This window comes from Ranitomeya variabilis, chromosome 2, assembly GCF_051348905.1.
Source record: "Ranitomeya variabilis isolate aRanVar5 chromosome 2, aRanVar5.hap1, whole genome shotgun sequence".
NCBI classification, from domain to species: domain Eukaryota; kingdom Metazoa; phylum Chordata; class Amphibia; order Anura; family Dendrobatidae; genus Ranitomeya; species Ranitomeya variabilis.
Window position 1 is genome coordinate 463,656,620 of NC_135233.1, and position 69,852 is coordinate 463,726,471.

Below are 69,852 nucleotides of genomic sequence, written 5' to 3' on the forward strand. Positions count from 1 at the left end.
GGGGGCGCTCCTGAAGAGAGACGCCATCGCTGCACACCGACTGGAGCCTGGAGGAGAGTCACTGCTCTGTCTGTGCAGACAGAGAGACGACGGGGGAGCCGGCGCTGGAGGGAGCATCGGAGACCGAGACATACCGCGGGAAGTACTTGGTGAGTGAGGGAGTGAAGGTGGAGCGGGGGGGGGAGGCCGCACGTTGTTACTGCAGTGGCCATCTTGATTCCGGAGTGCTACGAAACAGGCGGCTTGTGGCTCCGGTCCCCTGAAGCACCCCACCGCTCCCCTCCTCCGCGTCTCCTCACACCTTACCCACTGGGCGCGGTTTTACCTGTCTGGAGCCAAGGGGCTGGGTCCGTTGTCAGCTGGTCTGCGGGGACTCTTGGCGTGCTCTCCTTCCCTGGGGTTCCTCTTTTGGCGCCAAACGCCGCCATCTTGCTGAGCGGCAGAATTGGAGACAGAAGCTCACTCCCGATACCGATACAGCAGCACAGGACCTGCTCGGCACTGGTGGGATTCTGGGCCATCTCCCCACACAGGGTGGAGGTCTTGCTAGGGGAGAGGAGTTTGCTGATGGATGATTAGGCTGCATGATGTAGCTTCCCCTGCCCCACGTGCCCCCCCGTGACCATATACAGGTCCTTCTCAAAAAATTAGCATATAGTGTTAAATTTCATTATTTACCATAATGTAATGATTACAATTAAACTTTCATATATTATAGATTAATTATCCACCAACTGAAATTTGTCAGGTCTTTTATTGTTTTAATACTGATGATTTTGGCATACAACTCCTGAAAACCCAAAAAACCTGTCTCAATAAATTAGCATATCAAGAAAAGGTTCTCTAAACGACCTATTACCCTAATCTTCTGAATCAACTAATTAACTCTAAACACATGCAAAAGATACCTGAGGCTTTTAAAAACTCCCTGCCTGGTTCATTACTCAAAACCCCCATCATGGGTAAGACTAGCGACCTGACAGATGTCAAGAAGGCCATCATTGACACCCTCAAGCAAGAGGGTAAGACCCAGAAAGAAATTTCTCAACAAATAGGCTGTTCCCAGAGTGCTGTATCAAGGCACCTCAATGGTAAGTCTGTTGGAAGGAAACAATGTGGCAGAAAACGCTGTACAACGAGAAGAGGTGACCGGACCCTGAGGAAGATTGTGGACTGAGTCTGGTGTGGAAACATCCAGAGCCACCGTGCACAGGCGTGTGCAGGAAATGGGCTACAGGTGCCGCATTCCCCAGGTAAAGCCACTTTTGAACCATAAACAGCGGCAGAAGCGCCTGACCTGGGCTACAGAGAAGCAGCACTGGACTGTTGCTAAGTGGTCCCAAGTACTTTTTTCTGATGAAAGCAAATTTTGCATGTCATTCGGAAATCAAGGTGCCAGAGTCTGGAGGAAGACTGGGGAGAAGGAAATGCCAAAATGCCTGAAGTCCAGTGTCAAGTACCCACAGTCAGTGATGGTGTGGGGTGCCATGTCAGCTGCTGGTGTTGGTCCACTGTTTCATCAAGGGCAGGGTCAATGCAGCTAGCTATCAGGAGATTTTGGAGCACTTCATGCTTCCATCGGCTGAAATGCTTTATGGAGATGAAGATTTCATTTTCCAGCACGACCTGGCACCTGCTCACAGTGCCAAAACCACTGGTAAATGGTTTACTGACCATGGTATTACTGTGCTCAATTGGCCTGCCAACTCTCCTGACCTGAACCCCATAGAGAATCTGTGGGATATTGTGAAGAGAAAGTTGAGAGACGCAAGACCGAACACTCTGGATGAGCTTAAGGCCGCTATTGAAGCATCCTGGGCCTCCATAACATCTCAGCAGTGTCACAGGCTGATTGCCTCCATGCCACGCCGCATTGAAGCAGTCATTTCTGCCAAAGGATTCCCGACCAAGTATTGAGTGCATAACTGAACATTATTATTTGATGGTTTTTTTGTTTGTTATTAAAAAACACTTTTATTTGATTGGACGGGTGAAATATGCTAATTTATTGAGACAGGTTTTTTGGGTTTTCAGGAGTTGTATGCCAAAATCATCAGTATTAAAACAATAAAAGACCTGACAAATTTCAGTTGGTGGATAATGAATCTATAATATATGAAAGTTTAATTGTAATCATTACATTATGGTAAATAATGAAATTTAACACTATATGCTAATTTTTTGAGAAGGACCTGTATAACTTTATTAAAATCCACCTATATTTATGGGCAAGCCTAAAAAGCGTGCTGGACTGCCCCTTGATCCTAAAGAGCACTCAGAAGACATGGATCGTTTTCTAACCACAAAAAAACAGCAAAGAAATACTAGATCCCAGTCCTCCTCCAAGACCCCTGGGGAATGTTCCTCCTCACAGGATTCTTTAGCTTCCCATAGCTCTCCAGATAGAGCAACATATGAGGGAGATGATAATTCTGAATTCCCAGATGACTTAACCATCCAAGACCTTAGTAAATTTATCAGAACCCTTCCCACTAAAAATGACTTGGAGTTATTTGCTTGCAGAATTGAAAATTCTTACAAAAAGGAGCTGCAGGTTTTAAAATCAGAATTCACCTCTAGAGTGGAAGATGTTGAGAAATCCCAAGAACTCATCCTACAGGAACTGCAAATCCACAGAGAGGTTATAACAAATCATACTATGAGATTGGAGGACATGGCTACAGGGCTGGAGGACTTGGAGAACCGAAACAGACGTAACAACATCAGAATACGTGGTCTTCCAGAATCCGTAAGCCCATCTGAGCTGGATATTACAGTGCAAAAACTATTTCTTGAGATCTTAAATGATAAAGAGGCAGGTTCCATAGAATTTGATCGCATACACAGATCCCTCGGACCCAAACCGCAATCAGACTCAAGACCTAGAGACGTCATCTGCAGAATACATTATTATAAAGTCAAAGAGACCATTATGCTGGCTGCTAGACAAAAAGGCACCATCAATTTCTGTGGAGCTCAGATCTTAATGCTCTCGGATCTGTCTAGACGGACTCTACAGTTAAGAAGCGCCTTGCAACCAATTCTATCTCTCCTTTAAAGAAAAAGACATTCTTTACAAATGGGGATTTCCATTCCAGCTGATAGCGTTCAAGGGTGGGAAATCGGCAATTTTCCGCAACTTGGGCGATCTGACCACTTTCCTGGGAACTTTTGAATTACCACTGACTGATCTCCCTGACTGGCCGAGATCCCCCCAGCTCCCAGATATTCCACCGAGATGGTTGAAAGCCCCACATGCTAAACATAATAAGAAAAATGGCTCTGCATCCTGTCAGACATGAAGGGGACTCTGTCAGGTCATTATGACATCTGGTCCGACATGCTACTGGTTCACAGTAGTGTGGTTAATCCCTACTTGGGTGGATACTTACATTTACTATATGATTAAGGAATAGAAGGTCTAATTTTTTCCTCTACAATTTGTTTTGTGTAGCTAAAGTCTAAACATAACTCAAATGAGGTCAGGTGTTAGTTAACTTTGTTAGACCTTATACAATGTTTATTTTTAGCTATTATTTTGTCTGGGCCATGGGGGTGGCGGGTGGAGGTTGGACTTCACCCTCGGCTTCTCCTCACCCTTACTGATGTGTTTGGTGGTCTCTCAACACCCGGGAGCATCACGATTACTTCCTTTAGGTGTACACTCACCTTACACTAAACCTCTCTTCCTTCCTCTCTATCTGTACGTTTCCCACTCTTTTTCTCCTTCCTCTTGGCTGTCTCATTCCCAACCCCTTAAACCATTCCCCACCCTGGAATTACACATGAATAATTGGAGGAGTTGGTTTCCGCCCTCATATTATCCTTTCTTCAAACAACACTTTGATTATGGCTGGAGTTAAATTTTGTTCCTTTAATGCTAAAGGGTTAAACATACCAGAAAAAAAGAAAACAGATCCTGTACTCCAATCATAAGCAACATGTCTCAATTTTGCTACTCCAGGAGACTCACTTTAAGACTGATGTGACCCCTAACTGCATGTCCTTTTACTACCCAAAATGGTACCATAGTACAAATCCCCATTCCAAGTCTAGGGGAGTATCTGTAGGTTTTCATAAGTCCTTTCTTCCAGAAGTCCTTGATTCGGTGATTGATGAGGAGGGGAGATTCATTTTCTTGAAGTTGGCTTGGAGATCTCGTGAACTTATTTTGGCGAATGTTTATTTCCCTAACCAGGACCAGCAGAAATTTGGTTATTCGTGTAAAAAGCTTTTGGAGAAATTCGCAGGCGATTCGCCGATTATCCTTGGAGGTGACTTTAATCTCCCGATGAATCCCCTAATTGACCTGTCAACGGGTAAGTCCTCTTATTCCCCATCCTCTATTAAAAAAGTGAAAAAACAGATGAGTGATCTGAGACTGGTTGATGTGTGGAGTAGGGTTGAGCGAAACGGATCGGTCATTTTCATAAATCGGCGACTTTTAGGCAAAGTCGGGTTTCATGAAACCCGAACCGATCCTAGTGTGGGATCGGCCATGCGGTACACGATCAGAGCGCCAAAGTCGCGTTTCATATGACGCTGTTACCGCCGTTTTTCAGCCAATGAATGAGGACGCAGAGTGTGGACAGCGTGATGACATAGGTCCTGGTCCCCACCATCTTAGACAAGGGCATGGCAGTGATTGGCTTGCTATCTGCGGCGTCACAGGGGCTATAAAGGGGCGTGCACGCCGACCGCCATCTTACGTCTGCCGATCTGAGCATAGGGAGAGGTTTCTGCAGCTTCGTCAGAAGCAGGGACAGAGCTAGGGAGGCAATATTAACCCCCAAACCGCTTGTGCTGGAGCAATTTTCACTGTCCCACACCACCTTTTTGTGCAGGGACAGTGGAGGTCGTATTTTAGTGCAGCAGCTGCATAGCTGTGTGCACGGTGCTGTGCAAACCAACTACTTTTTTAAAAGCAAAATTCCTGTTGCTCCTTTCTGCACAGTTACCTATCTTGTTTATTTGTCCACATTTTTGTGTTCAGCAGTCCTTTTTATTGCTGCCATACTTGACCTGAGCTCATTGTAGGGAGCTTCCTTTTTTTTTTTTTTTTTTTTTTTTTTTTTTTTTTTTATAAATAATAATTCCAGCCACTTTCTGGCACGTTCATAGTGTTGTGTTATACCACTGGGTCAGAGTTGTGGTTCTGTGTCTCCCCCCCAAAAAAAATGGGGATTAAAATTCTCACACAGTGTATATTCTGCTGTACTGCTAGTGCGTTATATATATCAGGCATACACTTTCTTCCACGTTCATAGTGTTGTGTCATCCCACAGGGCCAGAGTTAGGGTTCAGTGTCTCCCCCAAAAAATGGAGATTCAAATTCTCACACAGTGTATATTCAGCTGTACTGCTAGTGCGTCGTATATATCAGGCAGACACTTTCTTCCACGTTCATAGTGTTGTGTTATTCCACAGGGCCAGAGTTAGGGTTCAGTGTCTCCCCCCCAAAAATGGAGATTCAAATTCTCACACAGTGTATATTCAGCTGTACTGCTAGTGCGTCGTATATATCAGGCAGACACTTTCTTCCACGTTCATAGTGTTGTGTTATCCCACAGGGCCAGAGTTGGGGTTCTGTGTCTCCCCCCCAAAAGCAAGTCATCTTTCAGGCAAGTTACGTGTCAGCAGGGGAAGGTGGGGCAAAAGAATGTGAAATCCATGATTGGTTAATTTAAATGAAGGTTAGCTAATCAACATTTTTGGTAGGCAGACGTGTCCTTTTTCCGGTCAGTATTGAACCAGCAGCACTGAACACTCTTTCTGAAAGCACACTGACAGCAGGGTAATCGAGGTTCTGTAATCCATATTCTGGCAATTCAGGCCAGGTGTCTAGTTTAGATGCCCAGTAATCAAAGGGGAATGACCGGTGAGGGAGAACATCGATAAGGGCGGAAAAGTAGTTTGTAACCATACTGGACAAATGCTGTCTCCTGTCACTTTGAATCGATGCAGCTGTCCCTGTCGTGTCAGCGGTCATTGCAAAATCATTCCACAACCTTGTCGTAAAACCCCTCTGTCCAACGCCACTTCGGATTTCTGCACCTCTAGCACCTCTGCCATGTTGCCCCCTGCAGCTCGTGTGAGAACCATCACCGGCGCTGTGTGCTGGGAATGCCTGAACCAAACAGTCTACAAGAGTTGCTTGTTTGGTAGCCAATATTTGACCTAGGGTCTCATGTGGCATGATATTTTGCATTTTTCCTTTATATCTTGTATCCCGGAGGCAGGCCAACCGGTTGTCGTCATCGGTCATTTTAAAAATGCGGGGGTCCCTTTTTAGGATATGCAAGGCATACTCAGCGATGTGGGCCAATGTTCCAGGTGTGAATTAACTGTTTCTGCTGGGTTGAGGCCCACTTTCTTGCAAATCAACATCACAAGGGTCCCTCAATAAACCTGTACCAGACCTTGCAATGCCACCAGTTTCTTCCTCCCATACATATTCATCCCCATCATCCTCCTCCTCATCCTCTTCGTCCGCCAATTCGTCCTGGACAGTTCCCTGAGCAGACAATGGCTGACTGTCATCAAGGCTTCCCTCCTCCTCGGCTGCAGACGCCTGCTCCTTAATGTGCGTCAAACTTTGCATCAGCAGACGCATAAGTGGGATGTTAATGCTTATGATGGCGTCGACCACTGCACACCAGACAACTCCATGTCTGCCATCCAAGTGCCTGCCCGTGTATCCTCCCACAAATTTATAACAGCACGCCTCTGTTCGCACAGCCTCTGAATCATGTGCAGTGTGGAGTTCCACCTTGTTGCAACGTCGATTATTAGGCGGTGCTGGGGAAGATTCAGCGATCGCTGATGGTTCAGCATACGGCTGGAGTGTATGGGCATCCGGCGGATGTGTGAGCAAAGTCTTCGCACCTTCAGGAGCAGGGCTGGTAACTTTGGATAATTTTTGAGGAAGCCCTGCACCACCAGGTTAAAGGTGTGAGCCAGGCAAGGTATGTGTTTCAGTTCTGAAAGGGCTATGGCAGCCATAAAATTCCTTCCATTATCACTGAATACCTTGCCTGCCCCAAGATGTACACTGCCCAGCCATGACTGAGTTTGTTGCTGCAAGTACTCCACCAGTATTGCCGTGGTGTGTCTGTTGTCGCCCAAACACTTCATTTGAAACACAGCCTGCTGACGCTTACCACTAGCTGTTCGATAATGGGACACCCCGTGTGCAACACTGGCAGCTGTGAATGGAGTGGTAGGGCGACTGCGCTCTGTGCACGAGCTTTCGCTTCTGGAGGAGGAGGAGGAGTGGCGAACGCCGTATGCCAACTTTTTCCTGAGACTGTGGGATAGGCTGAACTGTCGCACTATGGCTGCCCCCTGTGGACCCTGCATCCTACACATTAAACCAGTGCGCCGTGATGGACAAGTAATGTCCCCGGCCATGCCTACTGGTCCATGCATCTGTTGTGAGGTGCACCTTTCCACTGACTGATTGCCTCAAGGCATGGGCAATGCGGTCATTGACATGCTGGTGGAGGGCTGGGATGGCTTTTCTCGCAAAGAAGTGTCGACTGGGTAGGTCATAGCGTGGTACTGCGTGGGCCATCAGGTCTTTGAAAGCTTCGCTTTCAACCAAACGGTAGGGCATCATCTGTAATGAGATTAGTATAGCAATCTGGGCGTTCAAATCCTATGTACGCGGATGAGAGGATGAGTACTTTCTTTTCCTAACGAGAGTCTCTTGTAGGGTGAGCTGGACTGGAGAGCTGCATATGGTGGAACTAGCGGTGGTGGTGGTGGTGGACATGGCGGATTGAGAGAGAGTTTGTTATGGTATTCTTGTTGTTGGCCAACAGAGTCTTTCCTACCAATAACCTTGTGATTCCCTGACTGCTTTGGCCTTACGACGATACCTCCACATTTGCTGCTGGTGGTGTCCTAACCGGTGGCCTTACAGTGAGGGAAGCAATGTAGCATTGCTGACTACCTTCACTTCGAGCAGGTGCACCAACGGTACGGGACGTTTCGTAGTTAGTCCAGGCTTGCAAGTGCATGGTGGTTAAATGTCTAAGCATGCACGTTGTATTTAAATTTTGAAGATTATTCTCTCTGCTAAAGGTCTTGGAGCATTTCTTACAGATAACTTTTGACGGATCATTCTGATCTTGGTTAAAAAATTGCTACACTACACTCTTCCTACTATCGAAAACCTTTTCAGGCATTGTGCGCTGTGCTACTTTCACCGAATGGCCACGCTCTCCTAAAACTGTTTTTGTTTTTCGCAAACATTTTTGGCCTGATACGGGCCTGCCAGATGACAGCTGTTGCAATGTAGATGGCTGATGCGGATCATCCTCCTCCGCTTCTGAGCTAGTGGCAGCGGCACCCTCTTCCCCCAATGGCTGCCAATCTGGGTCAACAACTGGGTCATCTATCACCTCCTCCTCAATGTCATGTGCACCTTTCTCAGTGTCACCGTATAAGGTGCTATAGCGTTCGGGACAGGGCACCATGGTCTCATCAGGGTCACATTCTGGCTCAGTAAACTGCGAGGGCAATGTAGTGATCAGAGTCAATGGAACAGCATCACAATCTAGCTGTGGCTGTGCATCAGTGCACTCCATGTCCTATTCTTCTTGTAATTGGCAGTGTACAATTTCCCTTTTCGAACCCAGGCACGGTATGTGTAAAGAGCTCAATGGAGTAATCTGTAGTGTCGCCTGCTGCATCCTTCACTTTTGGTTTGGGAGAAGGACACAAGGAAACGTCTTTTTCCTGACCGGGAGCATCCACTGATGACTGGCTGCTCTTACATTTAGAACTTTGGGAAGAGGAGGCGAAAGAGCTAGAGGGTGAGTCAGCAAGGAAAGACAACACTTTTTCCTGCTTCTCCGGATTTAAAAGCTGTTTTCCTACTCCCAGGTAAGGGAGCCTTCGAGGCCTTGTGTAGCCAGACGATGACGCAGGCTGAACACCTCCAGCCTTAGGTGCTACTGTGCTTTTGCCACTACAACGAGATGCAGCACCACCAGCACCATCAGTACCAGCTGACAACCCCTGCCCACGGCCTCTTCCACCACACTTCCTCATTTTTTGGGGGGAGACACTGAACCACAACTCATATTACACCGTCGTTATATGAGGGGCCCTGTGCCAGTACCGCCGCCCATGAGAGAGTATCCCCCCCCCAGATTGAACTGTGCTCTACCACTTGCAATACTACCTCTCCCAGCTCCACCACTGTGTAGTCTGTGCGGGTAAAAACTTAAATGGCACTGCCAATACAAATTATTTGAAATGATAGATGATAGTAAAAATATACAGGGGCCCTGGACTCCATTTAATACTTTGTGCCTACCACCACTGACTTTATTATTTGGGCGTAATAACTGTGTCTGCCGCTGCATCTTTTTTTTCCTTCACTTAACAAAGCTGAACTTCAACTGTTGTCCCGTTTCAAATATTAAACTGCATTTGGCCTACTTGTTGGGTTGGGGCCTACTAACGGTGTCTGACGCTCCTTGGTGTTATCCTGGTTTATTTTTCTTGCGCTTCAATCTTCAGGCTTTCGTTTAAATATTTTTTATATTAAACTGCATTTGGCCTACTTGTTGGGTTGAGCCTAGTAACATTGTCTGCTGCCGCCTCTTGTTTTCCTCTACTAAACAAAGCTGAGCTTGAAGCTTCAGGCTTTCGGCCTGTAACAACAATATGAAACTACATTTGGCCTAGTTCTTGGTTTGGGCCTAGTAACGTTGTCTGCTGCAGCCTCTTGTTTTCCTCTACTACACAAAGCTGGGCGTCAATCTTCAGGCTTTCGGCCTATATTTAGAATATGAAACTGCATTTGGCCTACTTGTTTAGTTGGGCCTACTAACGGTGTCTGCCGCTGATTGTTGTTCTCCTCCACTGAACAAACCAATGCCGCCTGTTTACTCCTGTTACCAATTTTTAACAGCTTTTAGCCTACTTTTTTTTATTTTGGGCCTATATCTGTGTTTCCTCCTCATTCCTGCCCATTGCCCAGCCACTGCTAGATGAGTCTGCTGGTACATTGACACAGACCACTACATTCCCCTTGCACTCTACACAGCCTGAATCTGACCCTGCTGAAACTCAGGTTCCCCTTCCCGCATACTATACCACCTTACATGGGGACAAAGAGGAAGGTGCAGATGAAAGTGCAGGTTCCTTCAACAGGTGGGGGGGGGGGCATACTCATTGGCGACGTCACTGGCACAGGGCCCCTCATAGTACGCAAAAGTGTCTCTGCCGGTGGGAGGCGCCCCCGCCGTCAATCACAACGCCGTACTTTGAGGGGCCCTGTGCCAGTGGCAATGCGAATGAGTGTGCCCCCCCTGCTTGCTCAGGATCACAGCACTTGCAAAGTTGAAATACTTACCTCTCCCTGCTCCACCGCCATGACGTATTCCATATTTCCTGGGCCCAAGAAAAAATTGAGCCAGCCCTCCCCCCCCACACAACTTTAACCAAATGACCCCCAATTTTCAATACCTAACTATTATTATAATGTTATTATTATAAGGTTAATTAAGATTGACAAGCTTAAGTAACAATAATTGATGCTTTTGACATTAAAATGGGCTCTGTAGGTGTTTTCCTGTCCTCCACTCACTGCCGACTTTTATTCCCCATTGACTTGCATTGGGTTTCGTGTTTCAGTCGGCCCCCGACTTTTCGCAATGATCGGCCGATTTCACCCGACCCGACTTTTGACAAAGTCGGGTTTCGCGAAACCCGACTCGATCCTGAAAAAGTAAAAGTCGCTCAACCCTAGTGTGGAGGGCTCTCCATCCAGAGGTGAGAGACTATAGCTTCTACTCAAAGGTACACTCCACTTATAGTAGAATTGATTACTTTTTTGTATCCCATTCTTTACTAGACCTGGGGGTGGGACCCCTCTGTGAAATCTAAATTTTCTTCTCTGAAGAGCGTCCTGAGAGGCGTTCTTATCTCACAGGGTATTCGTCTCAAGAAGATTCGCATAGCGGAAATTGCCGACCTTTCCTCCCAGATTTCTAAACTCGAGATACAGCATAAACAAGACGTCTCTCCACTTACCCTGTCGAATCTATCCACAGCTAGACAAAAACTACTCACTATACTAGATCAGAAATCTCGTTGTTTCAGAGAGAGAACCAAGAGCCGTTTCTATCAGTTAGGTAATAACAGTGGCAAATTTCTGGCACGAGCTCTGCACCCGCGGGGCCCACAAACATTCATCCCGCTCATAGAAATGCCAAGGGTAAGGTAGCGCATAGTACACAGGATATATTAGCCAGTTTCTATGACTATTATAATTCCCTGTACAATATTAAGGGTCACTTTAAAGATCTGCCTGTACATTCGTTTCATGATAAAATCAAATCTTATATACAATCAAACAGATTGCCCGTGGTTTCGGAGGAGGGCCTAGCGAACCTTGAGGAAGACTTTTCATTAGAGGAGGTCACTTCGGTAATTGGGGATCTGAAGTCGGGTAAAAGTCCTGGTCCTGATGGTTATTCAGCTGGATTTTATAAACAGTTTTCGGATTTGCTGGGCCTCCATTCCTAGCCGCGTGTAATTTTGTCGCTTCGGGGGGATCCTTTCCCTCACAGGCATTAATTGCCCATATAACGGTCATTCCGAAACCAGAGAAAGATCCCTCGCTGTGTAGCAGTTATCGTCCTATCTCACTTATCAATATAGATGTTAAAATTTATGCCAAAATGATCGCTAAAAGACTGAGTGGGCTATTGCCCCACCTGGTGAATCTAGATCAGGTAGGATTCGTTCCGGGAAGAGAAGCAAGGGACAACACTATAAGATCTATCTCTTTGATAGATAGAGCAAACAGAACCGGGGACCCCATGTGTATATTCTCAATCGATTCCGAGAAGGCATTTGATAGGGTGGGTTGGGATTTTATGTACCACACACTAGAGGGTATCGGATTAAAAAAGAAACTGCTGTGGAGCATCATGGCTCTGTATGAAGCCCCTTCTGCACAGATCAAAGTTAATAGCTCATTATCAGACCTCTTGCACATTCAAAATGGCACAAGGCAGGGGTGCCCTCTGTCTCCCTTGTTGTATATATTAACTATGGAACATTTGGCCAATGCAATCCGCAGTAACCCATCTATAAAAGGGGTCAGGATCCTCTCCGAAGAACACAAGCTGGCACTTTTCGCTGACGATGTGCTCATGTTTATTACTTCCCCCATAACTACCATACCCAATATTCTATCGGAGCTGCATTGCTTTGGTCAACTGAGTAATTTCAAAATAAACTCTCATAAATCTGAAATATTAAATATCTCTCTAACATCCTCACTGGTTTCTCAGTTACATTCCTTCCCGTTTAAATGGCGTTCTGGTTCGCTTAGATATCTGGGCATAGATCTAACTGCCAAGACGTCTCAATTATACGAAGCCAACCATGGAAAGGCCCTCCGCAGGGCGGAACTTGATCTAGAGAAATGGAATAGATTGCATTTATCTTGGCTTGGGAGGATCAATGCGATAAAAATGGATTTATTACCACGTCTTCTTTACTTCTTCCAGACTACCCCTATGGTCTTGCCCGCCTCCTTTTTTTCCAGACTCAAGACAGCAATCACTAGGTGTGTATGGTCGAGTAGGCGTCCCCGCCTGTCGTACCAACTATTAAGTAGATCTAAACGAACGGGAGGATTGGGTCTTCCTAACTTTTTACTTTACAATTATGCTTCCCTCGGAACATGCCTTTTAGATCTTTCATTATAAACATAAAAAAAAAATGGGTGGACTTAGGGTACCGTCACACATTGAAATTTCCATCGCTACGACGTTACGATTCGTGACGTTCTAGCGATATCGTTACGATATCGCTGTGTCTGACACGCTACTGCGATCAGACACCCTGCTGAGAATCGTACGTCGTAGCAGATCGTTTGGAACTTTCTTTCGTCGCTTGATCACCCGCTGACATCGCTGGATCGTTGTGTGTGACAGCGATCCAGCGATGTCTTCGCTTGTAACCAGGGTAAACATCGGGTAACTAAGCGCAGGGCCGCGCTTAGTAACCCGATGTTTACCCTGGTTACAAGCGTAAACGTAAAAAAACAAACCGTACATGCTCACCCGTCAGTGTCCTTCAGGTCCCTTGCCGTCTGCTTCCTGCTCTGAGTGCCGGCCGGAAAGTGAGAGCAGAGCGCAGCGGTGCTGCACTCTGCTCTCACTGTACGGCTGCACTCAGAGCAGGAAGCAGACGGCAAGGGACCTGAAGGACACCGACGGGTGAGTATGTACTGTTTGTTTTTTTACATTTACGCTGGTAACCAGGGTAAACATCGGGTTACTAAGCGCGGCCCTGCGCTTAGTTACCCGATGTTTACCCTGGTTACCCGGGGACTTCGGCATCGCTCCAGCGCCGTGATTGCAACGTGTGACCGCAGTCTACGACGCTGGAGCGATGATTATACGACGCTGCGACGTCACGAATCGTGCCGTCGCAGCGATGAAAATTTCAATGTGTGACGGTACCCTTAGAGTCAGAGATCTCAACGTATAATCCCAAAGCAAGCATTTGGCAGGGTGGACATACAAAGATTCAGGGGGGGGAGCCTTCCCTTTCTTACGAGAAATCTGATTCTTTTTGTTAAATACAATAATCAAAAGCTCAATATCTCATCCATACCAGGCCCCCTAACTCCGATTTTTGATAACCCAGACTTCCCTGCGGGCTTAGACAAAGTTATGTTTCTACATAAACACAAAGATAGTCACCCGATAGTCTATGATTACATAACACAATCCTCTATAAGATCTTTACAATCCCTTTTCGGAGGGGCGGATCCTCCCCCTGGGGTCTGGCTTTTTTATGAACAAACCAGAAGCTATATTTCCAAAATCTCCAGACAGGTGAATCTATTTAGACCACTTACGTCGTTCGAATCAGCTTGCTTGGATGGAGACTCTCCAGTACACACGGTATCATTTCTATATAAAATGTTTCAGGAGCATTGGGTGTCTGCATCTGATCCTCCAGTCTTTTTTATGAAGTGGGAAAACGATCTAAATAAACTACTTACATTGGAGGACAGGAATAAGAGTCTCCTTCACACGTTCAGATCCTCATTATGTGCAGATTATCAGGAGAGAAGTTATAAACTTTTGACCCGTTGGTATAGATGTCCAGACAGCATTCACATTATGTTGCCCACTACTCCAGATATGTGTTGGAGATGCTGGAAGGAGAAAGGATCGTACACACATATTTGGTGGTCTTGTCCTCCTATTAGGGGTTTTTGGGACGCTGTCTTTGATCTCCATAACAAATTATCTCTCCATAAGGTTCAACCTTCAATGGAGGCGGCCCTGCTGTCTATTTGTGATCTCTCCATAGCCAAGTTTAAGAAAGGCCTTTTTCGACACTTTTTGACGGCTGCACGTAACCTAATACCCCGTTATTGGAAGCAGTCAATCTCCCCTTCAAGATCTGATCTTGTAGCAGAATTAAACCATCTCTTTAGAATGGAACAATTGGTTGGTCAGGATACGGGAACTTCAGATAAAGTACTGGACACATGGACCCCGTGGATTGTGTTTAGAGAAACTGTAGAGCTAAATACTTGGCTTGGTTAAAATATCCTTTTTTTTTTTCCCCCCTTTTGATATCCTCATGCATCTATTTTCCGGGTGGTGGAACAAAAACACATCCCTGTTAACTAACAGCTGAGTGAGATGAGACAGCGGAAACCGTGTTCTCCCTTTCTTTCCCATCCCTCCTTCTCTTTCTCTTCTCTTTCTGTTTACTTTCTACTTCTCTTCTACTATTCTTAAAGGTGGTTTAAACTATATTATAGTTTTACATAATGAAGCAATTTGGATACCCTATCTTAACTTTATACTCAACGTTAATTAGCAGAATGGGTCTTGGAGAATTGGTCTTTTAAAACCATGAATCCTCTAGTTAACAGTAACAGATTACTTCATAATTAACAGGTAGAGCGTTTTTGAAATTCATGTTATAGAATTTACTTATTGATTTCTGGTTCTTTTCTTTTGGAACGATATTGGAATAGTTTACTTGTACTAAAGGAGACGTAGAGGTCATTACACAGGCTTGTATTGAAAACTTTATTGTCTTTCTCCTGAATTTCAGTTCTAGGAAGTACCAAATATACCTTAAGCATTACTTGTTTGTCATTATACTATGTTACAATGCATCTTTATATATGCTATTTCATTTAATAAACCTGATTTACACAAAAAAGGGGATTTAGAAAAGCACTTAAGTCTCCTTGCAAACAATACATTCCCTAGCTTGGTGGGTGGATCCACACAATCTAACCAGGGGTGTTCCATGGGTATGGCCAACATCTATAACCCTAACCACCGATGCGAGTCCTTGGGATTGGGGGGCTCATGTGGACAACCAGGTTGCTCAAGGGCCATGGTCAGAAGAGGAAAAACTGGGTTCTTCCAATATGAAAGAACTTCTAGCGGTAAAATATGCATTCATCCACTTCCTACACTCCCTCCATTCCCATCACGTCAGGGTATTATGGGACAACAAGGTAGTGGTGGCCTACTTGAATCACCAGGGGGACACGAGATCTCGTACACTGATGGAAATAACAAAATCCATCCTATTATTAGCAGAGGCCAATCTGTTATCACTGACAGCCCTTCACATCAAAGGGACGGAGAACCAAACTGCAGATTTTCTAAGCCGAACACAACTCAAACAGGGAGAGTGGGAGTTGAATCAGACAGTCTTCAACCACATAGTACAATTGTGGGGTCTTCCAGAAATAGATTTATTTGCAAACAACCAGAACCAAAAGACTCAGGCTTTTTGTTCAATAGACCCACGCGGGAACCCAGTAGCCCTAGATGCCTTTTTATTTCCATGGAACTTTCATCTAGCCTGTTTTTCCCCCAATATCACTAATTCCTTTAGTGTTGAAAAAAATCAGAGAGGACGGAGCAAGAGTCATCATGATGGCTCCTTTCTGGCCAAAGAGGGCATAGTTTCCATGGTTACGGATAATGTCTGTAACAGATCCCTGGGTCCTTCCAAAAATTCCGAACCTGCTGTATCAGGGACCGGTAAATCACCCGCAAGTAAAGAACTTGCATATGACGGCTTGGAATTTGAAAGGAGCCTTCTAATCAAGAGAGGGTTCTCTTCAAATCTAGTCTCCACTCTCCTGCTAAGTAGGAAACCAGTGACTACTAGAGCGTATGGGAAGGTTTGGCAAAGATTTTTATCAGCATCAGGTGCCAATTTATCTGAGGAAATCCCAATTAAAAAAGTGCTAGAATTTCTTCAGAATGGGCTAGAAAAAGGCTTAACAACGAGCACACTTAAAGTCCAGGTAGCAGCTTTGGGCGCCCTTTACAACTGTGATTTAGCGGGGAACCGCTGGGTAAAAAGATTCATTAAGGCCTCGACCAGATCTAGACCAGTGGTACACCATACTACACCTCCCTGGGATTTAAATTTGGTCCTCTCTGCACTGACTAAAGCACCTTTTGAGCCACTGTCACCAGCCTCTTTAAAAATATTATCACTTAAAACCTCCCTCCTGGTGGCGCTAACGTCAGCACGGAGGATTAGTGACATGCATGCCCTATCAGCATATCCACCTCTGACACGCATACTAGACGACAGAGTAATCCTTAAAATCGATCCATCCTACCTTCCTAAAGTGGCATCACATTTTCATAGATCTCAGGAGATCTCGCTACCCTCCTTCTGTCCAAACCCCAGAAATGAGAAAGAGGAACATCTACACACACTAGACGTTAAGAGATGTTTAGTTCAAGACCTAGCGGCCATAAGAGACTATAGGAAGGATAGGGCTCTGTTTGTGTGTTTCCAGGGTCCAAATACAGGTCCTTCTCAAAAAATTAGCATATAGTGTTAAATTTCATTATTTACCATAATGTAATGATTACAATTAAACTTTCATATATTATAGATTCATTATCCACCAACTGAAATTTGTCAGGTCTTTTATTGTTTTAATACTGATGATTTTGGCATACAACTCCTGAAAACCCAAAAAACCTGTCTCAATAAATTAGTGGAGCGCCCCCACACCGCCGCAGGGCCGAGGGGTACCCGGAGCCGGGCCTCTAGGTCTCAGTCCTGGGGTTGTCACGGTGGCTAGACCCGGTCCGTGGCCCTGTCTGTCAGTGGGGGACGTCCGGTGCAATAAGTGGTGTGGATGTTGGTGGTGCAGTTGTGAAGTGCCGGTCGCAATAAATAATGAGGACACCAGGTTGCAGTCTCTTTACCTCTTTACTGAAGGTGTTGGAGACCTCAGTCCAGAGCACTGTTAACTGGGTTGTCAGAGACCGGCCGGTCCAAAGGCACATCAGGAGTTCTCTTTACAGGTGGGAATCAGTGTCTACCTTCTAGCGCTGAGTGTTGTAGTTCTTCCCTGCTGAGCTCCCGGGATAGTCCTCACAACTGTTTCTGTCTGTCTCTGATGTTCGTTTTCTCCGTCCCCCAGATGATATGGTAGGACGCACCCGTATGACGGGGTAGGCCTGGAGTTCTTCCGGGACCCTAGAGTCGCCCCTCTCCCACAGCTGCCTCCGTTGTCTGCTTAGGTGTTAAGTGAGACAGCCAACCTATAATTGGCTGTCCGGCCGTGGTTTGCAGTGTACTTAAAGTCTCTTACTTGCTCGGCGTTCCGGCCACCGACTGTTTGCGCCTCAGAAGGATGTTGCCTCGGTCTAACAGCACGACTCCTTCTGGTATTAATTCCTCTTTGCTGTATTCCCGTTGTTCACTGGTTTGTTCTGCTCTGAGGAGTCTGCCAGGATCCCATCCCTGACAGGTCCTCTCACTAGCTCTTCCCAGCTACTTCTCTCTGTCTTCCTGTCCAACCCCCAGTTTTACCAGAGTTGTGAGGAGTGGCCTACTAAATAGGACCACCCCTCCTGGTGGCCGGAGTGTGAAGTGTGGTGTGAGTGTACCTGATCAGAGAAACTCCTTAGTGCAATCAGACGTACCATAGCTCCCCATAGTGGCGGAGCCACAGTACTGCAACAACCAGGACTCTGGGGTGCTGCACTCCCCCCCGGTTAAATCCAGTACTCCGGGACTGGGAAAACAAGAACAATAATACATGTTAACAGGAAACACACAAATTTTTGAAATGCATAACAATTGAACATAACTATGCTTCCCTTTACGGGAGGTGAGGATTCTTGAACGTTGCAAAAGTTAGGTCATGCACAGTTTATGACTCTCAGTTCAGTGGTTGAAACAGCGGGGACCCCGGGTAAACAAAGGGGTCCCCCTTATGAAAGTTTTTTGAGCAATTCACCGTCCATTACTCTAGTGTCCATTTAAAAACCTGTAACAAAAGATATGCATACAAACATTTTCAATTAAATAGCAGCCCTTATCAATACCTCCAAGTTTTGTAGCGGAGGGGAGTTTGATTTTGAGTGCTGCGTGTGGACCTTCGCAGCGCAGGGGTTGCTATTGGCCTAACAGGGCCCGCTATGCTTGCTACCGCTGGTGTAGTGCACTGTCTTCTAACTACACTTCTAGTGAGTCTGGGTAGCACTGGCATGTTGGGGCTCTCAGAGCTGCGGTTATCAACAGTGGGTACAGCAGATTCACTGATAGCAGAGGGAGGATTTGCCGGCTCAATGGTTGGCATGGCTTCATCAGGTAAGGCTCGTTGAGGTAGCGGGGCCAGATGATCTGGTACCACCATTGGTTCTGGTGGGTCCGGCTGTTGAAACATTAGAACAGGCACCGCGATGGCTTGGTTTATCTGAGTCCAGGATTGGGGAAAGTCACCAAGGACGGTATGGAACATCTTCTCCTTTTCCACCGGCGGGGAGATTTCTGGGGCCGTGCCCCTCTCTTTCAACTTATCGGGGCAGACCTTAAGGTGATCCCTGGATACCGCTGTTGAGGTCTCCCCTCTGTCCTTGCTGATGAGACAGACCTTTGTGTTGTCGAAGTCGGATGGCAGGATGGTATACGGTTCCGCTTCCCATTGGTCATCGAGCTTGTGTAATCTCCTCTTTCGTTTAAGTACTTGCTCACCAGGTGACAGGGGGATCGCAGGAGCATGTTGGTTGTAGTCCCTTTCTTGCTTCTGCCTAGCCTGGGCGAGACTTCTCTCTACACACTCCTGTACTTCGCGGTACCTTCGCTGCCTTTCTGCATCCCAATCTGCATCCGGCGAGGTATCTTCGGGTACTAGGACCCCCATGTCCAGATCAACGGGTAACCGACTAGATCTTCCTCGCATCAGGTACGCTGGAGTACAGTTGGTGGAACTTACTGGGATGTGATTGTACATATCCACCAAGTCAGGCAACTTTGTCGGCCACAGGTTCCGTTCCTCCACGGGTAAGGTCTTCAATAAATCAATTACCACTTGGTTCATCTTCTCGCACATCCCGTTGGTTTGAGGATGGTACGGTGTGGTCCTGATCTTCTTACACCCGTACAGTTGGCAGAATTCTTGGAACGCTTCCGCTTCGAATGCAGGTCCCTGATCAGTCAGTACCTTCTCTGGGTAGCCATGGGGCCTACAAAAGTGTTGCTGGAAGGCCCTGGCGGCAGTCCTGGCCGTTAGATCCTTGACAGGCACAACCACCAAAAACCTGGAGTAGTGGTCCACGATGGTAAGGGCGTAGATATAGCCCGACCGGCTAGGTGTCAGCTTCACATGATCCAGCGCGACCAGTTTGAGCGGCCTTTTGGTGATGATAGGCCGCAGGGGAGCCCGCTGACTGTCACGGTCCTTCCTGCGCAGACTACATGGACCACACTCCCGACACCACTTCTCAATGGTTCTCTTCATGCCAATCCAATAGAACCTCCCTCGGAGCAGCTTCTCTAGCTTCCTCCATCCGAAGTGTCCGGCTCCATCATGGTAGGCTCCCAGAACCATGGGCGCATCTCGCCTGGGCACCACTATCTGCCACACCAATTCATGAGTACGTGGGTCAATGCTCCTCCTGCACAGCTTGCCATCATGGATAAACAGCTTGCTTCTCCCCTTCCACAGCTGTTGGGTTTCTTGTGGGTCGTCTGGGCCAGGGTGCAACCCAGCCTGCGTCAAGAGCTCCTTCACCTGACGGACCGCGGGGTCACTATCCTGGGTTTCTGCCCATCCGTGGTGGGGCAGGGGATTCAGCGTGGCATCCGGTTGGTTCTTGTGCCTGTTCTTCACATGGTGAGAGTTCTGAGTGGCTTTGGGGTGATGGAAGGCAGGCAGCTCCACCTCTTCAAGTGCCTCCGGGTCTTCTCCCACTTCTGGTAAATTGGGCATTCGGGACAGAGCATCGGCATTGGCATTCTGGTGTCCTGCCCGATATTTGATGGTGAAATCATAGTTGGACAGCCGGGCCATCCACCGCTGTTCCAAAGCCCCGAGTTTGGCAGTACCCAGATGCGTTAGCGGATTGTTGTCCGTGAAGACGGTGAATTTCGCGGAGGCCAGGTAGTGCTTAAACCTCTCTGTCACTGCCCAGACAAGGGCAAGGAATTCCAGTTTGAAGGAACTGTAGTTGTCAGGGTTCCTTTCCGTGGGACGGAGTTTCCTGCTGGCGTAAGCGATCACTCTTTCCTTGCCTTTCTGGACTTGAGACAGCACGGCTCCTAGTCCCACATTACTGGCATCTGTGTACAGCACAAATGGTTGGTCGTATTCGGGGTAAGCCAGTACCTCTTCTCCCGTCAGTGCCGACTTCAAACAGGTGAAGGATTCCTCCAGCTCTTCGTTCCAATCAAAGGGGGTGTTCCTCCCCTTGGTCTTCTTTGGTTGGCCCACCAACAGGTTTTGCAAGGGTGCGGCCTTCTTGGTGAAGTCCTTAATGAACCTCCGGTAATAGCCTACCAGCCCGAGGAACTGCCGGACTTCGTGGAGGTCACTGGGCTTTGGCCAGTCCTTAATCACTGTGACCTTGTCGGGGTCTGGGGCCACTCCTTCAGCGCTCACCACATGGCCCAGGTACTGCACTTTAGGTTTCAGCAGATGACACTTGGACGGTTTCACCTTTAAGCCAAAGTTGGATAGGGCTTCAAACACCTCGGCCAGGTGCTTCAGGTGGTCTTCGTAGGTCTTAGAGAAGACAATGACATCATCCAAATATAGCAGCACGGTTTCAAAGTTCAGGTGTCCCAGGCAGCACTCCATCATCCTCTGGAACGTTCCGGGAGCATTGCACAATCCGAAGGGCATGTAGCTGAACTCACAGAGACCCATTGGCGTCGTGAAGGCCGTCTTCTCTTTGTCCGCCTCCGCTACAGGAACCTGCCAGTACCCACTGGTGAGATCTAAGGTAGAGAAGTAGTTAGCAGATTTTAAGGCAGCCAGAGACTCCTCTATCCTAGGCAGTGGGTATGCGTCCTTATGTGTAATGCGATTCAACTGCCTGTAATCAACACACATCCTCATTGTACCATCTTTCTTTTTAACAAGGACTAACGGAGCTGCCCAGGGGCTACAGCTGTCTCTCACCACCCCAGCCTCCTTCATTTCCCGCAACATGTCCTTGGCACACTGGTAATGAGCTGGGGGTACAGGGCGATATCTCTCTTTTATGGTTCGGTGATCTCCCGTGGGGATGTGATGTTTGATCCCTTTCACCTGCCCAAAATCTGAGGGGTGTTTGCTGAATATCTGCTCGTACTCGTGTACCACCCTGTAGGCCCCCTGTTTTTGATGGGATGGGGTAGAGTCAGTGCCCACATGCAATTCCCGACACCAGTCCTTCAAGGGCTCTGCAGAACCTTTGTTCTCCGCCAAGTTTGACGGGACCAAGGGTTCAGGTGTCTGTATCACATTATTATTGACAGTGAACAATTTGGCGAGCGTGGTATACTTGGTGAGGTGAACCTCTTCCTCCCCACAATTGAGGACACGTACGGGCACTCTCCCCTGACGGACGTCGACCACCCCCCGGGCTGTCAGAACAGTAGGCCTATTGTCTGAATATACGGGTTCTACCAAGGCCTGGTAGTCCTTACCCCTGAGGCCTATGGCTGCTCGACACCATATTAACATTTCACTCTTGGGGGGTATCGCAATGGGGTTTGAATCACTCACAGTGACACGACCAATCTCACCACCAGTCAGCTCTACCTGCTGTCTCTGCATCAGAGCTCTGATTTCCTTCTGCAGGGCACATTGCTCACTGTGGCCAGCGGTTTCTGCCACCTGTTGCAACAAAACAATCACTTCTGCAAGACAATTTTCTATAACATTAGTACCAAGAGTCATCATGGGATTACATTCTCGGCGATCAATATCAACAATCACAATCCCTTGGGCTTTCAATTCCACCCGCCCCACTTTGATGGTGACCTCCTTATACCCCACTTGTGGCAACGGCTGACCATTACTGGCGATTATGGTGAAATCATCGTCAGGGCCACGAGTAATATCAGCGTCCTCCCAATACCGTTTGTAGAGCACGTAAGGTATAGTCGTCACCTGAGAACCGGTGTCCAGCAAAGCATTCAAGGGGATTCCATCAACCACTACAGGGAGAACTGGTCGTCCTCCAATATACTTGGTTCTCCAATGCTGCGGGCCTGACCGTCCTACTCCTGGGGGTTGGCCCTTTGCCCCAGGGGTTGCTCGTTTAAAGGACAGTACCTTGCAAGATGGCCCACCTGGTGACAGCGGCGGCAGATGGGTCGTCCATCCTGGTGGAAGCGATCGTCGGGCCGGCTCCTGGTCGGCGGAGTCCTCCTCTGTCGCATCCAAGGGACATCCTCCGGGCTGGAAGCCAACTGGATCTTCTCTTTGGGGGCCTCCTGTAGGGACTGCACCGTCCGGGCCAGGGCAGCAACGCTCTTGGTTAGCTCTTGCATCTGGAGACGGAGTCCTGCAGGGGAGTCGTCCTCGAAGCTCTGGGCGCCGGCCTCCGCGGCAACTGGGGTATCCGATGCCACCTCCTGGTGGTATGTGAGAGCGGGGCGCCTGGGTGGTACTGCGCGGCTGGGCTGGATAGCTTTATCTTTAAACTGCGCAAAAGTCAAGTCTGGATTTTGCATGGCCAGGAAGTGCAATTGGCCCCGCTGGTGACTGCACAGGAGCCCCTCAATGAACCGCTCCTTCAGGATTTTATCCTCATCCTGCACGCTGCCGGGGTCACTCTGCTTAATGGCCCGCATCGCTTCCTGGAGATTAAGGGCATAATCCCGTAAGCTATCCTGTGGCCTTTGTTTGCATCCATAAAAAGTCAGTTTAATTTCCGTAGCAGTGCGAGTATCAAAGGTGGCTTTAAGCTTGGCAAAAATCTGTTGTGCAGTTTCTTTATCCTCAGCGGGCCAGGATTTCAATTCTCTCAGAGCCGCCCCAAAGAGTTGGCCGGTTATCATATGGACCTTCTGAGGCTCGGTTAGGGGATAGAACTCGAGCAGGCTGCAGAGCCCCTCTTTAAAGTCAGTGAACGTATGCGACTCCCCAGAGTATCGCGGAAGCCAAGCCGCTCCGGGCAGGTACGGCATAGAGGGCATTATGGCTTTTGTGTTAGCGGCAGCGTCCGGCTGGTTGGGAGGAACAGCGGGTTCTGCGGCTACCGGTGGTGGTATTAGGGCCGCGGCTCCGTCCGCTGCGGGGACCGGAGCTGCCCCTGCGTCCGCGGCTGCGACCGCCACCTCCTCTCCTCCCGACTCAGACATGGCTGTCCCTTCCTCCCACGAACCTGCTGGAGGTCGGAGCTCCTCTTCCGGGATTGGCGCCTTACCGCGCTTTCCGTTCCGCGCTTCTTTTGGCTGATTCCGCCCACGTAGCTAAGGCTCCTCCCTCCGTGCGCGGCAATGGCGAATTTTGGCGGTAAATGGCAATACACAGTCTTTTCAATAAAGTACAATTCAAGCGCAATAAATCACAGTTCCAAGGCACACATGACCTGATTCTTCAGGCTTAAGTAGATCCTGTTCGTGACGCCAAGATTTGGAGCGCCCCCACACCGCCGCAGGGCCGAGGGGTACCCGGAGCCGGGCCTCTAGGTCTCAGTCCTGGGGTTGTCACGGTGGCTAGACCCGGTCCGTGGCCCTGTCTGTCAGTGGGGGACGTCCGGTGCAATAAGTGGTGTGGATGTTGGTGGTGCAGTTGTGAAGTGCCGGTCGCAATAAATAACGAGGACACCAGGTTGCAGTCTCTTTACCTCTTTACTGAAGGTGTTGGAGACCTCAGTCCAGAGCACTGTTAACTGGGTTGTCAGAGACCGGCCGGTCCAAAGGCACATCAGGAGTTCTCTTTACAGGTGGGAATCAGTGTCTACCTTCTAGCGCTGAGTGTTGTAGTTCTTCCCTGCTGAGCTCCCGGGATAGTCCTCACAACTGTTTCTGTCTGTCTCTGATGTTCGTTTTCTCCGTCCCCCAGATGATATGGTAGGACGCACCCGTATGACGGGGTAGGCCTGGAGTTCTTCCGGGACCCTAGAGTCGCCCCTCTCCCACAGCTGCCTCCGTTGTCTGCTTAGGTGTTAAGTGAGACAGCCAACCTATAATTGGCTGTCCGGCCGTGGTTTGCAGTGTACTTAAAGTCTCTTACTTGCTCGGCGTTCCGGCCACCGACTGTTTGCGCCTCAGAAGGATGTTGCCTCGGTCTAACAGCACGACTCCTTCTGGTATTAATTCCTCTTTGCTGTATTCCCGTTGTTCACTGGTTTGTTCTGCTCTGAGGAGTCTGCCAGGATCCCATCCCTGACAGGTCCTCTCACTAGCTCTTCCCAGCTACTTCTCTCTGTCTTCCTGTCCAACCCCCAGTTTTACCAGAGTTGTGAGGAGTGGCCTACTAAATAGGACCACCCCTCCTGGTGGCCGGAGTGTGAAGTGTGGTGTGAGTGTACCTGATCAGAGAAACTCCTTAGTGCAATCAGACGTACCATAGCTCTCCATAGTGGCGGAGCCACAGTACTGCAACAACCAGGACTCTGGGGTGCTGCATTAGCATATCAACAAAAAGGTTCTCTAAACGACCTATTACCCTAATCTTCTGAATCAACTAATTAACTCTAAACACATGCAAAAGATACCTGAGGCTTTTAAAAACTCCCTGCCTGGTTCATTACTCAAAACCCCCATCATGGGTAAGACTAGCGACCTGACAGATGTCAAGAAGGCCATCATTGACACCCTCAAGCAAGAGGGTAAGACCCAGAAAGAAATTTCTCAACAAATAGGCTGTTCCCAGAGTGCTGTATCAAGGCACCTCAATGGTAAGTCTGTTGGAAGGAAACAATGTGGCAGAAAACGCTGTACAACGAGAAGAGGTGACCGGACCCTGAGGAAGATTGTGGACTGAGTCTGGTGTGGAAACATCCAGAGCCACCGTGCACAGGCGTGTGCAGGAAATGGGCTACAGGTGCCGCATTCCCCAGGTAAAGCCACTTTTGAACCATAAACAGCGGCAGAAGCGCCTGACCTGGGCTACAGAGAAGCAGCACTGGACTGTTGCTAAGTGGTCCCAAGTACTTTTTTCTGATGAAAGCAAATTTTGCATGTCATTCGGAAATCAAGGTGCCAGAGTCTGGAGGAAGACTGGGGAGAAGGAAATGCCAAAATGCCTGAAGTCCAGTGTCAAGTACCCACAGTCAGTGATGGTGTGGGGTGCCATGTCAGCTGCTGGTGTTGGTCCACTGTGTTTCATCAAGGGCAGGGTCAATGCAGCTAGCTATCAGGAGATTTTGGAGCACTTCATGCTTCCATCGGCTGAAATGCTTTATGGAGATGAAGATTTCATTTTCCAGCACGACCTGGCACCTGCTCACAGTGCCAAAACCACTGGTAAATGGTTTACTGACCATGGTATTACTGTGCTCAATTGGCCTGCCAACTCTCCTGACCTGAACCCCATAGAGAATCTGTGGGATATTGTGAAGAGAAAGTTGAGAGACGCAAGACCGAACACTCTGGATGAGCTTAAGGCCGCTATTGAAGCATCCTGGGCCTCCATAACATCTCAGCAGTGTCACAGGCTGATTGCCTCCATGCCACGCCGCATTGAAGCAGTCATTTCTGCCAAAGGATTCCCGACCAAGTATTGAGTGCATAACTGAACATTATTATTTGATGGTTTTTTTGTTTGTTATTAAAAAACACTTTTATTTGATTGGACGGGTGAAATATGCTAATTTATTGAGACAGGTTTTTTGGGTTTTCAGGAGTTGTATGCCAAAATCATCAGTATTAAAACAATAAAAGACCTGACAAATTTCAGTTGGTGGATAATGAATCTATAATATATGAAAGTTTAATTGTAATCATTACATTATGGTAAATAATGAAATTTAACACTATATGCTAATTTTTTGAGAAGGACCTGTAAAGGGCATAAAGCATCGAAGGCCACTCTTGCGAGATGGATAAGGGACGCCATCATCCTTTCGTATTCATCAAGTAATGAGAACATTCCAGAGGAAGTCAGGGCTCACTCAACCACATCGGTGGCGGCCTCCTGGGCGGAGAGAGCAGGAGCATCAATTGAACAGATATGTAGGGCAGCCACTTGGTCGTCTCTTTCCACTTTCTTTAAACACTACCAACTGGACCTGACTCCCTCTTCAGACCTCACCTTTGGCAGAAGGGTTCTAGAGGCAGTCGTCCCTCACTAATGTACATCTATGAAATTCTCTCCGTGGTGCCGTCATGGGGTAAGAGAATATCGTAGTTACTTACCGATAACGGTATTTCTTTGATCCCATGACGGCACCCGTACATTCCCTCTCTTCACATGTGAGTGTGAACACTAGAATTAATCTTAATATTTAGTCACGCGGTGCCTCTGATAAGTTAAAATTAAAAAAGTTTTGTTTGATAACATTTAAGTTACAGCTGAAGTTCTGTTAAGTCTCTGTAAACCAACTGATGTGGGAGAGAGGTACCGCCTTTTTCACCTGTAGGTTTCCTGTCCCTGAGGGCGGGTCCCTGAGGGCGGATCCCTCTCTCTCCGTGGTGCCATCATGGGATCAGAGAAATACCGTTATCGGTAAGTACGTTATTTGGAACCCAGTTACAAAAAGTACAACCACCACGTTTAAAGGTAGCATTAAGGCTGTGTGCATTTTGCGGATTTTCTTGTGTAAAATTGTGGTTTCTGCCTCTCTTGGCAGAAAACGCAGTTGAAAATCCACACTGTTTTGATGCGGGTTTTCATGCAGATTTGTATGTGTTATTGTAAGCTAAATAAAGGTATATTACATCATTTTTTTTATTATTTTTTTTTTAATCTCCTTGTTCAACCTTTTTTCATTCTCTATTGTAGACAATAATATTACATACAATGTTCAAATATGTTTGCACATGAAACAAATATAAGTGATTGTGTGTATGTGGTCCCTCAGCACCTCCTCCCTCTTCTCTCATTTCTGCTGAAGACTTTGCTTCATTCTTTAAGCAGAAGATCGATAACATCAGACAAAGCTTTGGCCCGCAGCCCCAATGCCCCACATTTTAACTGCTCAGCCCTGTTCTTCCAAAACCAGCTTCTCCACCCTTCTGTCAAGATCACATATCACCACTTGCACGCTTGACCTGCTCCCGTCCCACCTCGTTCCTAAGCTCGCCACAGTTTTCATCTCAACCCTAGCACATCTCTTCAACCTTTAACTTGCAAATGGTGTCTTCCCCCTCATCCTTCAAACATGCCTCAATTACACCCATCCTCAAAAAGCCCTCCCTTGACCCATCCTCTGTGTCTAGCTATCGCCCATTATCACTTCTCCCTTATACCTCAAAACTACTGGAACAGCATGTCCATCTTGAACTGTCCTCCCACCACTCTTCCTGCTCCATATTTGTAACCAGTCAATCAGGCTTCCGACCGCATCACTCAACTGAAACTGCCCTATCTAAAGTCACCAATGACCTACTAACCGCCAAGAGCAGGCGACACTACTCTGTTCTCTTTCTCCTTGACCTGTCTTCTGCCTTTGACACTGTCAACCATTCCCGCATGTTACAGATTCTCTCATCTCTTGGCATCACAGGTTTGGCCCTATCCCTGGATCTCCTCATATCTAACCGACCGGACATTTAGTGTCTCCCTCACCCACACCACCTCCTCACCTCGCCCCCTGTCTGTCGGTGTTTCCCCAAGGCTCAGTCCTAGGACCCCTACTCTTCTCCATCTACACCTTCGGCCTGGGACAGCTCATAGAATCTCACAGTTTGCAGTATCCTCTCTATGCCGATGATACGCAGAATTACCTATCTGGACCTGACTGCTTGCCTTCTAAAACTGAACATGGACAAAACAGGAATTATCATCTTTCCCTCCCATCTCACTCTGCCCCGCCAAATGCAAAAATACTCGTGCTCGCCCTCATCATCTCCCGCCTCGACTATTGCAAGCTCCTTTCTGGCCTCTCCTCTAGCACTCTTGCACCACTCCAATCTATCCTACACTCTGCTGCCTGACTAATCCATCTCTCCCGATTATTCCCCAGCCTCTCTTCTCTGCCAAGCCCTTCACTGGCTTCCTATTGTCCAGAGGCTCCAGTTCAAAACCCTAACTATGACATACAAAGCCATCCACAACCAGTCTCCTCCATACAGCTGTGACATGGTCTCCCGGTACTTACCTACACGCAACCTTCGATCCTCTCAAGATCTCCTTCTCTACGCCCCTCTTATCTCTTCTTCTTACAATCGCATACAAGACTTCTCCCGTGCTTCCCCCATACTCTGGAACTCTGCCCCAACACATCAGACTTTCGCCTACAGCGGAATCCTTCAAAAGGAACGTGAAGACCCACCTCTTCCGACAATCCTACAACCTGCAGTGATCCTCAGTCTACTGAACCACCACTCGACCAGCTCTACCCTCTACTAGTGTATCCCAACCCATCCAGAAGAAACCAAACTACGGTAGGTCGAAATCCTAGAAAACTATGAAAACCAAAGAAGAACAAGGATCCCTAAAATATAACTTTTAATCAAACTAGTATAAAAACTTTATTTAACATAATCATCATTTAAGAAAGTGAAAAGGTATTCAATGTACCTAAACAACCCTAGGTCGCGCTACAATGAGAACTGCCTGACAGTGGAGGTTGGCACCCTACTTTTTCTCGGTCGGCGCTCCCACTCCTCGGCAGCTCACCCTTTTGTACTCTAGAAAATACCTATAATAGAGAAGGAACTAGTGAACCCTAAAAATACAGTACCTATGCTGCCACCTGCCTGGCAGTGGAGGTAGACACCCTAATTTGCTGCGGTAGGTGCCCCCACTCAACGAAGACTACCCCTAGGGTCCCTCACAATCCCTACAGTAACAGATAGACAAAGAATAATGTTCCATACACACCTCCGATACCCAAAAAAAAGAAAAACAAGGAAAAAATTAATGAGAAAAAATAAACAAAACAAAAATAATAATAAGTACAGGTTCAGTTTCAAACTGGTACCCACAAGGGAATACCATCAGGTACAATGACCTGAACCATAAAAATATATGGGCACACAGAGTGCGGCAAATGTGTGTTTGTCCAGATACAGTTTTTACAAAAGCACCAAAGTGCCTACAGAAATGCAGATATCAAATTTCAAACATGCACTCCTCTATCAATAAATAAGTCCCATCTTGTCTTGCTATATGATGTCTTATGATATATGATGTCTTATGATATAAGAGTACTCAAAATGAGAGATTGGTTACTCAATGATAACCAGATATCCACTATGATCTAATAATCAGTAGCATAATACTCGACAACCATTTTGTAACTACAAGATGTAAACAGACCAAAACATAAGTCCTCTGGGTAGTAGGGACATAATCACAGCCAAATAGGCAAAAAATAATAAATGGAGGAGAACTCTCTGCCACAGCAAACAAGGAACACAATCATCATGCCAATGCAAATAAATAAGGAGTATATGATATCACCGCTATACTCATCTATTTGCTGTGGTCTCCCGACCTATTTGTCTAAATCGACCCAGAAGTGCGGATGTATATAATCAACATCCATTAGAAAGTCCCCAGACCATGCCCGACGCGTTTCCTTCCCATTGGGAATAGTGGGGGTTCATCAGGGGTTGAGCAGCCACACAGACGATAAAGGAGCTGTTGAGATAGACAGCACTCACCATGTTCCCCTTTTATATTAAAGCCGTAATCCAAAAACTCTGGCAAATACTCCAGGTGGAGTCACCCGGAACCCACGTCATAGAGCCGCCTGGAACGCACTGAGCGCAAAGCGGCTAACCGGAACTGACAATGCAGAGACCGGATGATAGATGTACAACAGAAATGGAGCTGAGCAGGCTACAAGAAAATGGCCGCTAAACCTGCGCATGCGCAATGAGGTGAAACAGCGCTCAGTGGCCACCAAATGTCATTACAGGCAGCGCAGTAGTAATAGAAGTAAATACCAAATAAAGAAGATAACAGAGCGTTACCGGGCTTCCAGCGGCACACAGATAAACAGGCAGCCATAGTGATTGTAACACTATTACGGAAAAAAAATTAAATTGTACAAAACAAGAAACAGGGATGTCACTGGTGAGTGAACACACGGACAAAAACCAAAGAAGAAAAATAAAGTCCGGATATAAAGAATTAGAAAAGTCAAACAATATGACCTTAAAAATGCAACAAGTATAAAAATATACACATGGCTAACATGATATACACAGGATTACCACATTAGACACCTAGATGAAACTAGCAAAGGATAACTGTTCATTGAGGCCCAAGGGGCTCATAGATTTTAATAGATAAATCCACCTTGTTTCACGTTGCAAGATCCTCCTATCCAAATCCCCTAATCGCATCAGCGAACACCTTGAGGACATTAGGCACGGCAGGGACACTCCAATTGCGCGTCATATCAACATTGAGCATGGAGGGGACATTGGATCCCTATCCTTCAAGGCTATTGAGGTGGTCGCTCCCTCAGTGAGATTAGGGGATTTGGAGTATAAGTATGAGTATAGCGGTGATATCATATACTCCTTATTTATTTGCATTGTCAGGATGATTGTGTTCCTTGTTTGCTGTGGCAGAGAGTTCTCCTCCATTTATTATTTTTTGCCTATTTGGCTGTGATTATGTCCCTACTACCCAGAGGACTTATGTTTTGGTCTGTTTACATCTTGTAGTTACAAAATGGTTGTCGAGTATTATGCTACTGATTATTAGATCATAGTGGATATCTGGTTATCATTGAGTAACCAATCTCTCATTTTGAGTACTCTTATATCATAAGACATCATATATCATAAGACATCATATAGCAAGACAAGATGGGACTTGTTTATTGATAGAGGAGTGCATGTTTGAAATTTGATATCTGCATGTCTGTAGGCACTTTGGTGCTTTTGTAAAAACTGTATCTGGACAAACACACATTTGCCGCACTCTGTGTGCACATATATTTTTATGGTTCAGGTCATTGTACCTGATGGTATACCCTTGTGGGTACCAGTTTCAAACTGAACCTGTACTTATTATTATTTTTGTTTTGTTTATTTTTTCTCATTTGGGTATCGGAGGTGTGTATGGGACATTATTCTTTGTCTATCTGTTACTGTAGGGATTATGAGGGACCCTAGGGGTAGTCTTCGTTGAGTGGGGGCACCTACCGCAGCAAATTTGGGTGTCTACCTCCACTGCCAGGCAGGTGGCAGCATAGGTACAGTATTTTAAGGGTTCACTAGTTCCTTCTCTATTATAGGTATTTTCTAGAGCAGAGGTCCCCAACCTTTTTTGCACCAGGGACCGGCTTTAAGCAAGACCAGTTTTCCATGGCCCGGTGGGGGTGGGGCAGGGGCGGGGCTTTGGTCATATGGCCCCTCCCCCTCCAGCTCGCAGCTAGCAGGAGGGGAAGGAGCGCTGGACACACATGACCTGCTTGTCCCTGCTCCTGCCTGAGCACATTCTGCGAGTAGCTGCACTGTACATTGAGTTTCAGTGTACAGCACTGCTACTAGCACTGCTATATGCACCAGACAGCGCTGTATGGGGAGGATGCTGGCGGGACCTCGGTGTACAGCGCTCCTAAGTAGCAGCATTGTACATTGAGCGTCAGTGTATATAGCGCTGCTGCTTAGCAGCGCTACACACTGAACACCGGTACCGGGAGCCGCGTCACTGAAGCCAGTCTGCTGCCCCAGCACGCCCCACATAACATGTTCTGCCGGGGGCGTGTCAGTGAGGAGAGCCTGCCGCCCCACCCCGTCAGGAACACACCATGCTGCGCAGGAGGGCCGCGTCACTAAGACCCGCCCCGCTGTGCTGTGGAGGGCTGCGTCACTAAGACCCGCCCGATGCCCCACCCCGTCCTGCATAATGTTCTCTGCCGGGAGCTGCGAGCTGTCACGGCTACGGCAGAAAACATTATAAATCCACACAGTGCGAGCTCTGACCAGGCGCAGGGCCGCGGAGCTAGCTGTCAGCGGCGCCGCGGACCGGCTGAAAAACCCCAACGGCCCGGTCCTGGTCCGCGGACCGGCGGTTGGGGACCTCTGTTCTAGAGTACAAAAGGGTGAGCTGCCGAGGAGTGGGGGCGCCAACCGAGAAAAAGTAGGGTGCCAACCTCCACTGTCAGGCAGTTCTCATTGTAGCGCGACCTAGGGTTGTTTAGGTACATTGAATACCTTTTCACTTTCTTAAATGATGATTGTTAAATAAAGTTTTTATACTAGTTTGATAAAAAAGTTATATTTTAGGGATCCTTGTTCTTCTTTGGCTTTCATATGTATCCTAACCCATCCCCTGTAGACTGAGCCCTCACGGGCAGGGTCCTCCCTCCTTCTGTACCTATGTGTGCCTTGTATTGCTCATGTTTATTGTACTTTTCTATGCTTGCCCCCTTTTTCACATGTTAAGCGCCATGGAATAAATGGCGCTATAAAAACGAATAATTATGTATATATGTGTGTGTGTGTGTATATATATATATATATATAGATATATACACATATATATATATATATATATATATATATATATATATATATATATATATATATATAATTATGCAAAAAATAGAAAAAAAACGGGTAGCACTCACCGACCCGGTATCCTATGGTATAGTTGACGCATGTGTGCCACATATGTGATTATCTAACTTTGCTGCTAAGTGGTGCCGTCACCTTTTTTTTTGTTTCTCTCCTTTTTGATTGTGTATATGGTACAGACCAAAAGTTTGGACACACCTCGTTTAAAGATTTTTCTGTATTTTCATGACTATGAAAATTGTACATTCATACTGAAGGCATCAAAACTGAGTTAACACATGTGAAATTATATACTTAACAAAAAAGTGTGAAACAACTGAAATTATGTCTTATGTTCTAGGTTCTTCAAAGTAGCCACCTTTTGCTTTGATGACAGCTTTGCACACTCTTGGCGTTCTCTTGATGAGCTTCAAGCGGTCGTCACCGGGAATGGTTTTCACTTCACAGGTGTGCCCTGTCAGGTTTAATAAGTGGGATTTCTTGCCTTATAAATGGAGTTGGGACCATCAGTTGTGTTGTGCAGAAGTCTGGTGGATACACAGCTGATAGTCCTACTGAATAGACTGTTAGAATTTGTATTATGGCAAGAAAAAAGCAGCTAAGTAAAGAAAAACGAGTGGCCATCATTACTTTAAGAAATGAAGGTCAGTCAGTCTGGAAAATTGGGAAAACTTTGAAAGTGTCCCCAAGTGCAGTGGCAAAAACCATCAAGCGCTACAAAGAAACTGGCTCACATGAGGACTGCCCCAGGAAAGGAAGACCAAGAGTCACCTCTGCTTCTGAGGATAAGTTTATCCGAGTCACCAGCCTCAGAAATCGCAGGTTAACAGCAGCTCAGATTAGAGACCAGGTCAATGCCACACAGAGTTCTAGCAGCAGACACATCTCTACAACAACTGTTAAGAGGAGACTTTGTGCAGCAGGCCTTCATGGTAAAATAGCTGCTAGGAAACCACTGCTAAGGACAGGCAACAAGCAGAAGAGACTTGTTTGGGCTAAGGCTACTTTCACACTAGTCCGTCGGTAGGGGCTGTCGCAAACCGTCAGCCCGACGTACCGACGGACAGTGTGTTAAGGTAGCACAACGTGGGCAGCGGATGCAGTTTTACAACGCATCCACTGCCCATTGTGAGTTCCGGGGAGGAGGCGGCGGAGTTTCGGCCGCGCATGCGTGGTCGAAAATGGCGGACACGACGCACAAAAAAGTTACATGGAATGTTTTTTGTGCCGATGGTGCGCCAAAACACGACGCATCTGTCGCACGACGGATGCGACGTGTGGCAATCCATCGCAATGCATCGCTAATGAAAGTCTATGGAGGTAAAACGCATCCTGCGGGCAACTTTGCAGGATGCGTATTTTCTCCAAAACGACGCATTGCGATGTGCGTCGAACGACGCTAGTGTGAAAGTAGCCTAAAGAACACAAGGAATGGACATTAGACCACTGGAAATCTGTGCTTTGGTTTGATAAGTCCAAAGTTGAGATCTTTGGTTCCAACCACCGTGTCTTTGTGCGACGCAGAAAAGGTGAACGGATGGACTCTACATGCTTGGTTCCCACCGTGAAGCATGGAGGAGGAGGTGTGATGGTGTGGATGTGCTTTGCTGGTGACACTGTTGTGGATTTATTCAAAACTGAAGGCATACTGAACCAGCATGGCTACCACAGCATCTTGCAGCAGCATGCTATACCATCCGGTTTGCGTTTAGTTGGACCATCATTTATTTTTCAACAGGACAATGACCCCAAACACACCTCCAGGCTGTGTAAGGGCTATTTGACCAAGAAGGAGAGTGATGGGGTGCTACGCCAGATGACCTGGCCTCCACAGTCACCAGACCTGAACCCAATTGAGATGGTTTGGGGTGAGCTGGACCGCAGAGTGAAGGCAAATGGGCCAACAAGTGCTAAGCATCTCTGGGAACTCCTTCAAGATTGTTGGAAGACCACTCGCAGTCATCAAAACAAAAGGTGGCTACTTTGAAGAACCTAGAATATAAGACATAATTTTAGTTGTTTCACACTATTTTGTTAAGTATATAATTCCACATGTGTTAGTTCATAGTTTTGATGCCTTCAGTGTGAATGTACAATTTTCATAGTCATGAAAATACAGAAAAATCTTTAAATGAGAAGGTGTGTCCAAACTTTTGGTCTGTACTGTATATATATGTGTGTACACACACACATATATATACACACATATATACACACACATATAAGTGTGTGTGTATATATATATATATGTATATGTATATGTATATGTATATACACTCACCGGCCACTTTATTAGGTACACCATGCTAGTAACGGGTTGGACCCCCTTTTGCCTTCAAAACTGCCTCAATTCTTCGTGGCATAGATTCAACAAGGTGCTGGAAGCATTCCTCAGAGATTTTGGTCCATATTGACATGATGGCATCACACAGTTGCCGCAGATTTGTCGGCTGCACATCCCAAAGATGCTCCATACAAGGCAGGATGGATCCATGCTTTCATGTTGTTTACGCCAAATTCTGACCCTACCATCCGAATGTCGCAGCAGAAATCGAGACTCATCAGACCAAGCAACGTTTTTCCAATCTTCTACTGTCCAATTTCGATGAGCTTGTACAAATTGTAGCCTCAGTTTCCTGTTAGCTGAAAGGAGTGGTACCCGGTGTGGTCTTCTGCTGCTGTAGCCCATCTGCCTCAAAGTTCGACGCACTGTGCGTTCAGAGATGCTCTTAGGCCTACCTTGGTTGTAACGGGTGGCGATTTGAGTCACTGTTGCCTTTCTATCAGCTCGAACCAGTCTGCCCATTCTCCTCTGACCTCTGGCATCAACAAGGCATTTCCGCCCACAGAACTGCCGCTCACTGGATTTTTTTTCTTTTTCGGACCATTCTCTGTAAACCCTAGAGATGGTTGTGCGTGAAAATCCCAGTAGATCAGCAGTTTCTGAAATACTCAGACCAGCCCTTCTGGCACCAACAACCATGCCACGTTCAAAGGCACTCAAATCACCTTTCTTCCCCATACTGATGCTCGGTTTGAACTGCAGGAGATTGTCTTGACCATGTCTACATGCCTAAATGCACTGAGTTGCCGCCATGTGATTGGCTGATTAGAAATTAAGTGTTAACAAGAAGTTGGACAGGTGTACCTAATAAAGTGGCCAGTGAGTGTATATATATATATATATATATATATATATATATATATATATACATACATACACACACACTGCTCGAAATAATAAAGGGAACTCTAAAATCCCACATCCTAGATATCACTGAGTGAAATATTCCTGTTGTAAATCTGTATTCATTACATAGTGGAATGTGTTGAGAAGAATAAAACCTAAAAATGATCAACGTAAATCACAACTAATATCCCACTGGGGTCTGGAATTGGAATGATGCTCAAAATCAAAGTGGAAAATGAAGTTACAGGCTGATCCAACTTCAGTGGAAATGCCTCAAGACAAGGAAATGATGCTCAGTAGTGTGTGTGGCCTCAATGTGCCTGTATGATCTCCCTACAAAGCCTGGGCATGCTCCTGATAAGGCAGCAGATGGTCTCCTGAGGGATCTCCTCCCAGACCTGGACTAAAGCATCCACCAACTCCTGGTGCAACGTGACGTTGGTGGATGGTGCGAGACATGATGTCCCAGATGTGTTCAATCGGATTCAGGTCTGGGGAACAGACGGGCTAGTCCATAACTTCAATGCTTCATCTTGCAGGAACTGCTGACACACTCCAGCCACATAAGGTCTGGCATTATCCTGCATTAGGAGGAACCCAGAGCCAACCGCACCAGCATATGGTCTCACAAGGGGTCTGAGGATCTCATCCCGGTACCTAATGGCAGTCAGGCTTCCTCTGGCAAGCACACGGAGGGCTATGTGGCCCTCCAAAGAAATGCCACCCCACACCATTACTGACCCACTGCCAAACTGGTCATGCTGAAGGATGTTGCAGACAGCAGATCACTCTCCATGGCGTCTCCAGACTCTGTCACATCTGTCACGTGCTCAGTGTGAACCTGCTTTCATCTGTGTAGAGCACAGGGCGCCAGTGGTGAATTTGCCAATCCTGGTGTTCTGTGGCAAATGCCAAGCGTCCTGCACGGTGTTGGGCTGTGAGCACAAACCCCATCTGTGGACGTCGGGCACTCAGACCATGCTCATGGAGTCGGTTTCTAACCGTTTATGCAGACACATGCCCATTTGTGGCTGCTGGAGGTCATTTTGCAGGGCTCTGGCAGTGCTCCTCCTGTTCCTCCTTGCACAAAGGCTGAGGTTGCGGTCCTGCTGCTGGGTTGTTGCTCTCCTACGGCTCCGTCCATGTCTCCTGGAGTACTGGCCTGTCTCCTGGTAGCGCCTCCAGCCTCTGGACACTATGCTGACAGACACAGCAAACCTTGCCACAGCTTACATTGATATGCCATCCTGGATGAGCTGCACTACCTGAGCCACTTGTGTGTGTTGTAGAGTCCGTTTCATGCTACCACGAGTGTGAAGCACAACCAACATTCAAAAGGGACCAAAACATCAGCCAGAAAGCATTGATACTGAGTTCTGTGGTCCCTACCTACAGAACCATTCCTTTATTGGGGGTGTCTTGATAATTGCCAATAATTTCCATCTGTTGTCTATTCCACTTGCACAACAGCATGTAAAATTGATTGTCTAACAGTGTTGCTTCCTAAGTGAACAGTTTGATTTCACAGAAGTTTGATGTTACGTGTTACGGAACCCCTCAGCACCCAGAATATGTTGTGCAGTTATATGTATGTATAATAGGTTCCATGTGAGATGCATGTCCCTAATGCATCAGCCCACAGGCTGCGCCCCTGGGCAGAGGGGACAAGATATCCCCCTTCTGACCTCCCCCACCTTTGTAATTCCCACAGAAAATATCGTCAGGCTCCGGCCACCTGCGGCTATTGTAATGTATGTCTGGCCTGCGGCTTTTCAATTGGCCTGCCCTCTGTATCTGTGTGATATATTCTGTGTCCTGTGAGTAAAGTGTTGTCAGACTGGAAATGCGTGGAGAAGCAGTGATCTTTTATATGCGCCCATGTAACCAAGCAATTCCAGCCAGCGTCCTTCATTCAGACTCCAGCCAAAGCAGAGTGGACCTCCTGAAACACGGGGTGGTACTGAAAGAGGTACTCCAGCAAGGTAGACCCCATTACATTTGATTTACTTGGAGTTATATTCTGCTGTTTAAGTGATTCTGTTGTTTAAGTGTTCCCTTTATTTTTTTTGAGCAGTGTATACAGTCTCACTGACACACACCCACACACATATATATATATATATATATATAGACTGTATATAAGTTTTCAAGAATATTTGAGCCCATGGATCCATTATATGTCCATTTTGCTAGCCGCCGGCAAAATATCGCCAGACGGATGTCAAACGGACGCTCAGATGCGAGGAAATCGCATCCTCGCATTCCAATCGGATGACAGATGGATAACTGTTCAGGAAACATTTGTGCGATTCTCGGACCGATTTTTTATATGTTATGTGTGACTCCAGCCTAACAGATTTTTCGAGCACTCCGAAGACACTTGGTTAGTAGTGATGAGCGAGTGTACTCGTTGCTCGGGTTTTTACCGAGCACGCTCGGGTGATCTCCGAGTATTTGTTAGTGTTCAAAGATTTAGTTTTCATCACCTCAGCTGGCCTGAGTACATGTGGGAGTTGCCTGGTTGCTAGGGAATCCCCACATGTAATCAAGCTATCTAGTAGCTGTAAATCATTCAGCTGAGGCAATGAAAACTTAATCTCCGAGCAGTCATAAATACTTGGAGACCACCCGAGCAACGAGTACACTCGCTCATCACTATTGGTTAGCATACGAACATGATCGGATAACACCGATCGCTCATCACTATTACTGTCAGGGCCGCCATCAGTGCATTACTGCCCTGACTGGCGTATGGGGCCCGGTGGGCAGAGGGGGCCCACATCGGGACCCGTCTCTTCTGCTCACCGGGCCCCAGCGGCAGGCAGCTTCCATCGTGAACCTGCGTCCGAGACGCAGGTTCAGTTTGCCTTGCGGGCCCACAAAGCAATGGTTAAAGCCGCCAGCCAATCTGAGGCTGGCAGCTGACATCAGCGCGCATCGCCGGCGTATAACATCATTGTCATTCGCCGGCGAGTGCGCGCTGAAACGCCGGGAGGGATCTTCGCCGCAGGAGAGCGGTCAGTTAAGAAGAAATTTTTTTAAAAATTATTTTAATTGAAAGCGGCAATGTTTCAGGATAGAGACACAAGGACAGGAGGAGGATTGGAGACACGGGGGCAGAATGCAGACACGGGGGCAGAATGCAGACACTGGGGCAGAATGGAGACACAGGGGCAGGATGGAGACACGAGGGGCAGAATGCAGACATGGGGGCAGAATGGAGACACTGGGCAGAATGGAGACAAGGGGGCAGAATTGGAGACACAAGGGTAAAATGGAGACAAGGGGGCAGAATGGAGACATGGGCAGAATGCAGACACTGGGGCAGAATGGAGACACTGGGGCAGAATGGAGACACTGGGGCAGGATGGAGACACGGGGCAGAATGGAGACACGGGGCAGAATGGAGACAGATCGGGCAGGAATATGGGGCAGGATGGAGACAGATGGGGCAGGATCATGGGACAGATGGTGAAGGATGGATACGATGGAGAATGATGGGGCAGGATCATGGGGCAGGATGGGAAGATCATATGGGGCAGGATGGGACATCACATGGGGGCAGGATAGGAGAACATATGGCTGGAGCCAGGAATGAGACACACGGAGGCCAGGATGGGGAATATTTTTACCATAGGGGCTACCGTATATACTCGAGTATAAGCCGACCCGAGTATAAGCCGAGACCCCTAATTTTGCCACAAAAAACTGGGAAAACTTAATGACTGGAGTATAAGCCTAGGGTGGAAAATGCAGCAGCTACTGGTAAATTCCAAAAATAAAAATAGATACCAATTAAAGTAAAATTAATTGAGACATCAGTAAGTTTAGTGTTTTTGAATATCCATATTGAATCAGGAGCCCCATATAATGCTCCATACAGTTCATGATGGCCCCTTAAGATGCTCCATACAAAATACGCCCCATATAATGCTCCATACAGTTTATGATGGGCCCCATAAGATGCTCCATATTAAAATATGCCCCATATAATGCTCCATACAGTTCATGATGGCCCCATAAGATGCTCCATCTCCATACAGTTTATGATGGGCCCCATAAGATGCTCCATATTAAAATATGCCCCATATAATGCTGCACAAATGTTGATTATGGCCCCATAAGATGCTCCATACAGACATTTGCCCCATATAACGCCCCACAAATGCTGATTATGGCCCCATAAGATGCTCCATAGACACATTTGCCCCGTATAATGCTCCACAAATGCTGATTACGGCCCATAAGATGCTCCATACAGATATTTGCCCCATATAATGCTGCACATGGCCCCATACAGATATTTGCCCCATATAATGCTGCACATGGCCCCATACACATAGTTGCTCCATATAATGCTGCACATGGCCCCATACAGATAGTTGCTCCATATAATGCTGCACATGGCCCCATACAGATAGTTGCCCCATATAATGCTGCACATGGCCCCATAGAGATAGTTGCCCCATATAATGCTGCATATGGCCCCATACAGATAGTTGCCCCATATAATGCTGCACATGGCCCCATACAGATATTTGCCCCATATAATGCTGCACATGGCCCCATGCAGATAGTTGCCCCATATAATGCTGCACATGGCCCCATACAGATAGTTGCCCCATATAATGCTGCACATGGCCCCATACAGATAGTTGCCCCATATAATGCTGCACATGGCCCCATGCAGATAGTTGCCCCATATAATGCTGCACATGGCCCCATGCAGATAGTTGCCCCATATAATGCTGCACATGGCCCCATACAGATAGTTGCCCCATATAATGCTGCACATGGCCCCATACAGATAGTTGCCCCATATAATGCTGCACATAGCCCTATACAAATATTTCTCCATACAGATATTTGCCCCATATAATCCTGCACATGGCCCCATACAGATAGTTGCCCCATATAATGCTGCACATGGCCCCATACAGATAGTTGCCACATATAATGCTGCACATGGCCCCATACAGATATTTGCCCCATATAATGCTGCACATGGCCCCATAAGATGCTCCATACAGATATTTGCCCCATATAATGCTGTATATGGCCCCATAAGATGCTCAATACAGACATTTGCCCCATATGCTGTTGCTGCGATTAAAAAAAAATAAAAAAAAATGACATACTCACCTCTCAGGCCCCCGGCACTTGCTATATTCACCTGCTCTGCGTTCCACTGCCGAGCGCCGCTGTGTCTTCCCCGTCCTCTGCACTGACTGTTCAGGCAGAGGGCAGCGCGCACACTAATCACATCATCGCGCCCTCTGACCTGAGCATCACTGCAGAGAATGCAGAAGACGGAGCGGTGCCGACGGTGGAACGGGGAGCAGGTGAATATCACGCACTGCGTCATACTCACCTGCTCCTGGCGCGGTGTCCCTGGTTCTCCGGCGCCGGCAGCTTCTTCCTGTATTGAGCAGTCACATGGTACCGCTCATTACAGTAATGAATATGCGGCTCCACCCCTATGGGAGTGGAGTCGGGTCCATATTCATTACTGTAATGAGCGGTACCATGTGACCACTCACTACAGGAAGAAGCTGCCGGCGCCGGAGAACCAGGGACACCGCACCAGGAGCAGGTGAGTATTATTACACAGCCACCGCTTCCCCTCCCCTGCCGACCCCTGGGTATGACTCGAGTATAAGTCGAGAGGGGCAATTTCAGCCTAAAAAAATGGGCTTAAATTCTCGGCTTATACTCAAGTATATATGGTAATTAAGGGATATTATTACTGCAGTAATGTATTTATTTTATTTTTTGAGGATACTGTTTTAAATGGGGGTGGGGCAGTCCTGTTACTCTGCAGACCAACACTGTCTCTTTTTTTCTTCATCTGTTGTAGTTTAGAATTCTGCAAGCGGTACTCTAGATAACTGTTATTTCCTGCAGAAACGAGCCCTGGCTGGATGAAGTGACGGCGGTCTGTGCTGGATGAAGATTAAAAGCAAAGATGAAGGACTTCACCTAGAGACGCCACTGGTGAGTCAGTGTGTTACCTGTACACTGATGCTATACACTGAATACTATATACAGAGCTCCTGGGTATAATGTCACCAGTGATCACTGTATTACCTGTACACTGACACTGCATACTAAGTACAGATATCCTGTGAATACTGGCACTTATGGTGATATTAGTATTGTGTTTTTGTTATTTATTACTGATCAGTATTGTAGTATTCAGACACTATATGGTGGTAATATGTTGTCCGGCCATGGTGTGGCGGTATTTGTTCCTTATATGTGCTATTATTTGGTCACTATGTGGTGGTAATATGTGGTCTGGTCATGGTGCAGTGGTATTTGTCCCCTGTATGTGGTATTATTGGTGATCATATGGTGGTAATATGTGGTCTGGTCATGGTGCGGTGGTATTTGTCCCCTGTATGTGGTATTGGTCATTTTAAAAATTGAAAATAAATAAAAATATACCTAAATTGTATTGGATACTTTAACAAATGTTTAATAGGTTAGAGTAGGGTAGGGCCCGACCCTGTCGTGGCGGCTTTAAAAATCTTTTGGCTGTGGACAGTTCAAGGGGTGGAGGCGGGTACTGGGGTGGAGCCTGGGCGGAGTCTCAAGGGAGCCCCGAAAATTTTGCCAGTATGGGGCCCCAGAATTCCTAGTGGCAGCCCTGATTGCTGTTGTCTTGACCTACACTTGTCAGCTTCCATAGAATCGATTACTTTGTATTCATTGCACTTGGACTGTGTGGAAGACGGTTTGCAGAACACTATAGTTTTTAATCGAGTGTTTTTAGTAGCTTTTTAGTTATGTGTTTTTGTATATAATAAACATATTATTGCTGGATCATTATTGTATGGTTGCAGCCATATTTTATGTAGGGTTTCCTTAATATTTTTTTTTCTTGGGACTCTGTTTCTTTAAATTATTTATCTGTTACTACAGTGATGAAGCCTCGGATTCATGTTTTAGTATTAATAATGGAGCTGAACTGTCACCACCCAGAACATTTCTGGACTCATTTGTATGTTACTTCTAAACTGGACTTCTCTGCAACACATTGTTTGTTTGTTTTTTATTTTTAGCTAGCACATGACTTATTTTGTCTAATTTTGTCTAGGGAGGTAATTACCATGCAATTAAAATGTCCACTGTGAGCATGTCCTATGTTAATAGGATAAGTGCTTTATGAGTATTTACATTAGGACGCACGGAGCCACCCTACTCCAGGCAGATATAACCATGAAGAAAAAGAACTAGTTCTCCAGCAATTATGGATACAAAGGTAAATATAAAACTTCACATTTATTAGAACACTAGATGGTGGCCCGATTCTAGCGCATTGGGTATTCTAGAATATGTATGTATGTATGTATATAGCAGACACATAGTATATAGCAGACAAATACTACGTGGCCTGTGCTATATACTATGTGGCTGCTATATACATACATACATACTGTCATGTCGGACGCTGTTCATACCAGGGTGTTCGACAGACAGCGGTAATTCCGCTTTTGTCCACTATGTGCTCAGTGGCGTCGGCTAGATTTTATCTAGCTGGTCCGGGGTTAATTTAGCTGGTGCTCGGATTGGAAGCTGGGCCACGCCCACTGCCTTTAAATAGTTCTTCTGGACATTGGGCGTCGCCGATTATAGCTTCTGTCTTGTGCTTGGTTATATCGGTCTGGAGTGGTGAGCTAGGAGTTGGAGTATCGTTGCTGGTGGTGTATTTCCCTTTGTCTTATTTTCTCCTTCCTATATTTGTATTTATTTTGCCCTGTGCACTTATAGTGCATTCCTGAGTGACTGTGGCGTGTTGCATATTTTTCCGTTATCCTTGTCTGTGCTAACTGTGGGTATTGGTGTGTGGTCTCTTCACTGGGTGGTGGGTGGTGGTTTCAGCCTAGGGTTGAAACAGGAGACAGGGTGAGGATGGAGGCCCAGACATGCACACCATCAGTGTAAACTCTGGGAGAGGGTCAGTCAGGGTTTCCCTAGTCTGAGGGAAATCGCAGGGGCCTGGGTCATTAGCTCTTGCATACCTAGGTCTCCCGTGACACATACATAGATATTGTAGAATACCCGATGCGTTAATACAGGCCACGCAATATATAACAGTGGCCACGCAGTATATAACACAGCCCAAACAGTATTTAACACAGCCCACGTACTATATAACACAGCCCATGCAGTATATAGCAGCCACGCAGTATCTAACACAGGCGACGTAGTATATAACACAGGCCACGCAGTATATAACATAGGGCATGTAGTATATAGCACAGCCCACGCACTATATAACACAGCCCATGCAGTATATAACACTGCCCATGTAGTATATAGCAGCCACGTGGAATATAACACAGCCCATGCAGTATATAACACAGCCCACGCAGTATATAACACTGCCCATGTAGTATATAGCTGCCACGCAGTATATAACACATCCCACGTAGTATTTAGCAGTGTGGGCACCATATCCCTGTTAAAAAAAAATAATTAAAATAAAAAATAGTTATATACTCACCCCCCGGGATCCAGCGAAGCTCTGGCGATGCGCGCGGCTGCCGCCATCTTCCGTTCCCAGGATGCATTGCGAAATTACCCAGATGACTTAGCGGTCTCACGAGACCGCTAAGTCTTCTGGGTAATTTCGCAATGCATCTCTGGGAACGGAAGATGGTGGCAGGCGCGAGCGCATCGGCGGACGACGGATGGTAAGAATAGCAGGTTTTTTGTTTTTTTATTATTTTTAACATTAGATCTTTTTACTATTGATGCTGAATAAAAAAAAAAAAAAAAAAGTTGGGGACGCACAGGGTTAATAGCAGCGGTAACGGAGTGCGTTACCCGCAGCATAACGCGGTCCGTTACCGCTGGCATTAACCCTGTGTGAGCGATGACCGGAGGGGAGTATGGAGCGGGCGCCGGGCACTGACTGAAGGGGAGTAGGGAGGGACTAATCGGACTGTGCCCGTCCCTGATTGGTCGCGGCAGTCATGACAGGCAGCTGGCGAGACCAATCAGCGACGCGGGATTTCCATGACGGAAGCTGCCAACAGAAAGATGGAAGTACCCCTTAGACAATTAAATATATAGATATTAAAAGTCCAACCTGTCAGCTCAGCACGACTCAGTGCATCACTACAGGAAAAACAAACGCGTTTCGGCTAGCATGCCTTAGTCATGGTCTATGTGAGAGTGAAAAAAAAATTTGGTACCCTGGTGCTAATTAATTAACTAATGAACAAATGTTTCTAGGCTCAGCTAGATGCTTGTTCACATAGACCATGACTAAGGCACCCTAGCTGAAACACGTTTTTTTCCTGTAGTAATTCACTGTGTCATGTCAGCATGTGAGTGTCTAAGCAAAGGGTCTGAATACTTATGACCATATAATATTTCAGTTTTTCTTTTTTATTACATTTGCAAAAATTTCTACATTTCTGTATTTTTTCAGTCAAGATGGTGTGCAGAGTGTACATTAATGAGAAAAAAATGAACTTTCTTGAATTTACCAAATGGCTGCAATGAAACAAAGAGTGAAAAATTTAAAGGGGTCTGAATACATTCCGTACTCACTGTAAGACTACAGCACTAAGACTACAACACAGTTATAGATGGTGACTTACAGCTGGCGATTTTTCTGGTGAGTCATTAATTTTTCCCATCTTTTCCATCTGGCCTAGACTGACATGACGAATTCTCCAGCCAGGACTCGTCTGCAGAGATTACAACAAAGACACAACTGACTTCTCAGATTTCCTGCACTGTCTCCATTTATCCGCAACCTCCTCATCCTGCTGATACCCCAATGCTGAACAGCTGCTGCTGTATGTGTCCCTATTACTTCAACTACTGTGTGGTACTGTGTGCTCTCTAATTTTCCTCCTCCTGAAGCCCTAGATTTCCTTTTCATTGCCCTTGTAAAGAAAGATGTCAATAAAAGTGCCCCACAAGCACTAAGATACCCCCATAGTGAATTCCTCCACAGTACCCTCCACACACAGTATGATGGCCCTACTGTACCCCACCCTGCAACTGTCCCGGAAAAGTATGGTGACTCCAGCACAGTATGATCCCCCAACTGTGACCCCCACACAGCCCTCCATGTAGTATAATGACCCCACACCTATGCACACTGTATATTGCCCCCACACAGTATGATGGACCCTGAACAAACTTTCACACTGTATAATAGTGTGCATACAGTGTAAAGACTCCCACGTAAGCCTTCAAATATTTTAATAGCCCACATAGTCCTCCATACAGCATAATGTACCCCATGTCCCATATAGTATAATGCATCCCCCCATGGTCCATACAGTAAAACGAGTCCCCCTTCCTGGTCCTCACAGCATAATGCATCCCCCCATGATGCATACAGCATAATGCATCCCCCCTACATGGCACATACGGTATAAAGCATCCACCCATGGTTTATACAGCATAATACATCCCCCAATGGTCCATACAGTATAATATATCCCCCATGGTCGATAAAATAAAAACTAAATTAAGCATCCCCCCATGGTCCATACAGAATAAAGCATCCTCACCATTGTATATACAGTGGTGGGCAATTAATTTTCCCGAGGGGCCACATGAGAGACCGTGACTGTTGTGGAGGGCCGAACCAGTAGGCAATTATTATATTATTGATAATTTTATTAATATTAATTGTATCACTTAATATTGAGCAAAATTAAGTATGCTGACACCCTCTATATATCGTTTGAACCCGAGCAAGCCCCTTCTGTATATCGTATGAGCCCCACACAGCCTCCCTATATAATGCATGAGCCTCACACAGCCTCCCTATATACACTGCATGAGCCAAACACAGCCTCCCTATATACTGCATGAGCCCCACACAGCCTCTCTATATACACTGCATGAGCCCCACACAGCCTCACTATATACACTGCATGAGCCCCACACAGCCTCCCTATATACACTGCATGAGCCTCACACAGCCGCCCTATATACACTGCATGAGCCCCACACAGCCTCCCTAAATACACTGCAAGAGCTTCACACAGCGCCCCTATATACTGCATGAGCCCCACACAGCCTCCCTATATACACGGCATGATCCCCACACAGCCTCCCTATATACACTGCATGAGCCCCACACAGCCTCCCTATATACACTGCATGAGCCCCACACAGCCTCCCTAAATACACTGCATGAGCCTCACACAGCACCCCTATATACTGCATGAGCCCCACACAGCCTCCCTAAATACACGGCATGAGCCCCACACAGCCTCCCTATATACACTGCATGAGCCCCACACAGCCTCCCTATATACACTGCATGAGCCAAACACAGCCTCCCTATATACTGCATGAGCCCCACACAGCCTCTCTATATACACTGCATGAGCCCCACACAGCCTCACTATATACACTGCATGAGCCCCACACAGCCTCCCTATATACACTGCATGAGCCTCACACAGCCGCCCTATATACACTGCATGAGCCCCACACAGCCTCCCTAAATACACTGCAAGAGCTTCACACAGCGCCCCTATATACTGCATGAGCCCCACACAGCCTCCCTATATACACGGCATGATCCCCACACAGCCTCCCTATATACACTGCATGAGCCCCACACAGCCTCCCTATATACACTGCATGAGCCCCACACAGCCTCCCTATATACACTGCATGAGCCCCACACAGCCTCCCTATATACACTGCATGAGCCCCACACAGCCTCCCTAAATACACTGCATGAGCCTCACACAGCACCCCTATATACTGCATGAGCCCCACACAGCCTCCCTAAATACACGGCATGAGCCCCACACAGCCTCCCTATATACACTGCATGAGCCCCACACAGCCTCCCTATATACACTGCATGAGCCAAGCACAGCCTCCCTATATACACTGCATGAGCCCCACACAGCCTCCCTATAAACAGCATGAGCCCCACACAGCCTCCCTATATACACTGAATGAGCCCCACACAGCCTCCCTATATAATGCATGAGCCTCACACAGCCTCCCTATATACACTGCATGAGCCAAACACAGCCTCCCTATATACTGCATGAGCCCCACACAGCCTCCCTATATACACTGCACAAGCCTCACACAGCCTCTCTATATACACTGCATGAGCCCCACACAGCCTCCCTATATACACTGCATGAGCCAAGCACAGCCTCCCTATATACACTGCATGAGCCCCACACAGCCTCCCTATATACACTGCATGAGCCCCACACAGCCTCCCTATGTACACTGCATGAGCCCCACACAGCCTCCCTATATACACTGCATGAGCCTCACACAGCCACCCTATATACAGCATGAGCCAAACACAGCCTCCCTATATACACTCCACTCAAACCCAGACTCCTAATCAACCAGGTAGTCAGGAACAATGTCCCCACCCCTATGCGCATAACTCCCAATAAGACCTATGTATATGAAGGAGGACAACGGGAGTATATATAGCAAAGTAACAAACTTTATTAGAAACACAATTAAAAACACACACATTTAAAAGACACCAAATGAAAATACCAGGAATCCATGTTATATCACAAGTTAACAGCCAACCATTGGCATATGGTAATATACAAAGAGAAGGTGTGCAATAACTCTATGTGATCCTACTAAGTGGACCCAGTTACCATGAACCACCCCATAACCGCCTTAATATATCTTAGCTAATGCTATTCTGATGTTTAGAGAAAGTGCCGGTCAGAGAACCTGATCCACAGTGAGGACTAACATGGAGAGTGCCCGGAGGAACAATATGAGTACCAAGCCATCCGGCGTCAAAGAATCCCCCTCCCAAAGCACAAGCACAATCTTACCCACATGGAGATCCCTGGATTGAGCGTCACCCCGACGCGCATTTCGCTGCTATTCTTGCTGCTTTATCAAGGGGAAGTGTCGTTTCCCAAACCACCACACCTTATATCCTGTAAGTCCCATGTCACATGGCAGTCATGTGACCGGGTACTCACACCGCTGCTTGTATCGGCGCATGCGTCCACCGCTCTCCGCCCCGCGGGCCGGCCCACGTCTGAAAACCAGTGGATGGCAGCCAGGTAACCCCAGCAACCAAGCGGCCAATCACAGACGCGTGGCGGCCGGACCTTGGAGGTGAAGGGGGGGAGGCAAGTGAGCGCACGCGCACTGCAGCCTGTGATTCCCACCGTAGCACAAACTTATTTTTTGTATTATTCAACACAGCAACAGTAAAATACAGTCTATATAATGATTATTATGGCATGCAAAATGTAATTTAGACAGTATTCCAATTCCGTAGTTGCAGCGGAGTATGATGTCATCATTGGCATGATGGGAATAAGTTGCGACCCTCTTCAACCGGGATATTAGGTGCAAGATAATAAAATCACTAAATACAAAACAAATAAGAAAAAATGCACAAAATTAAAAAAAGGAAAACAACAAAAAAGGAGAAGAAACCGTAACATTTGATTCCCATAGTGGCCTATACATCACTCAGACATTACAGGAATGGGGCAAAATTTAGGGCTTCATTTAAACCATGGGGTTTAACTGTGTTCAGGGTGACAATCCATTTCAACTCCCGCTGAGCCAGGAGTTTTTTGACATTGCCACCCCTTATCCTCATATGGATTACATCAATCCCACGCACCTTAAAACTCCGTGGGTCACAATTGTGGACTTCTCTAAAATGCCTGGGAATGGTGGTTAACTCAGACAGATCCTCCACCGTCTTTGCTGCGCCAATGCCCCGCACATGTTCCCTCACTCTCACTCTCAGTTCCCTAGAGGTCAAACCCACATATATTAGTGGGCAGCCACACGTGACATAGTACACCACATTCTCGCTACTGCAAGAGATGTACTCCTTAATTTGGAATTCACTTTTTCCATCTGAAGAGTGAAAGGAGGTGCTGCGCAGGACATTGGCGCAGGCCAGACAGTGGCCGCACGTATGGCACCCCCTAATTGGTCTTGATGCCCCAAATAGACCAGTAGTTGGTGCCGTGTAATGACTTTTGACCAGCAGATCTTTTAAATTTCTGTCCCGTCGTGGGGTCATTAGTGGACAGTCGGATAGGAACGGACCCAGGGAGGGCTCAATACTCAAAATACGCCAATGTTTTTTTAGGATGGCTCTGATGTTATCCCACTCATGATTGTATTCAGATATAAATCTGATTGATTTGTCACCACCCTCCTTCCTTGTTTTGTTGTACAATAATTGGTCACGTGGGGTTCTCTTAGCCCTGTTATACCCATATCGAACACAACGTTTACTGTAGCCCCTTTGTTGAAAACGTCTACTCAAATCATCAGCCTGTTGTTCAAATGTCTGATCGGTCGAGCAGATTCTCCTCATCCGGAGGAACTGTCCGACCGGGACGGCCCTAATCGTGGCTTGGCTGTGCCCAGAGGATGCATGTACAAGCGAGTTAACCGCTGTTTCCTTACGGAATACATCAGTTTGAATAAATAAATCAGAATCCACCCTCAAACAGATATCCAAAAAATTGATTGTACCATAATCATATTTGTAGGTAAGTCTGATATTGAAAGAATTTTGATTGAGCACAGCCATAAAATCCCTGAGCTGTTGTTCCGTCCCCCGCCGAAAAAACAAAACATCATCAATATAGCGCAGCCAACACAGCACATGGTCAGCGGCCCGTGCCCCCGCGTCCCCAAAAACCAACCTCTCCCAATACCCCAGGAAGAGGTTGGCGTACGCGGGCGCACAGGCCGCACCCATGGCTGCGCCGCGCTTTTGTTGGTAAAATATATCCTTGAAAGTAAAAAAATTATGCGTGAGGACAAATTCCAACAGCTCAAGGATAAGTTCACACAAAGGGCCATCCAGGTCGGAGGTCCCCAGAAAAAAGCGAACCGCCCGTAGACCATCCAAGTGATCGATACAGGTATACAGGGCCTCCACATCCGCTGTTACCAAAAGTGTCCCCTGCTCCACAAAGACCCCGTCCACCCTAGTCAGGACGTCCGTTGTGTCTTTAACAAAGGATGGTAGAGTTTCCACCAATCCTTTTAAATAATGATCGAAAACTTGCATATGGGGTCACATAGACCCTGCATTCCTGACACAATCGGACGTCCAGGGGGCTTGACCGGGTCTTTGTGGACCTTCGGAAGGAGGTAAAAGGTTGGGACCTTGGGGAATTCAACCATCAGGCCATCCAAAACTTTTTTGTTTATAATCCCATCCTCAAATGCCCGATACAGTATCCTCTGCAGCTGCCCCGAGAAGGAGACCACCGGATTAAAGGAGAGCTTTGCATAGATATTACTATTACGAAGCTGTCTAAATGCTTCCTTTTCATATTTTTCCATCGGCCAGACCACAATGTTTCCCCCCTTGTCCGCTGCCTTAAGGTACCTTCACACGAAGCGACGCTGCAGCGATAGCGACAACGATGCCGATCGCTGCAGCGTCGCTGTTTGATCGCTGGGGAGCTGTCACACAGACCGCTCTCCAGCGACCAACGATGCCGAGGTCCCCGGGTAACCAGGGTAAACATCGGGTTACTAAGCACAGGGCCGCGCTTAGTAACCCGATGTTTACCCTGGTTACCAGCGTAAAAGTAAAAAAAACAAACAGTACATGCTCACCTGCGCGTCCCCCAGCGTCTGCTTCCTGACACTGACTGAGCTCCGGCCCTAACAGCACAGCGGTGACGTCACCGCTGTGCTTTCACTTTCACTTTAGGGCCGGTGCTCAGTAAGTGTCAGGAAGCAGATGCTGGGGGACGCGCAGGTGAGCATGTGCTGTTTGTTTTTTTTACTTTTACGCTGGTAACCAGGGTAAACATCGGGTTACTAAGCGCGGCCCTGCGCTTAGCAACCCGATGTTTACCCTGGTTACCAGTGTAAAATATCGCTGGTATCGTTGCTTTTGCTTTCAAACACAACGATACACGGCGATCGGACGACCAAATAAAGTTCTGGACTTTATTCAGCGACCAGCGACATCACAGCAGGATCCTGATCGCTGCTGCGTGTCAAACGAAACGATATCGCTAGCGAGGACGCTGCAACGTCACGGATCGCTAGCGATATCGTTTCGTGTGAAGGTACCTTTAAAGACCACATCTTTCATAGATTGTAACTGCCTAACCGCTTCTCTCTCATCATTCGTCATGTTATCAAATTGTCTCCGCGTGGAGAGCTTTGTAAAATCTTCTGTTACCAGCTTGGTAAATACCTCCACTGCAGGGCAGAGAGACAAGGGGGGAAACCTTGTGGATCTGGGTAGTATTGCCGATGGAAACTCACCTCTCAGTGTAGTTGTTTGCTCCTCCAATAACTCCTCCAAAATCCGGAGGGTCTCCTCCTCAGTGCAACCCAGTTTGTTACTTTGCTATATATACTCCCGTTGCCCTATATACACTGCATGAGCCCCACAGCCTCCCTATATACACTGCATGAGCCCCACACAGCCTCCCCATATACACTGCATGACCCAAATACAGCCTCCCTGTATACACTGCATGAGCCTCACACAGCCTCCCTATATACACTGCATGAGCCTCACACAGCCTCCCTATATACACTGCATGAGCCTCACATAGCCTCCCTATATACACTGCATGAGCCTCACACAGCCTCCCTATATACACTGCATGAGCCTCACACAGTCTTCCTATATACACTGCATGAGCCCCAAATAGCCTACCTATATACACTGCATGAGCCCCACACAGCCACCCTATATACACTGCATGGGCCCCACACAGCCTCCCTATATACACTGCATGAGCCCCACACAGCCTCCCTATATACACTGCATGAGCCCCACACAGCCTCCCTATATACACTGCAAGAGCCTCACACAGCGTCCCTATATACTGCATGAGCCCCACACAGCCTCCCTATATACATTGCATGAGCCCCACACAGCCTCCCTATATACACTGCATGAGCTTCACACAGCGCCCCTATATACTGCATGAGCCCCACACAGCCTCCCTATATACACTGCATGAGCCCCACACAGCCTCCCTATATACTCTGCATGAGCTCCACACAGCCTCCCTATACACTGCATGAGCCAAACACAGCCTCCTATATGCACTGCATGACCCAAATACAGCCTCCCTATATACTGAATGAGCCCCACTCAGCCTCCCTATATATACAGCATGAGCCTCACACAGCCTCCCTATATACACTGCATGAGCCTCACACAGCCTCCCTATAAACACTGCATGAGCCCCACACAGCCTCCCTATATATACAGCATGAGCCTCACACAGCCACCCTATATACACTGCATGAGCCTCACACAGCCTCCCTATATACACTGCATGGGCCCCACACAGCCTCCCTATATACACTGCATGAGCCCCACACAGCCTCCCTATATACACTGCATGAGCCCCACACAGCCTCCCTATATACACTGCAAGAGCCTCACACAGCGTCCCTATATACTGCATGAGCCCCACACAGCCTCCCTATATACATTGCATGAGCCCCACACAGCCTCCCTATATACACTGCATGAGCTTCACACAGCGCCCCTATATACTGCATGAGCCCCACACAGCCTCCCTATATACACTGCATGAGCCCCACACAGCCTCCCTATATACTCTGCATGAGCTCCACACAGCCTCCCTATACACTGCATGAGCCAAACACAGCCTCCTATATGCACTGCATGACCCAAATACAGCCTCCCTATATACTGAATGAGCCCCACTCAGCCTCCCTATATATACAGCATGAGCCTCACACAGCCTCCCTATATACACTGCATGAGCCTCACACAGCCTCCCTATAAACACTGCATGAGCCCCACACAGCCTCCCTATATATACAGCATGAGCCTCACACAGCCACCCTATATACACTGCATGAGCCTCACACAGCCTCCCTATATACACTGCATGAGCCTCACACAGTCTTCCTATATACACTGCATGAGCCCCACACCCTCCCTATATACACTGCATGAGCCAAACACAGCCTCCCTATAAACAGCATGAGCCCCACACAGCCTAACTATATACACTGCATGAGCCTCACACAGCCTCCCTATATACTGCATGAGCCCCACACAGCCTCCCTATATACACTGCATGAGCCCCACACAGCCTCCCTATATACAGCATGAGCCCCACACAGCCTCCCTATATACACTGCATGAGCCAAACACAGCCTCCCTATAAACAGCATGAGCCCCACACAGCCTCCCTATATACACTGCATGAGCCCCACACAGCCTCCCTATATACACTGCATGAGCCCCACACATCCTCCCTATATACACTGCATGAGCCCCACACAGCCTCCCTAAATACACTGCATGACCCAAATACAGCCTCCCTGTATACACTGCATGAGCCTCACACAGCCTCCCTATATACACTGCATGAGCCTCACACAGCCTCCCTATATACACTGCATGAGCCTCACACAGCCTCCCTATATACACTGCATGAGCCTCACACAGCCTCCCTATATACACTGCATGAGCCTCACACAGTCTTCCTATATACACTGCATGAGCCCCAAATAGCCTACCTATATACACTGCATGAGCCCCACACAGCCACCCTATATACACTGCATGGGCCCCACACAGCCTCCCTATATACACTGCATGAGCCCCACACAGCCTCCCTATATACACTGCAAGAGCCTCACACAGCGTCCCTATATACTGCATGAGCCCCACACAGCCTCCCTATATACATTGCATGAGCCCCACACAGCCTCCCTATATACACTGCATGAGCTTCACACAGCGCCCCTATATACTGCATGAGCCCCACACAGCCTCCCTATATACACTGCATGAGCCCCACACAGCCTCCCTATATACTCTGCATGAGCTCCACACAGCCTCCCTATATACTGCATGAGCCCCACACAGCCTCCCTATATACACTGCATGAGCCAAACACAGCCTCCTATATGCACTGCATGACCCAAATACAGCCTCCCTATATACTGAATGAGCCCCACTCAGCCTTCCTATATATACAGCATGAGCCTCTAACAGCCTCCCTATATACACTGCATGAGCCTCACACAGCCTCCCTATAAACACTGCATGAGCACCACACAGCCTCCCTATATATATACAGCATGAGCCTCACACAGCCTCCCTATATACACTGCATGAGCCTCACACAGCCTCCCTATATACACTGCATGAGCCTCACACAGTCTTCCTATATACACTGCATGAGCCCCACACCCTCCCTATATACACTGCATGAGCCAAACACAGCCTCCCTATAAACAGCATGAGCCCCACACAGCCTAACTATATACACTGCATGAGCCTCACACAGCCTCCCTATATACTGCATGAGCCCCACACAGCCTCCCTATATACACTGCATGAGCCCCACACAGCCTCCCTATATAGAGCATGAGCCCCACACAGCCTCCCTATATACACTGCATGAGCCAAACACAGCCTCCCTATAAACAGCATGAGCCCCACACAGCCTCCCTATATACACTGCATGAGCCCCACACAGCCTCCCTATATACACTGCATGAGCCCCACACAGCCTCCCTATATACACTGCATGAGCCCCACACAGCCTCCCTATATACACTGCATGAGCCCCACACAGCCTCCCTATATACTGCATGAGCCCCACTCAGCCTCCCTATAAACACTGCATGAGCCCCACACAGCCTCCCTATATACACTGCACGAGCCTCACACAGTCTTCCTATATACACTGCATGAGCCCCAAATAGCCTCCCTATATACACTGCATGAGCCCCACACAGACTCCCTATAAACACTGCATGAGCCCCACACAGCCTCCCTATATACACTGCATGAGCCACACACAGCCTCCCTATATACACTGCATGAGCCAAACACAGCCTCCCTATATAATGCATGAGCCCCACAGCCTTCCTATGTACACTGCATGAGCCCCACACAGCCTCCCTATAAGCAGCATGAGCCCCACACAGCCTCCCTATATACACTGCATGAGCCTCACACATCATCCCTATATACTGCATGAGCCCCACGCAGCCTCCCTATATACACTGCATGAGCCCCACACAGCCCGGGGCAGAATGCTGGACAAAGGGGCAGAAAGCCGGACACAGGGGCACAGGAGATGCTGGACAAAGGGGCAGAATGCTGGACAAAGGGGCAGAAAGCTGGACAAAGGGGCACAGTAGATGCTGGACAAAGGGGCAGAATGCTGGACAAAGGGGCAGAGGAGATGCGGGGCAGAGGAGATGCTGGACAAAGGGGCAGAACACTGGACACGCTGGGGCAGAGAAGATGCTGGACACGGGCAGAATGCTGGACAAAGGGGCAGAAAGCTGGACACGGGCAGAGGAGATGCTGGACAAAAGGGCAGAATGCTGGACAAAGGGGCAGAAAGCTGGACACAGGGGCACAGGAGATGCTGGACAAAGGGGCAGAATGCTGGACAAAGGGGCAGAAAGCTGGACACAGGGGCACAGGAGATGCTGGACAAAGGGGCAGAAAGCTGGACACAGGGGCACAGGGGATGCTGGACAAAGGGGCAGAATGCTGGACAAAGGGGGCAGAGGAGATGCAGGGCAGAGGAGATGCTGAACAAAGGGGCAGAATGCTGGACACGCTGGGGCAGAGGAGATGCTGGACACGGGCAGAAAGCTGGACACAGGGGCACAGGAGATGCTGGACAAAGGGGCAGAATGCTGGACAAAGGGGCAGAGGAGATGCGGGGCAGAGGAGATGCTGGACAAAGGGGGAGATGCTGGACACGGGCAGAATGGTGGACAAAGGGGCAGAAAGCTGGACGCGGGCAGAGGAGATGCTGGACAAAGGGGCAGAATGCTGGACAAAGGGGCAGAAAGCTGGACACAGGGGCACAGGAGATGCTGGACAAAGGGGCAGAATGCTGGACAAAGGGGCAGAAAGCTGGACACGGGCACAGGAGATGCTGGACAAAGGGGCAGAAAGCTGGACAAAGGGGCAGAGGAGATGCGGGGCAGAGGAGATGCTGGACAAAGGGGCAGAACGCTGGACACGCTGGGGCAGAGGAGATGCTGGACACGGGCAGAATGCTGGACAAAGGGGCAGAAAGCTGGACACGGGCAGAGGAGATGCTGGACAAAGGGGCAGAAAGCTGGACAAAGGGGCAGAGGAGATGCGGGGCAGAGGAGATGCTGGACAAAGGGGCAGAACGCTGGACACGCTGGGGCAGAGGAGATGCTGGACACGGGCAGAATGCTGGACAAAGGGGCAGAAAGCTGGACACGGGCAGAGGAGATGCTGGACAAAGGGGCAGAAAGCTGGACAAAGGGGCAGAGGAGATGCGGGGCAGAGGAGATGCTGGACAAAGGGGCAGAACGCTGGACACGCTGGGGCAGAGGAGATGCTGGACACGGGCAGAATGCTGGACAAAGGGGCAGAAAGCTGGACACGGGCAGAGGAGATGCTGACAAAGGGGCAGAAAGCTGGACAAAGGGGCACAGGAGATGCTGGACAAAGGGGCAGAAAGCTGCACACAGGGGGCAGAGGAGATGCAGGGCAGAGGAGATGCTGGACAAAGGGGCAGAATGCTGGACACGCTGGGGTAGAGGAGATGCTGGACACGGGCAGAATGCTGGACAAAGGGGCAGAAAGCTGGACACGGGCACAGGAGATGCTGGACAAAGGGGCAGAATGCTGGACAAAGGGGCAGAGGAGATGCTGGGCAGAGGAGATGCTGGACAAAGGGGCAGAATGCTGGACACGCTGGGGCAGAGGAGATGCTGGACACGGGCAGAATGCTGGACAAAGGGGTAGAAAGCTGGACACGGGCAGAGGAGATGCTGGACAAAGGGGCAGAATGCTGGACAAAGGGGCAGAAAGCTGGACACGGGCACAGGAGATGCTGGACAAAGGGGCAGAAAGCTGGACACGGGCACAGGAGATGCTGGACAAAGGGGCAGAAAGCTGGACACGGGCACAGGAGATGCTGGACTAAGGGGCAGAAAGCTGGACACAGGGGGCAGAGGAGATGCAGGGCAGAGGAGATGCTGGACAAAGGGGCAGAATGCTGGACACGCTGGGGTAGAGGAGATGCTGGACACGGGCAGAATGCTGGACAAAGGGGCAGAAAGCTGGACACAGGGGCACAGGAGATGCTGGACAAAGGGGCAGAATGCTGGACAAAGGGGCAGAGGAGATGCGGGGCAGAGGAGATGCTGGACAAAGGGGCAGAATGCTGGACACCCTGGGGCAGAGGAGATGCTGGACACGGGCAGAATGCTGGACAAAGGGGCAGAAAGCTGGACACGGGCAGAGGAGATGCTGGACAAAGGGGCAGAATGCTGGACAAAGGGGCAGAAAGCTGGACACAGGGGCACAGGCGATGCTGGACAAAGGGGCAGAATGCTGGACAAAGGGGCAGAAAGCTGGACATGGGCACAGGAGATGCTGGACAAAGGGGCAGAAAGCTGGACACAGGGGCACAGGAGATGCTGGACAAAGGGGCAGAATGCTGGAAAAAGGGGGCAGAGGAGATGCGGGGCAGAGGAGATGCTGGACAAAGGGGCAGAATGCTGGACACGCTGGGGCAGAGGAGATGCTGGACATGGGCAGAATGCTGGACAAAGGGGCAGAAAGCTGGACACGGGCAGAGGAGATGCTGGACAAAGGTGCAGAATGCTGGACAAAGGGGCAGAAAGCTGGACACGGGCACAGGAGATGCTGGACACAGGGGCAGAATGCTGGACACAGGGGCAGAGGAGATGCTGGACAAAGGGGCAGAGGAGATTCTGGACAAAGGGGCAGAATGCTGGACAAAGGGGCAGTATGCTGGACAAAGGGGCAGTATGCTGGACACAGGGGCAGTATGCTGGACACAGGGGCAGTATGCTGGACACGGGCAGTATGCTGGACAAAGAGGCAAAAAGCTGGACACGGGGGCAGAACGCTGGACACGGGGGCAGAACGCTGGACACGGGGGCAGAACGCTGGACACGGGGACATAACGCTGGACACGGGGGCAGAACGCTGGACACGGGGTATGATTGGAGACACGGGGCAGGATGAAAGACATGGGGGCATGACTGGAGACAGATGGGGCAGGATTGGAGACAGATGGGGCAGAATTGGAGACAGATCGTGCAGGATCATGGGTCAGGATGGGGACATCATATGGGGCAGAATGGATACTCATGAGGGCAGGATGGGAGAACATATGGCTGACGCCAGGAATGAGACACACGGTGGCCAGGATGGGGAATATTATTACCATAGGGACTAATTTAGGGATATTATTACTGCAGTGATGTATTTATTTTATTTTTTGAGGACACTGTTGTAAATGGCGGGGCGGTCCTGTTACTGTGTAGAGTGACACTATGTCGCCTCTTTTTTTTCATGTGGTGTAATGTAGAATTTGGGAAAAATTAAGTAATGTGTTCTACAAGCGGAGCTCGAGATAACTGTGTTATTTCCTGCAGAGATGAGCCCTGGCTGGATGAAGTGATGGCGGTCTGTGCTGGATGAAAGATGAAGGACTTCACCTAAAGACGTCACTGGTGAGTCAGTGTTACCTATACACTGACACTATACACTGTATACTATATACAGAGGTCCTGTATATAATGTCACCAGCGATCACTGTATTATCTGTACACAGACACTGCATACTAAGTACAGATCTCCTGTGAATACTGGCACTTATGGTGATAGTATGGTGCTTTTTTTAATTACTGATCAGAATTTTAGTATTCAGTCACTATGTGGTGGTAATATGGTGTCTGGTCATGGTGCGGTGGTATTTGTTCCTTGTATGTTATATTATTCAGTCACTGGTGGTAATATGTTGTCTGGACATGGTGTTGCGGTATTTGTTCCTTGTATGTGATATTATTGGTCCTTTTAAAAATTGAAAAATAAATAAATCTTTATTTTTATATAGCGCTAACATATTCCGCAGCGCTTTACAGTTTTGCACACATCATCATAAATAAAAATATTCCTAAATTGTATTGCTTATTTTAACAAATATTTAATAGGTTACAGTAGAGTAGGGCCCAGCCAAAAGTGTCTACCGTGTTATGGTGGCGGCTTAAAAAATCTTTTGGCCAAAACAAAAGCTGTCGGCTATATGTGTGATCTGGTGATGGGAACGGTTAATGTGTGATAGGTGAGAAGTGGAGTTTTTCCAAGAGAGAGCGGTGGGACTGTGGACAGTTTGAGGGGTGGAGCGTGGAGGCGGGGCTGGGGTGGAGCCTGGGCGGAGTCTCAAGGGGGCCCCGAAAATTTTGCCAGTATGGGGCCCCGAAATTTCTAGTGGCAGCCCTGACTGCATGAGCCCCACACAGCCTCCCCATATACACTGAATGAGCCAAGCACAGCCTCCCTATATACAGCATGAGCCCCACACAGCCTCCCTATATACACTGCATGAGCCTCACACAGCCACCCTATATACTGCATGAGCCTCACACAGCGTCCCTATATACTGCATGAGCCCCACACAGCCTCCCTATATACACTGCATGAGCCCCACACAGCCTCCCTATATACACTGCATGAGCCCCACACAGCCTCCCTATATACACTGCATGAGCCCCACACAGCCTCCCTATATACTGCATGAGCCCCATACAGCCTCCCTATATACTGCATGAGCCCCACACAGCCTCCCTATATACAATGCATGAGCCTCACACAGCGTCCCTATATACTGCATGAGCCCCACACAGCCTCCCTATATACACTGCATGAGCCCCACACAGCCTCCCCATATACACTGAATGAGCCAAGCACAGCCTCCCTATATACAGCATGAGCCCCACACAGCCTCCCTATATACACTGCATGAGCCTCACACAGCATCCCTATGTACTGCATGAGCCCCACACAGCGTCCCTATATACTGCATGAGCCCCACACAGCCTCCCTATATACACTGCATGAGCCTCACACAGCCTCCCTATATACACTGCATGAGCATCACACAGCGTCCCTATATACTGCATGAGCCCCATACAGCCTCCCTATATACTGCATGAGCCCCACACAGCCTCCCTATATACAATGCATGAGCCTCACACAGCGTCCCTATATACTGCATGAGCCCCACACAGCCTCCCTATATACAATGCATGAGCCTCACACAGCGTCCCTATATACTGCATGAGCCTCACACAGCCTCCCTATATACACTGCATGAGCCCCACACAGCCTCCCTATATACAGCATGAGCCCCACACAGCCTCCCTATATACACTGCATGAGCTCCACACAGCCTCCCTATATACTGCATGAGCCCTACACAGCCTCCCTGTATACACTGCATGAGCCAAACACAGCCTCCCTATATACTGCATGAGCCCCACACAGCCTCCCTATATACACTGCATGAGCCAAACACAGCCTCCCTATATACTGCATGAGCCCCACACAGCCTCCCTCTATACACTGCATGAGCCCCACACAGCCTCCCTATATACACTGCATGAGCCCCACATAGCCTCCCTATATACACTGCATGAGCCCCACACAGCCTCCCTATATACACTGCATGAGCCTCACACAGCCTCCCTATATACTGCATGAGCCCCACACAGCCTCCCTATAAACACTGCATGAGCCCCACACAGCCTCCCTATATACTGCATGAGCCAAACACAGCCTCCTATATACTCTGCATGAGCCAAACACAGCCTCCCTATATACTGCATGAAACCCACACAGCCTCCCTATATATGGCATGAGCCTCACACAGCCTCCCTATATACAGCATGAGCCGCACACAGCCTCCCTATATACACTGCATGAGCCCCACACTGCCTCCCTATAAACAGCATGAGCCCCACACAGCCTCCGTATATACACTGCATGAGCCAAACACAGCCTCCCTATATACACTGCATGAGCCAAACACAGCCTCCCTTTATAATGCATGAGCCCCACACAGCCTCCCTATATACAGAATGAGCCCCACACAGCCTCCCTATATACACGGCATGAGCCCCACACAGCCTCACTATATACACTGCATGCGCCTCACACAGCATCCCTATATACTGCATGAGCCCCACACAGCCTCCCTATATACAGCATGAGCCCCACACAGCCTCCCTATATACACGGCATGAGCCCCACACAGCCTCACTATATACACTGCATGCGCCTCACACAGCATCCCTATATACTGCATGAGCCCCACACAGCCTCCCTATATACTGCATGAGCCCCACACAGCCTCCCTATATACAGCATGAGCCCCACACAGCCTCCCTATATACACGGCATGAGCCCCACACAGCCTCACTATATACACTGCATGCGCCTCACACAGCATCCCTATATACTGCATGAGCCCCACACAGCCTCCCTATAAACACTGCATGAGCCCCACACAGCCTCCCTCTATACACTGCATGAGCCCCACATAGCCTCCCTATATACACTGCATGAGCCCTACACAGCCTCCCTATATACACTGCATGAGCCCCACGCAGCCTCCCTATATACACTGCATGAGCCCCACACAGCCCGGGGCAGAATGCTGGACAAAGGGGCAGAAAGCCGGACACAGGGGCACAGGAGATGCTGGACAAAGGGGCAGAATGCAGGACAAATGGGCAGAAAGCTGGACAAAGGGGCACAGTAGATGCTGGACAAAGGGGCAGAATGCTGGACAAAGGGGCAGAGGAGATGCGGGGCAGAGGAGATGCTGGACAAAGGGGCAGAACACTGGACACGCTGGGGCAGAGAAGATGCTGGACACGGGCAGAATGCTGGACAAAGGGGCAGAAAGCTGGACACGGGCAGAGGAGATGCTGGACAAAAGGGCAGAATGCTGGACAAAGGGGCAGAAAGCTGGACACAGGGGCACAGGAGATGCTGGACAAAGGGGCAGAATGCTGGACAAAGGGGCAGAAAGCTGGACACAGGGGCACAGGAGATGCTGGACAAAGGGGCAGAAAGCTGGACACAGGGGCACAGGGGATGCTGGACAAAGGGGCAGAATGCTGGACAAAGGGGGCAGAGGAGATGCAGGGCAGAGGAGATGCTGAACAAAGGGGCAGAATGCTGGACACGCTGGGGCAGAGGAGATGCTGGACACGGGCAGAAAGCTGGACACAGGGGCACAGGAGATGCTGGACAAAGGGGCAGAATGCTGGACAAAGGGGCAGAGGAGATGCTGGACAAAGGGGGAGATGCTGGACACGGGCAGAATGGTGGACAAAGGGGCAGAAAGCTGGACACGGGCAGAGGAGATGCTGGACAAAGGGGCAGAATGCTGGACAAAGGGGCAGAAAGCTGGACACAGGGGCACAGGAGATGCTGGACAAAGGGGCAGAATGCTGGACAAAGGGGCAGAAAGCTGGACACGGGCACAGGAGATGCTGGACAAAGGGGCAGAAAGCTGGACAAACGGGCAGAGGAGATGCGGGGCAGAGGAGATGCTGGACAAAGGGGCAGAACGCTGGACACGCTGGGGCAGAGGAGATGCTGGACACGGGCAGAATGCTGGACAAAGGGGCAGAAAGCTGGACACGGGCAGAGGAGATGCTGGACAAAGGGGCAGAAAGCTGGACAAAGGGGCAGAGGAGATGCGGGGCAGAGGAGATGCTGGACAAAGGGGCAGAACGCTGGACACGCTGGGGCAGAGGAGATGCTGGACACGGGCAGAATGCTGGACAAAGGGGCAGAAAGCTGGACACGGGCAGAGGAGATGCTGGCAAAGGGGCAGAATGCTGGACAAAGGGGCAGAAAGCTGGACACGGGCACAGGAGATGCTGGACAAAGCGGCAGAATGCTGGACAAAGGGGCAGAAAGCTGGACAAAGGGGCACAGGAGATGCTGGACAAAGGGGCAGAAAGCTGCACACAGGGGGCAGAGGAGATGCAGGGCAGAGGAGATGCTGGACAAAGGGGCAGAATGCTGGACACGCTGGGGTAGAGGAGATGCTGGACACGGGCAGAATGCTGGACAAAGGGGCAGAAAGCTGGACACAGGGGCACAGGAGATGCTGGACAAAGGGGCAGAATGCTGGACAAAGGGGCAGAGGAGATGCTGGGCAGAGGAGATGCTGGACAAAGGGGCAGAATGCTGGACACGCTGGGGCAGAGGAGATGCTGGACACGGGCAGAATGCTGGACAAAGGGGCAGAAAGCTGGACACGGGCAGAGGAGATGCTGGACAAAGGGGCAGAATGCTGGACAAAGGGGCAGAAAGCTGGACACGGGCAGAGGAGATGCTGGACAAAGGGGCAGAAAGCTGGACAAAGGGGCAGAGGAGATGCGGGGCAGAGGAGATGCTGGACAAAGGGGCAGAACGCTGGACACGCTGGGGCAGAGGAGATGCTGGACACGGGCAGAATGCTGGACAAAGGGGCAGAAAGCTGGACACGGGCAGAGGAGATGCTGGACAAAGGGGCAGAAAGCTGGACAAAGGGGCAGAGGAGATGCGGGGCAGAGGAGATGCTGGACAAAGGGGCAGAACGCTGGACACGCTGGGGCAGAGGAGATGCTGGACACGGGCAGAATGCTGGACAAAGGGGCAGAAAGCTGGACACGGGCAGAGGAGATGCTGACAAAGGGGCAGAAAGCTGGACAAAGGGGCACAGGAGATGCTGGACAAAGGGGCAGAAAGCTGCACACAGGGGGCAGAGGAGATGCAGGGCAGAGGAGATGCTGGACAAAGGGGCAGAATGCTGGACACGCTGGGGTAGAGGAGATGCTGGACACGGGCAGAATGCTGGACAAAGGGGCAGAAAGCTGGACACGGGCACAGGAGATGCTGGACAAAGGGGCAGAATGCTGGACAAAGGGGCAGAGGAGATGCTGGGCAGAGGAGATGCTGGACAAAGGGGCAGAATGCTGGACACGCTGGGGCAGAGGAGATGCTGGACACGGGCAGAATGCTGGACAAAGGGGTAGAAAGCTGGACACGGGCAGAGGAGATGCTGGACAAAGGGGCAGAATGCTGGACAAAGGGGCAGAAAGCTGGACACGGGCACAGGAGATGCTGGACAAAGGGGCAGAAAGCTGGACACGGGCACAGGAGATGCTGGACAAAGGGGCAGAAAGCTGGACACGGGCACAGGAGATGCTGGACTAAGGGGCAGAAAGCTGGACACAGGGGGCAGAGGAGATGCAGGGCAGAGGAGATGCTGGACAAAGGGGCAGAATGCTGGACACGCTGGGGTAGAGGAGATGCTGGACACGGGCAGAATGCTGGACAAAGGGGCAGAAAGCTGGACACAGGGGCACAGGAGATGCTGGACAAAGGGGCAGAATGCTGGACAAAGGGGCAGAGGAGATGCGGGGCAGAGGAGATGCTGGACAAAGGGGCAGAATGCTGGACACCCTGGGGCAGAGGAGATGCTGGACACGGGCAGAATGCTGGACAAAGGGGCAGAAAGCTGGACACGGGCAGAGGAGATGCTGGACAAAGGGGCAGAATGCTGGACAAAGGGGCAGAAAGCTGGACACAGGGGCACAGGCGATGCTGGACAAAGGGGCAGAATGCTGGACAAAGGGGCAGAAAGCTGGACATGGGCACAGGAGATGCTGGACAAAGGGGCAGAAAGCTGGACACAGGGGCACAGGAGATGCTGGACAAAGGGGCAGAATGCTGGAAAAAGGGGGCAGAGGAGATGCGGGGCAGAGGAGATGCTGGACAAAGGGGCAGAATGCTGGACACGCTGGGGCAGAGGAGATGCTGGACATGGGCAGAATGCTGGACAAAGGGGCAGAAAGCTGGACACGGGCAGAGGAGATGCTGGACAAAGGTGCAGAATGCTGGACAAAGGGGCAGAAAGCTGGACACGGGCACAGGAGATGCTGGACACAGGGGCAGAATGCTGGACACAGGGGCAGAGGAGATGCTGGACAAAGGGGCAGAGGAGATTCTGGACAAAGGGGCAGAATGCTGGACAAAGGGGCAGTATGCTGGACAAAGGGGCAGTATGCTGGACACAGGGGCAGTATGCTGGACACAGGGGCAGTATGCTGGACACGGGCAGTATGCTGGACAAAGAGGCAAAAAGCTGGACACGGGGGCAGAACGCTGGACACGGGGGCAGAACGCTGGACACGGGGGCAGAACGCTGGACACGGGGACATAACGCTGGACACGGGGGCAGAACGCTGGACACGGGGTATGATTGGAGACACGGGGCAGGATGAAAGACATGGGGGCATGACTGGAGACAGATGGGGCAGGATTGGAGACAGATGGGGCAGAATTGGAGACAGATCGTGCAGGATCATGGGTCAGGATGGGGACATCATATGGGGCAGAATGGATACTCATGAGGGCAGGATGGGAGAACATATGGCTGACGCCAGGAATGAGACACACGGTGGCCAGGATGGGGAATATTATTACCATAGGGACTAATTTAGGGATATTATTACTGCAGTGATGTATTTATTTTATTTTTTGAGGACACTGTTGTAAATGGCGGGGCGGTCCTGTTACTGTGTAGAGTGACACTATGTCGCCTCTTTTTTTTCATGTGGTGTAATGTAGAATTTGGGAAAAATTAAGTAATGTGTTCTACAAGCGGAGCTCGAGATAACTGTGTTATTTCCTGCAGAGATGAGCCCTGGCTGGATGAAGTGATGGCGGTCTGTGCTGGATGAAAGATGAAGGACTTCACCTAAAGACGTCACTGGTGAGTCAGTGTTACCTATACACTGACACTATACACTGTATACTATATACAGAGGTCCTGTATATAATGTCACCAGCGATCACTGTATTATCTGTACACAGACACTGCATACTAAGTACAGATCTCCTGTGAATACTGGCACTTATGGTGATAGTATGGTGCTTTTTTTAATTACTGATCAGAATTTTAGTATTCAGTCACTATGTGGTGGTAATATGGTGTCTGGTCATGGTGCGGTGGTATTTGTTCCTTGTATGTTATATTATTCAGTCACTGGTGGTAATATGTTGTCTGGACATGGTGTTGCGGTATTTGTTCCTTGTATGTGATATTATTGGTCCTTTTAAAAATTGAAAAATAAATAAATCTTTATTTTTATATAGCGCTAACATATTCCGCAGCGCTTTACAGTTTTGCACACATCATCATAAATAAAAATATTCCTAAATTGTATTGCTTATTTTAACAAATATTTAATAGGTTACAGTAGAGTAGGGCCCAGCCAAAAGTGTCTACCGTGTTATGGTGGCGGCTTAAAAAATCTTTTGGCCAAAACAAAAGCTGTCGGCTATATGTGTGATCTGGTGATGGGAACGGTTAATGTGTGATAGGTGAGAAGTGGAGTTTTTCCAAGAGAGAGCGGTGGGACTGTGGACAGTTTGAGGGGTGGAGCGTGGAGGCGGGGCTGGGGTGGAGCCTGGGCGGAGTCTCAAGGGGGCCCCGAAAATTTTGCCAGTATGGGGCCCCGAAATTTCTAGTGGCAGCCCTGACTGCATGAGCCCCACACAGCCTCCCCATATACACTGAATGAGCCAAGCACAGCCTCCCTATATACAGCATGAGCCCCACACAGCCTCCCTATATACACTGCATGAGCCTCACACAGCCACCCTATATACTGCATGAGCCTCACACAGCGTCCCTATATACTGCATGAGCCCCACACAGCCTCCCTATATACACTGCATGAGCCCCACACAGCCTCCCTATATACACTGCATGAGCCCCACACAGCCTCCCTATATACACTGCATGAGCCCCACACAGCCTCCCTATATACTGCATGAGCCCCATACAGCCTCCCTATATACTGCATGAGCCCCACACAGCCTCCCTATATACAATGCATGAGCCTCACACAGCGTCCCTATATACTGCATGAGCCCCACACAGCCTCCCTATATACACTGCATGAGCCCCACACAGCCTCCCCATATACACTGAATGAGCCAAGCACAGCCTCCCTATATACAGCATGAGCCCCACACAGCCTCCCTATATACACTGCATGAGCCTCACACAGCATCCCTATGTACTGCATGAGCCCCACACAGCGTCCCTATATACTGCATGAGCCCCACACAGCCTCCCTATATACACTGCATGAGCCTCACACAGCCTCCCTATATACACTGCATGAGCATCACACAGCGTCCCTATATACTGCATGAGCCCCATACAGCCTCCCTATATACTGCATGAGCCCCACACAGCCTCCCTATATACAATGCATGAGCCTCACACAGCGTCCCTATATACTGCATGAGCCCCACACAGCCTCCCTATATACAATGCATGAGCCTCACACAGCGTCCCTATATACTGCATGAGCCTCACACAGCCTCCCTATAAACACTGCATGAGCCCCACACAGCCTCCCTATATACAGCATGAGCCCCACACAGCCTCCCTATATACACTGCATGAGCTCCACACAGCCTCCCTATATACTGCATGAGCCCTACACAGCCTCCCTGTATACACTGCATGAGCCAAACACAGCCTCCCTATATACTGCATGAGCCCCACACAGCCTCCCTATATACACTGCATGAGCCAAACACAGCCTCCCTATATACTGCATGAGCCCCACACAGCCTCCCTCTATACACTGCATGAGCCCCACACAGCCTCCCTATATACACTGCATGAGCCCCACATAGCCTCCCTATATACACTGCATGAGCCCCACACAGCCTCCCTATATACACTGCATGAGCCTCACACAGCCTCCCTATATACTGCATGAGCCCCACACAGCCTCCCTATAAACACTGCATGAGCCCCACACAGCCTCCCTATATACTGCATGAGCCAAACACAGCCTCCTATATACTCTGCATGAGCCAAACACAGCCTCCCTATATACTGCATGAAACCCACACAGCCTCCCTATATATGGCATGAGCCTCACACAGCCTCCCTATATACAGCATGAGCCCCACACAGCCTCCCTATATACAGCATGAGCCGCACACAGCCTCCCTATATACACTGCATGAGCCCCACACTGCCTCCCTATAAACAGCATGAGCCCCACACAGCCTCCGTATATACACTGCATGAGCCAAACACAGCCTCCCTATATACACTGCATGAGCCAAACACAGCCTCCCTTTATAATGCATGAGCCCCACACAGCCTCCCTATATACAGAATGAGCCCCACACAGCCTCCCTATATACACGGCATGAGCCCCACACAGCCTCACTATATACACTGCATGCGCCTCACACAGCATCCCTATATACTGCATGAGCCCCACACAGCCTCCCTATATACAGCATGAGCCCCACACAGCCTCCCTATATACACGGCATGAGCCCCACACAGCCTCACTATATACACTGCATGCGCCTCACACAGCATCCCTATATACTGCATGAGCCCCACACAGCCTCCCTATATACTGCATGAGCCCCACACAGCCTCCCTATATACAGCATGAGCCCCACACAGCCTCCCTATATACACGGCATGAGCCCCACACAGCCTCACTATATACACTGCATGCGCCTCACACAGCATCCCTATATACTGCATGAGCCCCACACAGCCTCCCTATAAACACTGCATGAGCCCCACACAGCCTCCCTCTATACACTGCATGAGCCCCACATAGCCTCCCTATATACACTGCATGAGCCCTACACAGCCTCCCTATATACACTGCATGAGCCCCACGCAGCCTCCCTATATACACTGCATGAGCCCCACACAGCCCGGGGCAGAATGCTGGACAAAGGGGCAGAAAGCCGGACACAGGGGCACAGGAGATGCTGGACAAAGGGGCAGAATGCAGGACAAAGGGGCAGAAAGCTGGACAAAGGGGCACAGTAG

The 69,852-nt window shown here is 48.7% G+C and overlaps 1 long non-coding RNA gene across 2 annotated transcripts; it reads left to right on the forward strand.

The window, feature by feature from the left end:
* The first annotated feature begins 4,299 nt into the window (after positions 1-4,299).
* Positions 4,300-59,626, forward strand: LOC143806715 (uncharacterized). 2 transcript variants are annotated; one of them, XR_013221551.1, is made up of 4 exons: positions 4,300-4,319; positions 26,865-26,950; positions 45,561-45,749; positions 59,549-59,626. It is a non-coding gene; the product is annotated as an uncharacterized LOC143806715 (long non-coding RNA). The 2 variants fall into 2 exon arrangements; XR_013221552.1 differs by lacking the exons at positions 4,300-4,319; positions 26,865-26,950 and adding an exon at positions 42,774-43,382.
* Positions 59,627-69,852: the final 10,226 nt, after the last annotated feature.